Source organism: Lissotriton vulgaris, chromosome 2_1 (genome assembly GCF_964263255.1).
Source record: "Lissotriton vulgaris chromosome 2_1, aLisVul1.2, whole genome shotgun sequence".
NCBI lineage: Eukaryota > Metazoa > Chordata > Amphibia > Caudata > Salamandridae > Lissotriton > Lissotriton vulgaris.
This window is the reverse complement of record NC_141687.1, coordinates 1184346912-1184419000: the sequence shown is the minus strand read 5'-3', so window position 1 is coordinate 1184419000 and position 72089 is coordinate 1184346912.

The following is a 72089-nucleotide window of genomic DNA, read 5'->3' as shown; positions in this document are numbered from 1 at the left end:
TGTTTCAGATCAACTTGCCAGCTATCTGCCCCCGCTCTCTGGTAGAAGACAACTTGAAATACACAAGTTGCTGATGCACTTTCTCTTTGGAACATTTATTTCAAATGTGCTCTTTCATAATTAAACTATACAGCCCCTCATACGTGTCCACCTCATAGCCTTTTATACAGCCTTCTAGTGCTTTGAGTGAGGAGTCTACGAAATCCATCCTTATCTGGTTTTGACCTTTATGAGTGTCCCTAAACTTCACTCTGTACACTTCTGTGGTAAGTACAAATTCCTATATTAAAGCTTACCTCATATACTGATAGTACTCAGACACATCCTCTTTAAGGGTTAGAAGTCTATCTCTCCCCTTGACTTAGAACATCTCTCACAATAAAGAGCCCTGTTTTGGTGACATCCTTCTAATTTTGCAGGCCCTCTCAAAGGCTGCAAATTGTTTGCCAATGTCATCACCATCACTAAACTTTGTGACAACCCATTTGGGGATCCTATGGTGAAAGGTTTTCTCTTTCTGCCTATTTAATTAGCTGCCACCATTATCCTTGGGCTTTAAATCCATTTTCACGTTTCCTTCAAGGGCTAGTCACCTTTCCTCGAGTTCAATCTTTTTCTCCTCTAGTGACAGGAAATAAAGCTCTTCCTCAAGGTCTACCACCACCTTAGCAGTAGAGGGGCTGCTAGAGTGACTTCTGTCACTTCCTGCTGGTGAAGGGGTTCTGAAAAAGGGTGGAGAGTTCTGGTCTTCACCATCGTCCCAATCATCTTCTATTTGGGCTAGGGCACCACCCTCACCCTCTTCACAGTCTTCTTGTTATGCTATGTTTTAAATAGGGCTCCCGGTTTTATGGCATTCATTTTTTTGACATTTTCGTCTGTATTTATCAATATTTATTTCTTGCTAATTTTATCTGTATTTATCCATATTTATTTTGGGTTTTGTAACAGAAATGAATCAGAAATTAGTATATTTCCACATTTATTTATTCGACAAATATGCACTCACACTTGAAAGCCTGCCAGGATTCAGTGATATGAACACCTGCGGAAGATAAACGAATCCACCTATATGAATGAGATGTACTGCTGTTTAACCCTCTTTACTAAAATTACTTTCTTTTTCAACTCCTTTACCTATTAATCCACACAACTATTACTTGACAGTCATGGCAGAGAACATTTAATATCAGTCAAAAAGCAACCCAATTGCCATTATATCCACACCTAAAAATAAATACAGACACAAAAAATAAATGGATATCTGTCTCCATTTATCTGTAAAAATCAGTAAAAACGGAAAACAGGGAGCCTTAGTTATAAAGTTCTATATACAGCTTGTATACCCAAGGGTATCTTGGTGCTGCGATGGTGGTCTGTGAACAGGCTTGATATAATGTGGTCTCTGGATTAAAAGAGCCACGTTTTTAATGCTTTACTAAAAAGTGAACAGGTCTGGGAGTTTTTAATTCAAAAGGAAGGGAGTTCCATAATTTAGCAGTACAAATTACAAAGCTTTTACCACCCCAACAGATAAGACTGAATTTTGGCACCTCAATATTTTACAAACCTGGCATACGTAAGGGACATGGAGGTCTATACCCCTGAAAGGACTGCCTAAGGACAACTGGTCCAATGTTATGTAGTGCCTTAAAGGTGGTGCACAAGGCCTTGAATGCAATCCTTTTCCTCAGAGGCAGTCAGTGCAGTTGGTTCAGAGCCATGGTAGCTAAATTACATTTGGGGAGACTGAAAATTAGATGGGCTGCTGCATTTTGCAGGGTCTGAAGTTCAGATACCATTTTTTGTTGTAAGCCGATATTCAGAGCATTACAGTAGTCAAGTTGGGATAAAATAAGTGCTTACATGATCTGTTTTTGTAGATTAGAGGTAATATAGGGCAATATTTTTCTTAAGATCATTAGAAGAAAAAAAATGGGAGGCTATTTGATTGATTTAGTTCTCGAAAGAGAGTTTTTTGTCAAAAATGACCCCCAGGTTTCTGACCTTTTCTGCTGCGGATGGGGCAGTGTCCAAATCTGGTGGGCACTAGTCTGGGGACCAAAAATTTGTGTTGTTTTTGAAAAGTAGGATTTCGGTCTTGCCTGAGTTTATTCTCAAATGCACAAAGAAGAATTGATGGACAGAATGCAGAACAATGTCATACATTCACCCCAGTACAGAGATCCAGGCCTAAATCCATAGTTTTTGGCTCACCATGCCATTCCAGTTCGGACCCAGCCATATGCAAATCAGTCTTGAAGCTGCGCCCAATGGGAACAGTCCAGCAGAACTGCCAGATCAGGTCCTCTGGACTGGGAACAAGCATCGTAGGAGTTTCTCTCTTTAGGGCTACTTGTGTGGGTGGCATTGTTAGCACTGCTGGCCCACAAGTAGCATTTGCATTACTAGCCCTGGCACACATAGTGCACTTTACTAGGGACTTTACTAGTAAGGCAAACATACCACTCATGGACAACCAAGTACCATTACACTATACATAAGGAGCACTTGTACTTTGACACTGATCAGCAGTGGCAAAGTGCCCAAAGCATCTAAGCTAGTCAAACCAAATCCATCACAGCATCAAAAATAGAGGAGGTAGAGGCAAAAAGTCAGGGGTACTCACGCCATGAAATGCCAGGTCTAACATAGGGTATGTCTGGCATCGTGTGAGACAGTATTCACTGTTTGGCTAAGCCCAAATATAGACATATAATCTATTAGACTATTGACCTCTTAGTCATTGGAATTTTCTAGGTGATTATTAAAATCTCAGAGAATGGTGAATTTTGTGGTATCAAATTGTGTTCCTAATAGGATCCACCTATTTCCATGAAGTGTCTTTGTATTTGAGGCTGATGCAGAAGTATTCCATTAAAAGTGTTTTTTGCACCTAGTTATATCTTAAAAACAAATGCTCTGCATTTTGAATCATGCGGAAGCTATATGCAGGTAACCGTGAAAGTGTTCCTGGAAATTATTGCAATTTCACTACCCCTGCCATCAGTGCGAGTATGGGTAGAAATTGCAGTTCCAGAAGGGGTGCCATGTCTAATTCAGGCCCGAAAGACACATTAGCCCAGGTTTCTGTTTCATACATAATCTCTAAATTGTGTTGCTCTATAAAATCTCCAATTTAATGACAGTTTTTAACTGGTGATCTTGCATTGATTAGGGTGCTTTTAATGGAATGAGATAGCAAATGCTCACTAATAGTAGGTGGTGGTGAGTTGCTTAACTACATGTGGAGATTAGGGGTGAAAAAGCAATTTAGGCACACTGTGTTGATTACCACATTTCCTGGGTCAAGGGTGATGCAACCTTTAAACTTACCAACTGGTCGCATTGATAGAAGATCATCCTTAGAGTACACTTTCCTAAAAGTGTGATCTACCAAGAAACGGGCATGAGGGCTGGTGCTGGTTGCAATCTGAGCATGGACGGACGTAGACGGGCTTGGCTTTGGTGCCCGCTGCGCATGTCTGCTGCACGCATGGCCCTTTATCTGATTATATACTGGAGGTGGGGCTAGACTGCTGCCCCCTGATGATAGCATATGGTGAAAGTGAGGATTCAGTGACTACCTCCGCTCAAACGTGCAAGCCCATGGCAGACAGGGAAGTTGTGTTAAACAGGACTTTTTGTAATAGTGAATAGAAAAGGCTGTAGCTTGCTAAAATACTTCTTTAAAAGTTAAGAAACTTAAAAAGTGCTTAGTGCCAGAGCTTACATTCTTCTGCGGAATGTCCTTCCCTCTGTAGCTTTTCTTTCTCATAGGAGCTGAGGGCCTTCTCAAAGCTCTCCCTTTTGACTATTGCTCTAAAGCAAATGCCCCTAATGTTGCACAATGCTCTCAGATCACTCATCTACAGAGGTGGGAGGATGGACAGGTCAAGGTTCTGTAAGCCTTCATTGGGCACTTTCTTTTTATATGAACGTGGGGACATTTTAAAGATTTTACAAAAACGTGCAAACTTTTTCCTGAATGGGTTCTACACAGGGGCCCAACAATTCCAAGTTATTTTTTTTGTTTTGAAAATTCTGAAAAAAATATTTGGTGTATTGTCATTAGTGGATTTCTCATACAAAAATCAATTATGGCCAAGAGGTACTGCAAAAGACAAGTTCAAGATCCCTACTCTGTAACAACAATGTAGGAAAGTGGGGTATTATTCAGTGTATTCAATGTAATACATTGATGTTACCCCAAGTAGGTCCTTAAGATTCACATTAATAAATCCTAGCTCAGTCTTGGTAATGTGGCACAGAGCAGTCAGGCTTTACCAGAGGAACATGTGTTCAGCATTACAGAGTACAAACATAGATGATAAGTAATTGACACAACTCATAAGAAATCCAACATCAATTTATGAAAACATCAGATTTTTATACAATTTTAGACACCAAGAGGTACTGCGAAACACAAGTTCAAAATCCCTGCACTGTAACACCAATGTAGGAAAATGGGGTATTATGCAGTGAGGCTTTGGGCTTCTCTATGTAACCCCAAGTAGGTCCTTTAGATTCACACTAATACATCTCTAGCTCATTCTTTATAATGTGGCACAGAGCAGTTAGGTTTTACCAGAGGAACATGTGTTCCTCATTTCAGAGTCCAAACATAGGGAATAAGTAATTGACACAACTCAAAAGAAATCCAACAGAAATTTATAAAAACAGATCAGATGTTTATATCATTTTAGACACCAAAACAAAGACAATCGAATGAGTATAACCTGAGTTATTGTTTTCTTTTGGTTTTTTTTAGAAAATACAATCAGTGCTTAGAACTCTAGCAAAACAATAATATTGCAGTCAACTGGAAAATACACTTGTGACACTCAGTCACTTGCAGGCCGAGTCCAGTGGAAACCACTGGGGGGTAAGGTATTGCGGGTCCCAAGACCAGTCAGTTGAATTTTACCTGGCTTGTAGGGCCTGGGTGAAGAGTTGTCCTGGATCTCCCTTTTGCTGAACATGGGAGCAGCGGGTGCTCGTTTTGTTCTGACCTGCCATGATGCATCTTCAACTTTTGCATAGTGACAGTATTCTTTTTTTGTGTTGGAATTTTTTTAATCAATTTAAAAATTTTGAAAATGCCTGGACTGCTAATGAACTTTATCAAAAATGTTTCTGTATTTAGTTATCCTATTATAACATGTATTAATGTAAACTGCTGCTAATTTTGTACTATTGACTTTTAAATGCTGTATATTGTACTTTTGTGGTTTTTAAACAAAAACCGAAATAACGTTTTTATTGATTGATTGATTGATTGATTGCTCGTTTTGCTGCTTTGACAGTGCTGATGAGGAAAGGGATGGAAAGACTTAACAATAGGGCCACTGAGGTGGTGGGCTGATGATGCCGTTGGATTCCTTCGAGGTACAGCATCAAATGAAGGTGGTGGTACCTTGACAGGCCACTAAAAAGCCTTGGTAGTGTTATGTATTATTTTAGGACCCTATTGTAAGTTTCCCGATTCATGCCCTTATATAGGTATAAATAACCCTATCCTTATATAGGCATAGAAATCATAACCATATTTAGGCATAGCTCATGCAGTCCAAATACGGCAGGGCTACTTAGACTAGTTCCTAAAATCCACAACGATTTCTTGGAAAACTCAGCTTCAGCAGCTAGGGACTTACCCTTGCTTGAATATTGATTTGTCCAAGAACTCACGGAGTTTTCAAAGAACTGAGACTCTTTGATAACATTATTATGTCCAACTGTACGTCAAACTCGGCACCTTCGCGGTATAAATATGCCCATACTCGCCCAAGCAAACACACAGTGGTTTGGAGCAGTTCGACTATCTACTTGCCCGACGCGCCCTGCTACAGCAAGTGCCGAAGGAAGCCGACTCTCCAGCAGACAAACTTAGAGAGACACTGTCTTTTCTCCTGCTGAGAAATCCAGCTCCAGTGTTTCCAAGCTACCCTTGCGGGTTGTTGGGAAATCGAGTCCCAAGACTGACCTTCTCCATTCTAAACTAAGGTACGGAGCTGATTAGACCCTCAGAGAAATCTTGGGCAGATTCATGGCAAAAGAATACTACATTTATGCTACACCTCACTTACTTCTTCCCTCGTACTAACCTTAGGTTAGGTACACCGGGGTAGGCGTATTTTAGAAGCACCAGTTGAGTACTTTTAGCCTCTGGTATTTATGTATGCATTTATATATGTTTTAGGAACCATACAATGCTGTTACAGTATTATTTTATCCTACTCTTTATACTGTATGCATTATATTTTATAAACAGTTTTACGATTGTAGCAGTTCATTTCTTATGCTTGAGATAGAAGACTGTTCAATAAATACTTTTATTGAAAACACCAGTTTTTCTACTTTCTCTGCACCTCTAGTGAAACAAAGCATGCACAATTGAGTGAGTGAAATATCCATCTATTGTTTCCACGACTCTGAAGATACATTTTATCTTGGGGAAACAAAGTTGTCATGTTTATGCGGTTGTCAGAGACTAATCCCTTCTTGTGAACTCAAGAAAGTTTCTAGTGACCTCTGAGCTAGCGGGCACACACAATTAAGTCTCTAGTATATTCGATAGAGACCTAGTCGACCTCAGTCCTACGTCTAATTTATAGGATATACTATTCCAATGCACAGAGCATATTGGGAATATAGGAACTATACTACATGGAGCCCAACATTTGGTAAGGCACTAATTTAACACTAGATACTAGAGTAACTCAGTCGTGCTTTTCACAGAGACCCCTTTTTCCCGTAAATACTCCAATAGACATATGGAGTGGGTCAAAGGATAAAATATCCGCCATAACTGAGTAGGACAAAAAATCCTATATATTAGTTTTAGTTTGTTCAATGTTGAAGGATACAGTGTTCCAAAATATTGTGCACCTTATCTTTATTCCTTGAAACTTTCTCTGCAAAACTTGCAACAAAATGCAGGATAGCGACAAAGAGAACGGTGGACCTGCAGGCACTATTACCCGACCAGGTTTAGACGAGACAGGTCTCAAACAAAATGACCCGGATGCTATAATCATCCCGGAAAACATAAGGAAAGCCATAGCTATAAAGCTTATAGAATATGGCCTATCACAGAGAGGTGGTACAGTTATATTAGTCATAGAGGCACACGAATAGCGGCAGATAGAGGTATTCTATTCATGGATTGTCTTTCCACAAGCAAATCCAACAACACATGTGTTCTACTACTATAAGATGGATAATTGTTCGAATAGAGGCAGAATTTCCCGATAGTACACCTCATGAAAAACACAGGATTCTAATAATCTGTTTACCAATGGGGAGTGCACCACACGTGAAGGACTGTGACACTTGGAGTACAGTCTTTGCTTCAATCCACACAAAAACACATGGTGTCTCGTCTATGGCGGTATTACCAGACGTTCTGAGACAGATTCAAAATGAATACGGTCCAGAACCAGCTTTAATCTTGGTATGAAATTACTGAAAGATTTCAAACAGGTCTCAGCTATCTTATTAGCTAATATTAAAGGTGAAACAGCATCCGTGGCAATCCGCCAGAAATTAAAAGAACTTGATATTACTGAGCAACCATATGAACTTGCCAAAATTATTGAAAAATCCTATGAAGAATTAGGAAGAGATAGTTTGGGAAAAGAAAAGAAATGGGAAAATAGTAGACAGTCACTACCTAAAGAGAAACACTCTCAATCCAGAAGTAGATCTCCTCAAAAGGAGCACTCTGAAAAGAGGTATAACCTTAGAAATAGGGATAATTTAAGAAAACCTGATAGATATCAAGATACTGATACACGCTCCTCTCGTACCTTTCAGACTTCCTCGTAGAAATCCGAAAGAAGAGGACGATCAGAACACAAAGAAGAACGTGTGAAGTCCAAAGACGATCAACACCTTCAAAAAAATAAGAAAACTCAATTCTCCAAAAAGAAGGTAGCAAGTCTAAAAATCAGTCATGCCGAGGATCTTGAGGACACAACTCAAGAATGGGGAGTGGGCCCAGACAATGCTAGACAGCGCAGCAGAGGTCACCATAGCTCGCAGGATCCTGAAAGATCATCTGAAGACATTGGATCTGACTTAATACATTCAGGTTGAAACTGCCGACACCAGGGTTAGTGTACCACACAAGTTATATGAAGTAACACTCCAAATAGAGGGGGATATAACTAGGAAGATAAAAGCACTCTTTTTGGAAAAATTATCTAAAGGTTATTACATCCTTCTAGCTGAAAAAGACTGGCCACCTGAATTTGTCAGGGAGTGCCCACATGGCGAAGAAATCATTATGCCAGCCTTCTCTAATCATATTCCTATTCATAAAAAATACACCTATGCCAGAAAATTGACTGTTGCCCAGGCTCCAGCATTATATAAAAATCATGTGGGATGGGATGAGGACTCTCCTCACCATAAAATTCAGTTAAAAAATAAACCAACTGCTCAGAGACAGTATCCAGTTAAGCAGGAAGCTAAAAAACAAGTCAGGGAGATCTTAGATCAACTTGAATACCAAGAGGTGATTGAAATATGCACCTTGTCAATGAACAATCCTTTGTTTCCTGTCTCCAAACCAGACGAAACATATCGTCTAGTTTTGGATTACAGACATTTAAACTCTTGTTGCAAAACGTATGCAGTACAAAATTCACACAGTGCAGCACTAATGAAAAATATCGTTCCGAAGAAATATAAAACTACTTTAGATATTTCAAACGGTTTCTTCTGTCAAAATATTGCACCAGAAAGCAGGCACTTGACCGCTTTCTCAATAATGGGGACACACCGACACTTCTGTTGTCTCCCCCAGGGATTTAAGAACAGTCCTGGGTTATTTTCAGCCAGAGTAACAGAGTTACTACAAACGTATGATGATGAGGCATTATCTTATGTCAATGACATCTAACTTACAGATGATGATTTAGACAGGCACTTGAATACGGTGAACACCATAATACTTGGGTTCGCCTCAGAAGGGTATAAATTCAACTTTAAAAAATCAAGAATTGCCCACCTCAACGTCTTATTCTTAGGATACGAACTTTTGAGTGAAGGCAAAAGCCTGGCAGCAAACTTTTTAGAAAAATGTGCGCTGCTCCAAACTCCAAAAACGCTGAAAAACTTACAGTCAATTCTAGGATTCCGAAACTTCGGAAGAACTTACATTTTGAATTACGCAGAAAGGTTAAACCTCTCTACGAACTAATCAAACCTGATTTCAAACCAACTAATTGGACTCAAAAACACTCAGAAATTTTGCGTTTAGTACAAACAGACATGTTGGCAACAACACACTTACAAACACGCGACAATATACGCAACCTTGTTATCCGAATCATCCCAGGGAGATGCGGATTCACATACCCAACCTTTAATGAAGGTGAAAAGGTACCAATAGCTTACAAATCGCACTTGTACACACAAGCTGAAATGAAATTCACTTCAACAGAAAAAATTCTGACAGCGGTTCAGACTGCTGTAGCCAAGGAGAGAGCCCTAGCACAGGGTAAACGCATTAAAATCGTTACACCTGTACCTGCCTTAGAGGCAGTGACAAAGGCAAGCATTCCAAATGCAAAAGCTCTACATCCAAGATGGATGCAAGGGATTCATTCTCTTGCTGCAACAGACGTTGAATACGCTTTTGACCCTTACTTGAAGACACAAGAATTTCTCCAATACAAACAAGAATGTCCTCTGCCTACAGAAATTCTACCCCTAGAACATTACGACTGTATAATTTATACACACGGATCAGCACAGCCGGCGATTGGGGGCAAACAAGCTTACAGGGCTGCGTGCGCGATTGTTAAAGGTTGCTGGCACGATGGCAAATTCAGACCTATGGTCACAAAAACTCAATCTCTAGGAGACTGTACAGCTCAGCAAGCTGAACAACAGGCTTTCAAGATGGTGCTTGAAAATACTGCTCGCTAATTCCCCACACTTATAGTGTGCGATTTGTATTACTGCGTCCTTTCTTACAATGAATATCTGCGGAACTGGGTTCAAAATGGATTTAAAGACGCAAAAGGTGGCACAATCAAGCATAAAATGCTTTGGGAACAAGTAGTTCTTTACAGAAAGAACTACAAAAGACTCATGTGATCCATACACTGAGTCATCAGCGTGATGGTGTTCACGTTGAAGGCAATTTATTGGCTGATGAAGCTGCAAAAGCAGCTGTGCAAACGGGTTCCGTAGCTATAAACAATCGTTCAAAAACAACAATAGACGGTGAAACCATGCTCGCTGTCAATGCCACGAGCAAAGGCAGCGGAGCGGCGTTACCTCTATATTATCCACTCACAAATAAATACATAATTGATGCAAAATCCGTCCCTTTTGCTCGAATCCCTGGAGTGGGGGATAGGGTAATTCCAAACAGGAACCTGAGAGGTGCTCTGATTCATGAAGTAGATATGGGAGAGGGTCTGATACATCAAGGGATCTCAAAATCGCTAGTAGAACTAGAAAATATGTACTGGTGGCCAGGGATGAGTCTCCACATTTACGAATATGGAATTAATTGTGATGTCTGCTACAGAGATCATAGCTTTGAATACCACCAGATACCTGACTACAGTGTAGCCAGCCCAGTACAGACACCATTGTTAGACAGCATTAGGCTTTCTACACGCAGACGTCACCATGGATGAATGCGGTCCCACAACTACTAGGACACAATTCATTTGGATATGGCCTCAGCGCTCGGCTGACGCCCGAACTGTTATAAAAGATTTGCAAGTCTTTAACAGCACATACGCAGTTGGCATGCTACATTCTGACCAGGGTCCTGCGTTTAGCTCTCGAGCTTACAAGAAGGCCATGGCCAGCTAGGGCGTTGCATTGCAATTTTCGAGTCCATTCCATCCTGAGGGAAATTCGGTTGTGGAGAGAAAAAAACGTGCCATTAAAGCAATCTATAACAGCTAGGGTATTAGGTTCGGGTGATGGGTGGGTCAAACATCTAATAAATGTCCAACGTAGTCTTAATACCCTGCCAAGAAATTCTCTGGGTGGAATCACTCCATATGAACTCCTTTTTGGTACTAAAATGTTGGTTGAAGACCTCGATCGTCACACTTCAGTGGTGGAACAAAAACCATTTAATATCAAAGATCGTTTGGCTGTTCTACAGGACTTAAATGAAACAAGAAGTCTAAGCAACACCAGTGAAAGCCAACGGCCACTGAAGAAAAACCACCTGTCCCAGCAAGACCTGTCTGGATTCCAAAGGTTGGGGATCTAGTCAGGGAGAAAATAGCGGCCAAGAAGGAATTTGGGCCTTCTTACAGAAAACCAGTACCTGTACTAGTAATCCACGGATGAAGAACAGTACTACTGCCGCCCCTTGCTGGAAAAAAGGAGAACCGGTCTGTGTCAATTGACCTGGTTATACCACACCTTGTGGCCGATAATAAGTAGTAGGCCCAGTGGACTCCCAAGATGTGAAAGGCGACCAAACCTTGATACTATCCAAGAGGTTCAATCTGAAAGACTCATCACCTTTGAAGATTCTAAAGTGAGAAAAGGAGGACTATGCAACAAAGCCATGGAACTTGTGCCTCTTGATACCCAAATAACAGTCAGTCAAGAAACTCCTGTCTACAATGATGTAGCATCTGACTATACAAACACGTCAAGGGAACAAGGAACTCCAGCGATTTAAAAAAATCTGGATGCAATACCAACTATTGACAGAGCTGCCTCTCGCTATTTTATCAACTTTGATAACTTTTTTGAGGATCCCAGTGAACCTGAAACTACGCCAGCAAATAAAACTTTCAAGAAAAAAATAAAGGAAATTGGTCCAGAGCTTACAAATACATATCTGGTTTCACCTTGGGTTGAACTTTGGATAGTGTTAGGTGTACTTTATCTCCTGCTATGGCTCATTCTTGTTTTAAGTTTGGGAAAGCTGATAGATGGAAAGCACATTAAAATGGACACAGCACGTAAGAACATCAACTTGCTCCTGAAGCCACACAAATCATCTCATCATGAACAACGAGACCTGTCATCAGTTAACATCATAGCGGTTCCTCTACCTGGTGGAATAGCATGGGATACTACTGATTATTACATTTATGGCCCTGTCGAGCTGCTGAAAACTCCACACCAATTTAAAGTTTCCTTGAGTGATTTTGTTTCACCCAGCACATTTTCTGATGATTGGGATATTGAGACTGTTAATAACATGATGGCAGACTTAGAAATGTCAGCAAAATTTACCAAAACATGAATACTTAGAAGGTTCAGCAAATTATGGAGAAATGTATTGTTTTAATCATTTTGGCCATCATTACTTGCATAAATCTGCAAACCCTAGAATTGTTTTAACTTATAAGCAATGGGAACATTGTCCAACTCCTCCAAAAGGTAGCTCTAAAACGTTTCTTAGAACATTTCCATATTTCAAAGGTTTTAATGCTACAAACCCAGAAAGTTTTTACTTTAAAAATATGAATAAGACAGGAATGAAAAGTATGATGGCAAACACTAAACATATATATTCTGCTACCTTTTATGCTCAATTGTCCACCTTAGGCTTTGACTTTTGGAAAGACAACTTTGAGACAAAAACTGTTTGGGGCACAAAAGACTGGCAGGTACAAGGTTTAGAAGCATTGTTCAGAGCTGCATCATCCAAGAACAAATGATGTTTTTAAAAGACACTGTTCAACATACATCTTGTCTGGGCATTACTAAGAAAAAAGATTTAAACAAACCGTCCATACCTAAGCCGGCACCTGATAGTAATTTAACTTCAGATGAGTAGGTAGACGTAAATTATATTTTACAGCAGAACAGAACAAATCCTGAATGGAAAAAATGGGTAATCTGGCCCACAGACATGAATAACTGTCAAGATAGATTCCTGAACACGACACAAGGGTTCACAGTAACTCGGCCAGATCCAAGATATATCCAAAGACAGGGATAATAACAACTTATAGTGTAGGAAAACTATGCCTTGAGTGGTTACAGAGATCTACACTTCCAGACATAAAACAACACTTATCTTTGCTTAACGATGGCGTTGATTTACGAGAATTCTTACTGGGTCCTCGTAATCCACGCCATAAACGTTTCATATTCGCCGGTATATACGCTACATATAATGAAGCTTGGAAAGTCACGCAAATTGAAACAGCTGAAAGAATACGAGAAATTGATTGTATTCATTTAGAGAAATCACTCTCTGTAGTTGACAATGGGTTAACAACTCTGTCATCCAGAATGTATTCTTTGGACAGCATTGTATCCTCTGCCATAGACATAATAGAACAGGACTTGCTAATGTTAAAACATGGCCAGTCTCAATTACGTTCTATAATGCTGTTAGGCTGGACGTTACAAAGCCTATGTTCTGGTTATGTGCCTTGGCGTTTAATCAACACTACATCATTGTTTACTGTGTTTAACCTTACAGATAAACAAATGTCGTTGGCACAGAGGGGAGCAGACTATACGGTGCTGAGCATAGAAAAACTGGAGAGATTACCCTTGACCGTTTCTGGAAACCATCAGTTGAATGGATAATACATGGCACCATCACAATACCAGTGACGACTTTCCAGTTTCAGTATTGCTTAATACACATACCAGCAGGCCTGTATGAAAGGTTGGGTAAAGAATACATTAAGTCGACCTGGGATTTACCATACACACACAAATGTTGGAGTGGGGAAACAAAGTATTTCTTAGTGGTAAAAATTGTGAAAACTCACTAAGCAGTACACTATTGTGTCAAGGTATTAATATACACGGAGCCTGCGAAGGTTCTTCCAATAACCTTTTTTGCCACCTGCAGGGTTCGCCCCCAGCAGTGATAGATCCAATTTTCAGGCAGCTTTCCAATGGTAGCTACATTATGTTAAATGATCACAGCTGTTGTGGAATGATGCCATGAATAAGCTATCTCGTTACTGTGTCAGCCAGGGTCACTTGCTGTATGCAAGTATTGTTTCCTAAAACCAAGATAGACGGGGAGTCGCTACTATGGCCTTCACTAAACATCTCTTCTATACGAATTGATACTGTAAGCAGAATAAAAGCCATTCTTTTGCAAAAAACTGTTCCACTGATCTCGTTCAAAGAGACGTATGTTTTGCAAGTTGCAAGGACTTCTGCAGAGATACATGCATTATTATCAACAAACTGCCCAGTACATTTCGCAGAAATGTTAGGTCGTATCTTTAGCATGTCTGATACCAGCGGTAATGCACATGTGTTTAAGACGATTTTTTCGGGACTGTTAGCACCGTTTGAAGCAGGCCTGGGCATTTTTCCTAACTTCGTCCACTCTGTGTTCGGCGGCCTGCCTCTCATTTTGGGACTCTTAGCAGGGATCTTATTTTTATTCCTCCTGCTCCGTTATGGCACATTTGGCCACCAGCGATACCCAACCCAGCATGGAAAATGTGCTGCAGGCTATGAGGTACCGTGACAGAATAACACAGATCCTTGGCTTGGCTAGTTTGAGAGATCTGAATAGCACATGGTTCCTGTCACTCAGACCAATCTGGCAAGATTGCATCCTACCTGTTCTACGATGCCTGCTTTGTGAAGAGGAATGCATGTTAGATGTCTGTCTAACACTACCATCGGTTATGCCAATGGATGCTGACGCATTACTGGGTCCGGTAACGGCTCATGTGTTGTGTTGTCCCCAGTGGCTACCAATCCTGATGACAGCATTCATTGAGATCTCACCGGAAAATCCAACTGGAGGTGAGATACACGGATCATCAGGCACACAGGTACCATCAGCTATGAACACTGCTAACGCGGCTGACGCTGACGGCTATGCTTCACATCTGTGCCCAATTGACCTTCTTAATGAAGTAGTCAAACTTTCACCTACTGTGGTAGACGATTTCTTTGCCAGCCTAGATGACTTAATGTTTTCTCCTGACACCGAGAATAACTTTTGAAATTAGCACACAGCGTTCTTTCAAACTCTGAAAATTCGACCTTCAGCTTTTCTTTTTTCTCTTTCTCAAAACAAATCTACCAAGTGTGGAACTCTATCTCTACGACAGATTTATTTGAATTTTTCCAAAAAACAAACAGAACTTTGGCACAAAAAAGTAATCTGCTTAAAGTAGAACTATTCTTAGAGAACAAGAATTCCTTGAACACTTCCTAGAAACTATATTAGCCTAATCCACAAACAAAACAGTTTGTATATTCTGCTATGGGATGGTCTCGACCTTTTTCTTCTGTAACTAAGAGCAATTTTATATATGTAATTTTCGGGATTCATTCAGTTAGCATTGCTAATATCATATCATATGCTTAGGATGAAATCATTGCCTTTAAATGTGTACTGTACAAAATGCTCAATGTTTCCATGTGAAACCATTTCAAATACATTTTATATGATTTTTTGGGGGTTGTAAACACATGCTCTAGATTATATGTTTTAGTGCTTGAACTTAGATGAACATAATAGCGTGGAGTGGGTGTTATGTATTATTTTAGGACCCTATTGTAAGTTTCCCAATTCATGCCCTTATATAGATATAAATCACCATATCCTTCTATAGGCATAGAAATCATAACCATATTTAGGCATAGCTCATGGAGTCCAAATAAGCCAGGGCTACTTCCACTAGTTCCGAAAATCCACAACGATTCCTTGGAAAACTCAGCTTCAGCAGCTAGGGACTTCCCCTGGCTTGAATATTGATTTGTCCAAGAACTCATGGAGTTTTCAAAGAACTGAGACTCTTTGATGACGTTATTATGTCCAACTGTACGTCAAATTCGGCACCTTCGCAGTATAAATATGCCCACACTCGCCCAAGCAAACACACGGTGGTTTGGAGCAGTTCGACTATCTACTTGCCCAACGCGCCCTGCTACAGCAGGTGCCAAAGGAAGCCAACCCTCCAGCAGACGCACTGAGAGAGACGCTGTCTTTTTTCCTGCCGATAAATCCAGCTCCAGTGTTTCCAAGCTACCCTTGCGGGTTGTTGGGAAATCGAGTCCTGAGACTGACCTTCTCCATTCTAAACTAAGGTACGGAGCTGATTAGACCCTTAGAGAAATCTTGGCCAGATTCTTGGCAAAAGAATACTACATTTATTCTACACCTCACTTCTTCCCTCGTACTAAGCTTAGGTTAGGTCACCGGGGTAGGTGTATTTTAGAAGCACCAGTTGAGTACTTTTAGCCTCTGTTATTTATGTTTGTATTTATATATGTTTTAGGAACCATACAATGCCCTTTCAGTATTATTTTATCCTACTCTTTATACTGCATGCATTATATTTTATAAACAGTTTTACGATTGTAGCAGTTAATTTCTTATGCTTGAGAAAAAAGACTGTTCAATAAATCCTTTTATTGAAAACGCCCGTCTTTCTACTTTCTCTGCACCTCTAGTGAAACGAAGCATGCACCATTGACTGAGTAAAATATATCTATCGTTTACATGACTCTGAAGATACGTTTTATCTTGGGGAAACAAAGTTGTCATGTTTATGCGGTTGTCAGAGACTAATCCCTTCTTGTGAATTTGAGAACATTTCTAGTGACCTCTAAGCTAGCTGGCACACAGAAATAAGTCTAGTATATTCAATAGAGACCTAGTCGACCTTAGTCCTACGTCTAATCTATAGGATATACTATTCCAATGCGCAGAGCCTATTGGGAATATAGGAACTACACTACAGTAGCAGCAAACAGAGCTTTCGGTGACTTGGACGTCTTAAAGTTCAGAGAAAAACCGTAGCTGCTGGGATCTTCCTGGAGGTCAGAACGATGATTCCTACAATCCACTAGACCATTAGATTTTAGGCGACCTCTTGGAAGGCCCATTTGCACTGATTCCTGGGTTCCAGGAGTGCCCCTTAACCCCTTCGGTGCTCAGAACAGCCCCTGGCCATCTGACATCACAGTGGGCATGTGCTAAGGACGGCCGGGCCGTCCAAATCCCGCCTACTCGTTTATTCTTCCGCACAGCGGGAGAATTAACGCAGAGCGCAAGGGGTTAAACCTGAGATTCAGGGGCGTTTGGAATGGGGGTGCAAGTATCCAATGGGGTACTAGCAACAGTGGTTAATCTGCCCCTGAGGTGACCACAATGGGGGGGGGGTGCCACCTTTCCTACCCAAAACCCTCTATTCTACCAATTTTCAAAATGTCAGAGCCCATCTTTGTCTGTACAAACCAGGTTGCCCACCCTAGGGGTGGTGCTAGCCTTTTGTGGGTGTACACCTCCTGACTACCTAATTTTACCTCTTGCGGGGTGCTAATGTGCCTGGGTACAAGGGGCAGGCGGTTTTCTACTTTGGGAGGCAGCCTGGCTGCATATCAAAGGAGCTGGAAGGTTTGAAGCTCGCCACCCTTTATGTACCATTTCACTTGCCATCTTGTCAGGGAGGAAGGTGACACCTTCTTTGTAGGCAGGCCTTTGTTTCCGAATACCGGGAGTGTACATACCTCCTGGCAGGGGCCAGAATCCTCTATTGGAGGCAGCAGCTGTCAGTCATGGCACTGGAAAGACTGAGGCAACGAGGTGGGCAACCTCTAAAGTAGCCACCTGGGCGTATACCACATCAAATCCAACTTGAGAATCATGTCAGGTTTGATGAGACAATTTGTTTCATACCAAACATGACACTTTTCAGTGGGACCATAATGAAGCTGGCTACCTTGGGGTGCCTGGGTGCTAGCCTATGTTATCCTATGGCTCCCTGAACACTTATGGAAGCCCTAATAAAAAGAGGTTACTATAGGGACATTTGAGCCTGCACATATGTGGCCATGCCTTTAATATAATGCACCCTGTCTCTTTGTCTCTTGGGCTCAGAAGGCGGACCTTAGGGGTGACTTGCATTTATTAAAAATAGTGCTTTGATCCTATCACTCATGATGAGTGCAAACTCCAGTTTGAGCAGTTTGCACTGCTCATGCAGACTTCAATGGCAGGGTGGTTGTACTCTGCTTGTATCACTCAGGGGGCATAGGCAGTGCTTCAGGCCTGGTGACCCTTTTTAGTCCCATGCCCTAGGTACCACTGGCACCATTTACCAGGGACTTATAAGGGGGTTCATGTCCTTGCCAATTTGGGATACCATTTCCTATGCATCATGTTTTACGGAGAGAGCACTGGCACTGATGTCTGGATAGCAGGCTCCAGTGCACTTTCAGAGTCATAACCATCAACATTGGGGTAAAAAGTGTGGGGGTGGCCATACAAAAAGGGCACTTTCCTAAAGTGGCATTGCATATATAGTGCAAAGGTGTATATATATAAAAACGAACCTACAATGTTAATTGGATATGCAGATTAGGTGGTTAGAACCCCAGTTCCCGAATACACAAGACACCCCTTCACTTATTGTTTGCTGGCTACATGTTCCCATTAGTTCTGGTGCTAGAGTAATATCAATTGCTTTTTCAGATGCGCATTGTGTTGGATTTAAAGTCTGTGCAATGAAAGGAAAGCTGTTTGATTCTTTCCGACCAGTCATGAATTTGATTCCATCCAGTTAACTCTATTTGTGAGTCTATTGGAGCTGCTCCACATTGTTTGATGCTAACATTCACAATCCCAAGAGCACCAGACTCAGTCCAAGAGTGCACTAACTGAGAATTCCGATCCAGGATAGATGATTGCTGCTGTCTATCCAGGTCATGCAATATTTCAGACAGGTAGTTGTTGCAGTTGATTTTACTTCACTGATATAGACCTTTAACAATTGTTTCCCATAGATGTTGGGTTAGCTACGGGACTATAATCTAGGCGTCTAAAAAATTCATGTAATTTGCTTTTGTGTAATTACACAAAATGCCAGAAAATTTATGTGAAATTATGAAAAATACAAATCTGACATTTAGCGTTATGCTTTAACCCAAAATGCATCCATGTGTAGCATTCCATGCTAAAAAAGTGCAAAAAGAAAAGCACCATGAATAGCTACCTTTCATGTTGTGTTGTTCCTGTGCAGTTGCTGTAAATTTGATATCACCTATGGTACAATTAGCTCTACATTTTTATAGTGAATTGTACCTGGACCCACCTGACCCAAACAACTACAGGCTGACTACAAATAGACCTTCTTTCCTGGGCAAACTGATAGAAAGAGCAGCAATCAGCCAAATGCAACAATTCACAGAAGATAACTACATACTGTACGACTCCCAAACAGGATTCTGTCCAAGAAGAAGCACAGAATCTGCCCTCATCACAATTTGTGATGACCTTAAAAACTTTTATACAGAAATGAGGTTGCTGCAGTACTTCTCTGGACCTTTCAGTTGCCTTAGACTCAGTTGATCATGATACTCTAATCCAAAGACTTTACGAAGCTTGCATAGAGGGGACTGTTCCCGACTGGATCACATCCTACCTTCAAACCAGAATAAATATCATCCCTACTCCCCCTTTCTCCTCCATGCTGTACTTCACGAAAGTGGGGTCCATCAAGGCTCCATCATTTTTACCCATGCTTTTCAACATCTATCTGAAGTCATTACCAGCAATGATCAATGAATTACAGTTCATATGCTATAACTATGCACATGACACACAAATACTTCTTAAAATGGAAAGCCCAAAAATATAGGAAACTCAGAAGTCTTCAGTCGCCTGAAAACTATTTATCAGTGGATGACGTGGAGCCATTTCAAGCTGAATGCATCCAAACCTGAATACTCACATGTGGCGACTGGAAAAAAGTATGCTCCACTCTGTTGACATGGGACCACCTCATAAGTGTCGAAGGAAGTAAGAAACCTTGGAATTACCACGGACTCCAAGTTATTGAATAATGCCAAGTGGATAAGTTAGCAGGATTAAGCTTCATCATTATGAAAACTATGTAATGCATCTTTCCATGTCTAGAAATTTCACACTGGGTCCAAGCTACACTCTCTCTTGTACAGTCTAAATTTGATTACGCCAATGGCATCTACCATGGGTCATCTTTGTCAACTATGAAAAGAATACACTGAATTCAGAACTCTGCTGCCAGACTACCCCTACATGTAAAGCCACAACCCACATCTCACCTGCCTTGAGGGCCCTACATTGGTTACTGGTAGCCAGGAGATCCACTTTCAAGCTGCTTTGTATCACCTGCAAAGCATTACATGGAACAGGACCACTTCTCATCAGGAATAACATCACCAAATACACACAACAAATGAAACTCAGCTCCAGACTGGCACCTTGTCTCAAAACAGCAGACAAGAAAACATAAACATGGGTGGTACACCTTTCTCTGTTCAAGAAGCCAAACTATGGAATTCATTACCCCCCAAACAGAAGACTTGCAGAAGTCTTATCTTCAGAAGACCACTCAAGTGTTTGCTCTTTCCTACATGATCACCATGCTCAAAACACAAATGTACAGCATATGCCTATGTATGTATACCAGCAGCAGTTCCTCCATTAGTGCCCCTCCGCTGTGAGTGCCGCAAATATGAAAAATGTGATAATAAAACAAATGTATTACCATTTTATTTGTCATGCTGACAGCCGAGTCTGAGGGTGGGCATACCTGCTGATTGGCAAAAGGGAGAAGTGGTGTGCAGTGTGACTGCCAAAGTTATATGCAGACTTTAAACCTCTCCAACCCGAGCTGTCTTAAATAGCTGGGTGGTAAGCAGACACAGGCCCCAAGTGCCTCAGGGAGCATTAAGCCAGCCTGCTCCAGCCAATCCTGCTGCTTCTCTCATGCTGCCCGGGCAGCGTGAGAACAGCCTCTGAATTGGTAGAAGGGATTGGGCTGAGACTCTGGGAGTTTGTGCTGGAGCCACAGACGGCCGAGACGAAGAGGAGCTCCGAGCACCGAGGCAGTGTGTAAGTAAATGTTTTTAGACACTTCCCTCCTCTATTTCCTCCTTTGACTCATCCCAAACCTCATTTTATAACTATGATATCCCACATAATACTTACGAGAGACTTCCCTTCTCTATCCCTCCTTTATCCTATTAAATCCAATTAACAGACTTACATGTACACCATGCAAATTAACAATTTATATTTCCCTACACTTAATCCATCACTAATCCATTTTAGGTTCCAGGGTAGTGTGCTACTCGCCGAAAGGTACTTCAACGTCTCGTCAGGATTAGCAAGCACTATATATATATATATATATATATATATATATATATATATATATATATATATATATATATATATATATATATATATATAAACAGTTACATTTAATTAGATTATAATTATGCAAAATCTTGGGAATTTCACGTAACAAGCATAATGAGAATTTACAATTATGTGAGTCATTTAAAATTCTGCACAGACCTGCTATAACCCACATTCCTCTTACCCTAAGCACACACATTGCAGCAGCTTATATTCCCTTGTGTTGCACTAGGATTCGATAGGAAACTGGATTTCCCCTTGCTTAGGGGGTGTGTGCTCGGACTTCCAATACTGATTTGGTTCTAACCTCTTCACCATCTCTTGAAATGCCCAGGAAGAAAGCCTGGGGTAAATGCACCCTGCCTGTTTTGCAAATCCGTCTCACCAGAGTTCATTTGATTTAATTCGCTCTCCTATCTGGTAGACATCACGCTTGGCAGCAGCTACCGCACACCAAGTTGAATTCCCTCCTAATTTTTACCGATGGGGTACCAGTTTAGAGTCTGCCTCGTTGCAAGGGTATTCACGAGTATCTATTTGGCATACAGGATTTTCAGTTTCTAATACTTTGATTGGGATCTCCTCTTGCCAGAAGTGAAAATACAGAGAAAACTTCTCACATCCCCAAAAAGTAGGAGGGCTGTAACAGCTGAAAGACCCAACCCGTTATTAAAATTCGTTCTTATTCCTGCCCTATAAGACCTAGGACACTGAGGTTAGTTCCCACCTTCCGGCAACAGATACTGCTTTTGGCCATCATATCTCACTCCATCATTTTGGTGCCCATCACTTTGGAGTCTGCAGGATGTTTTCCATTAACAAGCTTGATATTTGTAATAGGACTGCATTTAGGTTCTAGGTGTGCGGCCAAACTTTCGATATTTAATGATAAAATGCTCACTTCAGTTGCAAAAACGAATGCAATTCCATCCAATATTTCCATCTGTAGCAATGTTCCTGGGTAAAGTAGTTGTCTGCCAACAGTGCTCAAGTTTACGCTTGCTGGGCGGCCACCTGTGCTGACTTGGAGGCCACTAGCTTGATTACATTCAGAAATCGTTCAAACTTAAAGGAAGCCTGCTTCTATTCGTCCAACGTCAGTCAACTTCTGAAGGTTAAATCCTTGTCTGCAGATTTCAAAAATAGCTACTGATTTTTTATTTGGCTGATTCCAATTTGGAGTCAATATATGTACAGTAATCTCACATGAATATAGAGAAACTATGGACATGACTGCCCACTCTTGGACCCATGTAGGACAATGCTAGAAGTTGCTGAGGATATCTGTTTACTTATGCTGGCTTCCCACTTGACCACCCTGTGTGAACCTAATGAAATTACGTTCTTGTGCAGTGAGATAGTTCCCCTATCTGACCATATTGTGATCACCTTAAGTGGCTAAAGCACAGTCATTAAATGGCCTTAGTGAACAAGGCGGCAACGCCGAAACGCGTCTAAGCAGACAGTGAGTAAATAAATCGAGTTTGGATTGAGATTCATTATGTCAGCGCCTTCTTCGTATCGGATGAGTTTGGCAAGACTGGATATATATATATATATATATATATATATATATATATATATATATATATATATATATATATATATATATATATATATATATATATATATAAACAGTTACATTTAATTAGATTATAATTATGCAAAATCTTGGGAATTTCACGTAACAAGCATAATGAGAATTTACAATTATGTGAGTCATTTAAAATTCTGCACAGACCTGCTATAACCCACATTCCTCTTACCCTAAGCACACACATTGCAGCAGCTTATATTCCCTTGTGTTGCACTAGGATTCGATAGGAAACTGGATTTCCCCTTGCTTAGGGGGTGTGTGCTCGGACTTCCAATACTGATTTGGTTCTAACCTCTTCACCATCTCTTGAAATGCCCAGGAAGAAGGCCTGGGGTAAATGCACCCTGCCTGTTTTGCAAATCCGTCTCACCAGAGTTCATTTGATTTAATTCGCTCTCCTATCTGGTAGACATCACGTTTGGCGGCAGCTACCGCACACCAAGTTGAATTCCCTCCTAATTTTTACCGATGGGGTACCAGTTTAGAGTCTGCCTCGTTGCAAGGGTATTCACAAGTATCTATTTGGCATACAGGATTTTCAGTTTCTAATACTTTGATTGGGATCTCCTCTTGCCAGAAGTGAAAATACAGAGAAAACTTCTCACATCCCCAAAAAGTCGGAGGGCTGTAACAGCTGAAAGACCCTACCCGTTATTAAAATTCGTTCTTATTCCTGCCCTATAAGACCTAGGACACTGAGGTTAGTTCCCACCTTTCGGCAACAGATACTGCTTTTGGCCATCATATCTCACTCCATCATTTTGGTGCTTTAGTGTCCAGCCGGACCTAAAAGTATTTATTTTCAAAAATAATGAAGATAGACAACATAAAGCGAAAACATTTCGCACATTAATAACTGGGCACAAGCCTGTACCGAGTCAAGGGGAGACAATACAGAGAGAAAAGACAAAAGATTCACAGGCAAACAAGGAGAACAGGGTGGCTTAAAATACAATGCAAGAAATTCTTGAATAAGCACAAACCCACAGTAACTGCCGGAAAATTAAAAAACATATAACGGGCAGTACTGCAAAACAGTCGACGAACGTTTCGATCCCTATCTCCAATGATGTACTGGGATCATCTTCAGGACTAGAATTGATTTTGCCTGAGTTATCAAGTGAGCCTGTAGGGTATAAACAGGAGGGAAAAGAAAGGAAAAAGAAAGATTTTTTCTGTATCCATTATTTACAGTGTAAGCGCTAAAAGACTAATGTGCTAGTCAACAACCGTTTTTGCATGCAAGGTGCATCGTGTGCATATGCAGTCGGGTGTTCCCAAAGGGCACGGAACTCATTGTGCTCGTGTTTGGGATGCATGCCAACAGAACAGGCGGACAAGGCATTCCGCGTACTTATATGTGGCAGTGGTGCTAGGTGGCGGGGAATATGTGATATTCGTGGTGGAATATCGTGGTGATGGGAGTGAAGTAGCGGCGGATAATTACCACGGGTTGGGCTGGGTGGGCCGGAAAACAAGCTTACGATCAGTTCCAATTGATATTGATACCTAAAAGGGATTTAGTGGTAGTTAATATTCGTGTGAGGCAGGTAATTATAAACACTGCCTATTCCAATTAAGAATTCATATTTACCAGGTGACAATTCCAAAGTATCAATAAGAAGGTGAGAAGCCGGCCAACATCGATCAATTTTATTCGTGACCTAAAAAGGGGGTATTATAATCCGACATTAGCAGTGCTACAATTATGTCAAGGTGACAATTTCCGTGCAATGAGGATAAAGAACCACATTACCGGGAGAGCCTAGCGTGTAGCGTAGGCTCGGTACAGAACTTCAGTTGAGGGGCGATGATAGTCTGTGAATAGAGACGCATGGTTTAAGAATAGGGGTGGGGGCAATTGACGAGTGAGTGGTAAAAAGTGAGGACACATAATTTACCGTAACCAGGAATCGGTTTAATAGTCAGGCGTTCAATGGAGCCTTCCGTGCGAGCCTGCAAAAAAACGCACATGGATCATGTCGCGGGTGTTACCCGACTCTTTCGGATCCGTAAGGGTGCCATAATTCTAGCGGGAGCTTACCTTAAATCGCTCGTAGAGGGGCCGTAATGGGGTCCCTTCAGTGCAGCACGATGACCGAGTGGTGAGCGTCTGCATGCGAAGACGTCCATATGTTGTGATACAACGAGAGTAAACAGCGAGAATGGGCTACAAGCGGATGGCTGAGATTGGTCGCCATCTTGGAACGGTGAACCATTAGAGTTCAAAAAGTGTTAAATTATTAAGGATTAAAATTTAAAAGGTGACCAATGTAAGGGCCTATGTTGGGTGTGCCAATCAGGGAAAATCAATTTACATGATTTATTTACGGGCTCGGCTGCCCGGCGTGCCACGTGATGGTGATGGACAACAGACTGTGGGATGTGACGGTGTGGGCGCCATTTTGGAGAGGTGAAGCAAAGTAGAAGTGAATACGAAGTTGAGTGAGGTCGCGGTGCCCACGGTCTAAAGCTAGTTCTGTTAACAGTCAAACAATTATAAAGCAGACTGACATTTCAAGGGTTATTACATTCTTAAAAACAGACAATTATTTCATATGCTCATGCTCCGAGGGGATCAAGTGAAAGGGTTATATAAGGCTTGTCCAGTCCTCAGTCCTGTTAAGGCCATCCTGGATAGAGTTGAACTGTATGATGGACTTCAGTTCTTCTTTATTCAGTAATTGTCCCATATTTCCACCTCTCGGAGGGAGTTTCAATACCTTCAACACTGTCCATTTAAGTTCATTATCAGCGTGTTTTTGAGCTGTAAAGTGTTCCACCAGTGGTGCATTCGGGGTGCCGCACCTAATGCGGCTCCTGTGTTGTCCAATGCGAATTTTTACCTTTTGGCTGGTCTGCCCTATATACACTTTCTGACAAGGGCACACGATTAGGTAAATAACATTGCAGGTGTTACAATTGGAGAAGGAACGGCATTGTATAGTGATGTTGCTGAAAGTAAAACTTTTTCCTTCTATCGTGGTGTCACAGTTATTACATCCGCCACATTTTACATGCCCAACAATGGGGGACAGACCCCATACATTTTCAAGTGTAGATGATGGTAGAGGAGCCGGTAGAGCAGCTCTTACAAGGTGATCCCTAAGGTTTCTACTCTTTTTGAAGGCAAATACGGGGTTCTCCATGGAGAGGGCACCTGTATTTAGTATAGGCCAATGCTTAAGAATACTCTTTCTTAGTTGGTTTGAAATGGGTGAAAAAGTTGATATGCAAGGTATGCGTTTGGAGGTAGTCTTTTCCTTTGGTGTAAGTAAGACTTCCCTCGGGCAATACCATGCACGCTTGGTGGCATTTTTGACTAATTTCTTAGGATACCCCCTATCTTTTAGTTTGGTTGCCAACATGGTGGCTTCTCGGAAGTAATCCTCTTTACAGGAGCAATTACGCCTGATACGCAAAAATTGCGAATATGGAAGTGAGTCGCGTAATGCTCTCGGGTGGTTACTGTTGTAAGCCAGAAGAGTGTTTTTTTCAGTGGGCTTCCGGTACAGACGTGTCAATAGGGAGCCTTCGCTATGGTAAATGGACAAGTCCAAAAAGGAGATAGAGTCATGGTCAGTGCTGATGGTAAAGGTAAGGCCCAAACAATTATTGTTTAACCAGTGTAGGAATTGGAGCAGGCAATCATCACTTCCAGTCCAAATGATGAAAATGTCATCGATATACCTGCGCCAAAACCTAACTCCTGGCAAAAAGGGGTTGGTGGGATTGTTAATGACATTAGTCTCTATTTCATCCATAAACAAAATCGCCAGATTCGGAGCAAAAATTGCGCCCATGGCGGTCCCCTTGATCTGTTCATAGAAAGTGCCATTGAAGAGGAAAAAATTCCTCGTGAGGCACATCTCTAGGAGTTGGAGAATGAACATGCTGGGTACAGCATGAGGCCGAGGTCGTGAGTCCAAAATTTTTTTGATAACTAGCAATGCTGTAGTCTGTGGAATATTAGTATATAGGGACTCAATGTCCATGGTTACCAGAGTTTCCGTCGCAGGATTGTACGGATGGTGCTCGATCATGTTAATCATGTGCATTGAGTCCTTTATATAGCATTGTGTAGAAGGGACAAAGTCTTTAATAAAAAAGTCTACGTAGGAGCCCAGTGGTTCCAAGATGGAGCCGCAAGCCGAAACGATAGGACGGCCTGGCGGGTTTTTTTGATCTTTGTGTATTTTGGGTAATGTATATATCACCGGAGTTCTAGGTGATTTTACGTTCAGGAAATTGTACTCTTTTTTTGATAGAAAACCGGCCTCAAGTCCCTCTTTAGTGATTTTTTGTATTAGGCTCTGAATCTCTTTGGTAGGATTATGACTAAGTTTTTTGTAGTGTTCCTTATTGTCAAGTTGTCGCATTATTTCTGAAACATATGCGGCTTTTTCTTGCAATACAATGCCTCCACCCTTGTCGGCACTTTTGATTATGAGGTTATCATTAATTTTGAGTTGGGAAATGGCATTTTTCTCTTCCCTAGAAATGTTATAGGGTATAAACATTTTCTTGTTTTGGAGTTTTTGCAATTCCTTCAGAATTACTTTCTCAAAAGTCACCACCTCTGTGGGAATCATACTCGCGGATGGTGAAAAGATAGATGGTGGGCGAAAGGGAGTATTGGTAACCCTTTCAGGTGTTGGATGCAGCTGAAAAAATGCCTGTAGACGTATGCGTCTAAAGAATCTCATTAATTCTGCTTGTAGATCCATGTAGTTGGGTGGGATAGTGGGCACAAAAGAAAGCCCTTTCATAAGTAATGATAGCTCTTCTTGTGCAAGTGTGTATTTAGAGAGATTAAAAATAGGGATGCTGTCAGTGCCCTGGGGCGGAATATGTGTTCCGCTCACCATTGGTAATAGTTGTTGTGGGTCCTGCGCTCGCCAGGGGGATAGTTCCATCGTTGGGTTTTTTTTACCTTTCCGCGTTGCGGTGGGTCCTGGCCGCCTCTGGCTAAAAAAGAATTCTGATTCAGGCCACCTCTTCTTGCCCCACTGCCACCTTCCCCTGGGTCAGAACTGTCGGAAGAATCGGCAGAGGTATCTGAGAATCCCACCAAATTCTGGCGTCTGTTATAGCGGCCCCAAGGGCGGCTATTTTGGTAACGGGGATAGGTTTTGTTACTATAAAAATCTTTCTGCAGGTACGGGTAAGTATTCTCAATATTGTATAGTTTCACGTCCTTTTTGATTTTATTTGATTTTTTATTTTGTTCAATCCTGTGGAACTCTGCCACAGTTTTGTCAATTTGTTCAAGGAGTTTTTTTGCATCTGCACTGGGGTCAGAGTCTGTTAATTGTTTGAGGAGGTCTGCGATTTCTGTTTCCAGAGATTTGAGGGTTTCACTCGCAATATCTATGCCAAGGGCTAGCCAATGGCGTGAGCAGGTTGTACCTATAAAGCTGAAATTTTGGATGTATTTAGGATTATCAGTAAAGATTCCCGGAATATTTCGAACTTGTAAACCTAGTGGGATTACGTTAGCCTTTAAATAATCTGTCAACATCAGAATCATGAGTTCCAGCCTAACTTGCTTCTTTTTCAATTTCTCTAATTGTTCTGGAATAGAATCATTTACTGAGATTGGGGCCTCTGGGGTCTCTGACAATAGAGATGGGCGTGAGCATAGTTGTTTCAAATAGTCGTCTGTGTAGAGAGGTGTGTTGACTGACATATTAGAGAGATAAGCGTAAGAAGGAGATTACTAGTGTTAAGTGATAGGGAAGACAAGGTGTCAGGACTGACCCGCCCCCGGGGGAGGTGGGCAAGGGAATAGAAACCCTTGCAATCTAGCGATTGCGCTAACTGTAGGTTTAATATACAAGGGAACCCAAAATAATGGCCAAGGACCATGGGTTATGCCACTAATTTTAAATTACAAAGGTCCTAGATTTATAATGATATCTAAAGGACTAGTTTGCACAGGCTAAAAATGAAGACTGTGTTTTTTGCTTTAGTGTCCAGCCGGACCTAAAAGTATTTATTTTCAAAAATAATGAAGATAGACAACATAAAGCGAAAACATTTCGCACATTAATAACTGGGCACAAGCCTGTACCGAGTCAAGGGGAGACAATACAGAGAGAAAAGACAAAAGATTCACAGGCAAACAAGGAGAACAGGGTGGCTTAAAATACAATGCAAGAAATTCTTGAATAAGCACAAACCCACAGTAACTGCCGGAAAATTAAAAAACATATAACGGGCAGTACTGCAAAACAGTCGACGAACGTTTCGATCCCTATCTCCAATGATGTACTGGGATCATCTTCAGGACTAGAATTGATTTTGCCTGAGTTATCAAGTGAGCCTGTAGGGTATAAACAGGAGGGAAAAGAAAGGAAAAAGAAAGATTTTTTCTGTATCCATTATTTACAGTGTAAGCGCTAAAAGACTAATGTGCTAGTCAACAACCGTTTTTGCATGCAAGGTGCATCGTGTGCATATGCAGTCGGGTGTTCCCAAAGGGCACGGAACTCATGGAAAGGGGCGACCACTCGGTCCCCCCGAACGTATGGCAGAGTGCCTCGATCCCCCCGGGAAGCCATTTTGGGCGGGAGGCGCGTCTCGGCTGGTATGCCCGAAGCGGCGTAGCCGGGGCGCGCTTTTTCCCGCCCTAGAGTGGGCTGGCCTAGACACTGACGCGGCCGGCCACGCCCTCGGGGCAGGCAGGGGCGGGTTTACGCCCGCCCTGAAGATGGATAAAAAGGGACGCAAGACCAGAAGACATCCTCTTGTTCCTGTGCTCTGAAGCTGCACCTCCTCGCTGCACGTGAGCTCGAGACGGAACGAAGAGCCAATTTTGAGCGTTTTAATCGTTCTTGTTTGTTCTACAGTTACTTTGTTGGAGAATGCCGAAGAAGGTGGGAAAGCGCATGACTACTGACCAGATGCTGCGTGTTCTCATGAAGGAGATGTCCGAGCTAAAGAAGCGGGTGGACAAGAACGAGGAAGGGGGTCCAAAACGTCCTTTGGCGGGAGCAGCCCCGGGAGGGAAAAACAAGAGGCCCAGGAGGGGGGCAGCGGGTGAAGACATCCCGGGTCCCAGTGCCCCGCTCGAGGCTCCAACTCCCGTGCCGGAGGAGGGGAATCTGATTCCCGTTGTGGTCACCCCCGTGTCTGAGGATGATATGCCGCCCGAGCTGGCAGCACAATTGGCAGCGTGGTTGGGTAAAGGTAACGAGGGCGCCACGGCTGTCGATGCGCAGGCGCTGATAAAGCAATTGCGTGAGAAACGGGAAGCAGCCAAGGTGCCCGTGCCGGCTGCAGTAGGGGACAAGACACCAGGGACGATTGCGACCACAGAGGCAGCGTCAGGTGCAGGTAAGCGGCCATTGCCGATTGTGAGGGATGAGTCAACACCCTCTCGGAGAGAAAAGTTGGGGCAACATGTTCCTTTGGCAATTAAGGAAAAGATTTGGGCGGGGGAGTATGTGAACATTTTCTCATTGCTTGTTGATCATTATGAGGTAGAGCATGTAAAGAGTCAGAAGGATCTCATGCATCCGAGTGTTTGGCGCGCAAAAATGGCCGCCTTTAAAGTGAATGAGAATATCGGCAATTGGGGCAATGCTTGGGGAATCTTTACATCAATCTTGGGGGAACGTAGACCTGAGTTGCTTTCCGAGTTCCCAATCTATCAATCACGAATCATGGGGTACTCGACATCGCACCAGGGTAATCATTGGTTCTGTTACGATAATCTGTTCAGAAAGGAAAAGGAGCATAATAAAAGTTTAACCTGGGATTGTTATGATTCCTAGACTTGGGATAAAATGAAGGAGTCAGGAATGTTGAAAATACCGTTGATGGGAAGTAATGTTGGCGAATCCTCCCGGCAATATGCGGGGACGCCCTTTCGATCAGGTACGGGTGCCGACGATTACTCGAAACCTGCCGGCAATACTGGAAAAAGGGGTTTCTGCTTTAATTTCAACAGAGGTAAATGTACTAGACCCCAGGGATCGTGTAAATTCAAACATGAATGTAGTGGTTGCGGGTCGTCCCATCCTGAGTCCTCGTGCAGAGCCAGAACGGGTGATAATGGGGGGAGAGGAGGTGCCAAACAGGTCTAATATAGTCCGAGGGGCGCCTTTACCTACCCCGATTGATACCCTGGCGATGATTCCCTGGCTCAGTGAATACCCGGATCGTATTTCTGCTGGGGTGCTGCGGAACGGTTTTTCGTATGGTTTCCGCATCCCGGTAGGGGACTTTCAGGGTGTGGGGAAGTGCAAAAATCAACTATCCGTCCTGCAGCATACGCCCGTAGTTCAGGATAAGATCCGTAAAGAGGTTGCACGAGGTCGGGTCGCCGGCCCGTTCAGTATACCTCCGGTTCAGAATTTTGTTTGTTCTCCCTTAGGGGTAGTCCCCAAGAAAGACCCCGGTGAGTTCCGACTGATTCATAATTTATCAGCTCCACGAGGTCTTTCCGTAAATGATGCAATCGATCCAGAAGTGTGTTCGGTGCGGTACGCATCCTTCGATGAGGCCGTAGCCATTTTGAATCGCCTGGGGCCCGGGGCGCTGATGGCGAAGTCAGATATCGAGTCAGCGTTCCGATTGCTCCCGGTACACCCAGACGACCAGCGTCTCCTAGGATTCATGTTTCAGGGTTGTTATTACATGGATAGGTGTATGCCAATGGGGTGCTCTATATCCTGTGCTTATTTCGAGAAATTCAGTAGTTTTCTACAATGGGTCTTCACAAAGAAAACAGGTTTCCAATATGTAATGCACTACCTTGATGATTTTCTGTTTCTTGGGGCAGCCGGGGATCTTGAATGTGGCCGGGCCTTGGCCGAATTTTGTGTGTTAATGAAACAGTTTGGTGTGCCATTGGCGCCGGGTAAAACAGTGGGTCCTACGACTTGCCTCGAGTTTCTGGGGATCGAGTTGGACTCCATTGAGGGTTGTTTCCGTTTGCCAACTGAGAAAGTGTTGAAGTTCAGGGCTGCGCTGCAAGTGTGTATAAATGCATCGAAAGTTACGCTGCAACAATTACAGCAGTTGGTGGGACAGTTGAATTTTGCCCTGAGGGTAATACCAATGGCCCGCCCCTTTTCCCGTTCAATTGCCCAAGCGATGGTCGGCCTTAAAGAGTGCCATCATCGCACGAGACTATCGGCCGAGATCCGCCAGGACATGCGTATTTGGATAGCATTTCTGGCGGACTTCAATGGTAGAATCGTCTGGAATAAACCAGCCGTGTCTTCTGAAGAGCTGGGGCTATGGACAGATTCAGCAGGAAGCATAGGTTTTGGCGCCATCTTCGGCACGAAATGGTCGGCACAAAGATGGCCGACATGGTGGCATGAGAATGGTCTGACGAGTAATATTGCTTTCCTGGAACTGTTTCCCATCTTGGTGGCCTTGAGAACATGGCCCGATGGGTTCAAAGATCACTCTGTCATATTTTGGTCTGACAATATGACCGTGGTCGAGTGCATCAATAGTCAGGCAGCACGTTGTAAACTGATTTTAAGACTGCTTAAGGAAATTGTTTTACTGTGTATGCAATTGAACGTGCTATTCAGAGCAAAGCATGTTCCAGGGGTGATGAATCAGGCGGCTGACGCACTGTCTCGTTTTCAAATGCAGGCCTTTTCGGGTTTCCTCCCCTCAGCGGACCCAGAGCCGGCACCCTTTCCCGAAGCTCTCTGGTCTCTCGGTGCCCCGAACTTCGTCACCTCGTGGGAGAGAGTCTAGCACCAAGGACGAGGAAGGCATACGAAGGGGCGTTTCGAGCCTATTTAGCCTTTTTGGGGAGTGATAGAGAGCGACTTTGGGGTCACGAGGAATGGGTAGTGAATTTCCTGATGTCCTTACGTGGGGCTGAGAAATCGGTGGCTACGGCCCAGAGGCATCGTGCTGCCATTTCCTTTGTTGCCAGAGCACACGCTATCCAGGACCCAACAGCGTCTTTCGTTGTACAGAAAGCGCTGCGTGGGTGGCAACGCCTTGAGGGTCGCAGAGTAGATGAAAGGCGCCCGATAGGTTTGAATAGATTGTCCCAGTTGTTGGCCACACTCCCGGCCACATGTTCATCTCAGTTTGAGGCGGTGCTGTTCCGAGCCGCTTTTACGGTAGCATTTCACGGAGCAATGCGGGTAAGCGAACTAGTTGCAAGGAACAAACTGGATGTGGCAGGGGGTTTGTGCCAAGAACACGTTCAGATCAGGGGAGAAACAATGACTGTCTCCTTTGTAAAGTCCAAGACTGATCAAGATGGGATGGGTGACTGCGTCATCATACGCAGGATTCCTGGGTCCTCCATATGTCCGGTAAAGTGTTTAGAGGATTACCTAGCACGAAGGGTGGCATCATGGGGGGGGACTTTGTTAAGACACGCTGACGCCACCCCACTGACGAAATTTCAGTTTCAGCGGGTGCTTGCGATGTCAATTGCCTCTGCGGGCTTGAACCCGGGCGAATTTGGGACCCATTCCTTTCGGATAGGGGCTGCTACGGAAGCTACAGCCAGGGGTCTTAATGTTGAGCAAGTGAAACGAGTGGGGCGTTGGTCCTCCAATTGTTATAAAAGATACGTGCGGTTGCACATGTTGTGAAGCTGTAATAATGTACTCACGCTTCTTGTTTTTGTTTGGTTTTCAGTTACGCAAGCCTACGAGGCGGGGCGGACTATGCAGTCGACCCTACACCGGGCCAGCGGTCAGACATCACCGGCTGTGAAAAAGGAGGTGTGGGTCGTGGGCCACTCATACGTGAGGCGTGCCGCAGACGTATTCAAAGCAGGTGACATGATTCACGTAGCTGGGGAATACGGGTACAGGATGTCCTTCTACGGAAGGGGCGGTCTCTGTATTGACCAGTTTCAAACATTTTTCGAGGGTTTGTTAGGGCGGACAAGGTCACCGCCGTCTATAGTTATAGTGCATGTTGGGGGCAATGATTTGGTCACCATCGGTAGACGACTACTCCTGGAGGCAATGCTTTCCACTGTAAGTTGGTTGGCGAGGAGAGTTCCGGGGTGCACGATTGCATGGTCCCATTTGATTCCACGAAAGGTGTGGCGGGGGGCTATCTCTATTCCTGCTTTGAACCATTCTGTTAGAAAGCTTAACAATAAAGTGAGTAGGTTGTTCCGTTCCAGGACATTGCATTCTATTTCTCATAGCTGTATTAATGATGACAGTATGTATTTGGGGGATGGTGTGCATTTGTCTTGGGTGGGGAATGAGTTACTCTTAGGAGACTTCTTAGCATGGTTAAAATCGTTGAAACATGACCTTTAGGTAGGAGTTTTGTGGGGGGTCCGGATAGCCGGTCAACTATCCGGCCTGTGGCGGTAAGGTCATGATCGGTGAGCACTAATTGGAAGATCCCTATGAGTGGGCGTCACCCAACACGGATGGGAGCGCTCGGGGGAGGTGGCCTTTGGCCCCTCAACGGGGAGGCGGTCCCTTCTAAGGATGGGTCGCCGAAAGAAGAGGAAAGGCGGTCAAGGCCCCTTCCTGTGTAGGAGGGGTTACAGCCCCCTCCTGGGGAATTTCCCGGGGCCAGTGACATCTGCGACGGCAGATGCGGTAAGTTGTGTGGGGTTGGGGGGAGGTCTACGATACCTTCTAGATACCTCACACGAGTCTTCGAACGACCTTTAACTGGCGTCGAGTTGATAAGTGCCCCCGTCAAGTCAAGGGAAATTGGTAGTAGTTGCACTTGAGTACGCCTCAGTGCTGTCGCCCCTCCCAAGTGGGGGGGGTATGTCTGGTTAGGGATCTTGACACTGGTTACGACCTTGCCGTTGGCCCTTAAACGTTAGGATGTACAATTTCAATATTTCAAGTAAATGTTTTGTAGGATGTTAGTTCGGCTAGGAGAACCTCTGTATTAGAGAATCTGTTAAGGTTAGCCAAACATCGCAATGTGGTATGAAATTGTACATTAATGTTTAAATGTTTTAATTTTTTGTTTTAATAAATACGGCCGGGAGGGTCACTCCCTCCCACTTCCAAAAACTTCAAGAACTGTTTCCGGTTTCCCTCCTTTGGAGATTGTGTTGAGAGGGGGTGGCGGGTATCTCAGCCATATGGAAAGGGGCGACCACTCGGTCCCCCCGAACGTATGGCAGAGTGCCTCGATCCCCCCGGGAAGCCATTTTGGGCGGGAGGCGCGTCTCGGCTGGTATGCCCGAAGCGGCGTAGCCGGGGCGCGCTTTTTCCCGCCCTAGAGTGGGCTGGCCTAGACACTGACGCGGCCGGCCACGCCCTCGGGGCAGGCAGGGGCGGGTTTACGCCCGCCCTGAAGATGGATAAAAAGGGACGCAAGACCAGAAGACATCCTCTTGTTCCTGTGCTCTGAAGCTGCACCTCCTCGCTGCACGTGAGCTCGAGACGGAACGAAGAGCCAATTTTGACCCACCCACCAGCCCCTGAGGACAGCCAGTTGTTTTAATAAAATTGATCAATTATTCTATTTCGTTTACAGGTTGTTTTAGTGTTGTGTTGATGTTGAATGTGTAATAAAGATTGGTCTAATTTTACAAGTTTGTGAGTAAAGAACTTCGGATTTAAGGTCCATTTATAAACAGGCTTTTTCGGTCATAGTGGCCAATGTAGTTTCGTTTAGTTAGCATTTGTCGTATTTATTTTGGTCGGGCGGTGAGGTCATGATCGGTGAGCACTAATTGGAAGATCCCTATGAGTGGGCGTCACCCAACACGGATGGGAGCGCTCGGGGGAGGTGGCCTTTGGCCCCTCAACGGGGAGGCGGTCCCTTCTAAGGATGGGTCGCCGAAAGAAGAGGAAAGGCGGTCAAGGCCCCTTCCTGTGTAGGAGGGGTTACAGCCCCCTCCTGGGGAATTTCCCGGGGCCAGTGACATCTGCGACGGCAGATGCGGTAAGTTGTGTGGGGTTGGGGGGAGGTCTACGATACCTTCTAGATACCTCACACGAGTCTTCGAACGACCTTTAACTGGCGTCGAGTTGATAAGTGCCCCCGTCAAGTCAAGGGAAATTGGTAGTAGTTGCACTTGAGTACGCCTCAGTGCTGTCGCCCCTCCCAAGTGGGGGGGGTATGTCTGGTTAGGGATCTTGACACCGGTTACGACCTTGCCGTTGGCCCTTAAACGTTAGGATGTACAATTTCAATATTTCAAGTAAATGTTTTGTAGGATGTTAGTTCGGCTAGGAGAACCTCTGTATTAGAGAATCTGTTAAGGTTAGCCAAACATCGCAATGTGGTATGAAATTGTACATTAATGTTTAAATGTTTTAATTTTTTGTTTTAATAAATACGGCCGGGAGGGTCACTCCCTCCCACTTCCAAAAACTTCAAGAACTGTTTCCGGTTTCCCTCCTTTGGGGATTGTGTTGAGAGGGGGTGGCGGGTATCTCAGCCATATTGTGCTCGTGTTTGGGATGCATGCCAACAGAACAGGCGGACAAGGCATTCCGCGTACTTATATGTGGCAGTGGTGCTAGGTGGCGGGGAATATGTGATATTCGTGGTGGAATATCGTGGTGATGGGAGTGAAGTAGCGGCGGATAATTACCACGGGTTGGGCTGGGTGGGCCGGAAAACAAGCTTACGATCAGTTCCAATTGATATTGATACCTAAAAGGGATTTAGTGGTAGTTAATATTCGTGTGAGGCAGGTAATTATAAACACTGCCTATTCCAATTAAGAATTCATATTTACCAGGTGACAATTCCAAAGTATCAATAAGAAGGTGAGAAGCCGGCCAACATCGATCAATTTTATTCGTGACCTAAAAAGGGGGTATTATAATCCGACATTAGCAGTGCTACAATTATGTCAAGGTGACAATTTCCGTGCAATGAGGGTAAAGAACCACATTACCGGGAGAGCCTAGCGTGTAGCGTAGGCTCGGTACAGAACTTCAGTTGAGGGGCGATGATAGTCTGTGAATAGAGACGCATGGTTTAAGAATAGGGGTGGGGGCAATTGACGAGTGAGTGGTAAAAAGTGAGGACACATAATTTACCGTAACCAGGAATCGGTTTAATAGTCAGGCGTTCAATGGAGCCTTCCGTGCGAGCCTGCAAAAAAACGCACATGGATCATGTCGCGGGTGTTACCCGACTCTTTCGGATCCGTAAGGGTGCCATAATTCTAGCGGGAGCTTACCTTAAATCGCTCGTAGAGGGGCCGTAATGGGGTCCCTTCAGTGCAGCACGATGACCGAGTGGTGAGAGTCTGCATGCGAAGACGTCCATATGTTGTGATACAACGAGAGTAAACAGCGAGAATGGGCTACAAGCGGATGGCTGAGATTGGTCGCCATCTTGGAACGGTGAACCATTAGAGTTCAAAAAGTGTTAAATTATTAAGGATTAAAATTTAAAAGGTGACCAATGTAAGGGCCTATGTTGGGTGTGCCAATCAGGGAAAATCAATTTACATGATTTATTTACGGGCTCGGCTGCCCGGCGTGCCACGTGATGGTGATGGACAACAGACTGTGGGATGTGACGGTGTGGGCGCCATTTTGGAGAGGTGAAGCAAAGTAGAAGTGAATACGAAGTTGAGTGAGGTCGCGGTGCCCACGGTCTAAAGCTAGTTCTGTTAACAGTCAAACAATTATAAAGCAGACTGACATTTCAAGGGTTATTACATTCTTAAAAACAGACAATTATTTCATATGCTCATGCTCCGAGGGGATCAAGTGAAAGGGTTATATAAGGCTTGTCCAGTCCTCAGTCCTGTTAAGGCCATCCTGGATAGAGTTGAACTGTATGATGGACTTCAGTTCTTCTTTATTCAGTAATTGTCCCATATTTCCACCTCTCGGAGGGAGTTTCAATACCTTCAACACTGTCCATTTAAGTTCATTATCAGCGTGTTTTTGAGCTGTAAAGTGTTCCACCAGTGGTGCATTCGGGGTGCTGCACCTGATGCGGCTCCTGTGTTGTCCAATGCGAATTTTTACCTTTTGGCTGGTCTGCCCTATATACACTTTCTGACAAGGGCACACGATTAGGTAAATAACATTGCAGGTGTTACAATTGGAGAAGGAACGGCATTGTATAGTGATGTTGCTGAAAGTAAAACTTTTTCCTTCTATCGTGGTGTCACAGTTATTACATCCGCCACATTTTACATGCCCAACAATGGGGGACAGACCCCATACATTTTCAAGTGTAGATGATGGTAGAGGAGCCGGTAGAGCAGCTCTTACAAGGTGATCCCTAAGGTTTCTACTCTTTTTGAAGGCAAATACGGGTTTCTCCATGGAGAGGGCACCTGTATTTAGTATAGGCCAATGTTTAAGAATACTCTTTCTTAGTTGGTTTGAAATGGGTGAAAAAGTTGATATGCAAGGTATGCGTTTGGAGGTAGTCTTTTCCTTTGGTGTAAGTAAGACTTCCCTCGGGCAATACCATGCACGTTTGGTGGCATTTTTGACTAATTTCTTAGGATACCCCCTATCTTTTAGTTTGGTTGCCAACATGGTGGCTTCTCGGAAGTAATCCTCTTTACAGGAGCAATTACGCCTGATACGCAAAAATTGCGAATATGGAAGTGAGTCGCGTAATGCTCTCGGGTGGTTACTGTTGTAAGCCAGAAGAGTGTTTTTTTCAGTGGGCTTCCGGTACAGACGTGTCAATAGGGAGCCTTCGCTATGGTAAATGGACAAGTCCAAAAAGGAGATAGAGTCATGGTCAGTGCTGATGGTAAAGGTAAGGCCCAAACAATTATTGTTTAACCAGTGTAGGAATTGGAGCAGGCAATCATCACTTCCAGTCCAAATGATGAAAATGTCATCGATATACCTGCGCCAAAACCTAACTCCTGGCAAAAAGGGGTTGGTGGGATTGTTAATGACATTAGTCTCTATTTCATCCATAAACAAAATCGCCAGATTCGGAGCAAAAATTGCGCCCATGGCGGTCCCCTTGATCTGTTCATAGAAAGTGCCATTGAAGAGGAAAAAATTCCTCATGAGGCACATCTCTAGGAGTTGGAGAATGAACATGCTGGGTACAGCATGAGGCCGAGGTCATGAGTCCAAAATTTTTTTGATAACTAGCAATGCTGTAGTCTGTGGAATATTAGTATATAGGGACTCAATGTCCATGGTTTCTATGAACAGATCAAGGGGACCGCCATGGGCGCAATTTTTGCTCCGAATCTGGCGATTTTGTTTATGGATGAAATAGAGACTAATGTCATTAACAATCCCACCAACCCCTTTTTGCCAGGAGTTAGGTTTTGGCGCAGGTATATCGATGACATTTTCATCATTTGGACTGGAAGTGATGATTGCCTGCTCCAATTCCTACACTGGTTAAACAATAATTGTTTGGGCCTTACCTTTACCATCAGCACTGACCATGACTCTATCTCCTTTTTGGACTTGTCCATTTACCATAGCGAAGGCTCCCTATTGACACGTCTGTACCGGAAGCCCACTGAAAAAAACACTCTTCTGGCTTACAACAGTAACCACCCGAGAGCATTACGCGACTCACTTCCATATTCGCAATTTTTGCGTATCAGGCGTAATTGCTCCTGTAAAGAGGATTACTTCCGAGAAGCCACCATGTTGGCAACCAAACTAAAAGATAGGGGGTATCCTAAGAAATTAGTCAAAAATGCCACCAAGCGTGCATGGTATTGCCCGAGGGAAGTCTTACTTACACCAAAGGAAAAGACTACCTCCAAACGCATACCTTGCATATCAACTTTTTCACCCATTTCAAACCAACTAAGAAAGAGTATTCTTAAACATTGGCCTATACTAAATACAGGTGCCCTCTCCATGGAGAAACCCGTATTTGCCTTCAAAAAGAGTAGAAACCTTAGGGATCACCTTGTAAGAGCTGCTCTACCGGCTCCTCTACCATCATCTACACTTGAAAATGTATGGGGTCTGTCCCCCATTGTTGGGCATGTAAAATGTGGCGGATGTAATAACTGTGACACCACGATAGAAGGAAAAAGTTTTACTTTCAGCAACATCACTATACAATGCCGTTCCTTCTCCAATTGTAACACCTGCAACGTTATTTACCTAATCGTGTGCCCTTGTCAGAAAGTGTATATAGGGCAGACCAGCCAAAAGGTAAAAATTTGCATTGGACAACACAGGAGCCGCATCAGGTGCGGCACCCCGAATGCACCACTGGTGGAACACTTTACAGCTCAAAAACACGCTGATAATGAACTTAAATGGACAGTGTTGAAGGTATTGAAACTCCCTCCGAGAGGTGGAAATATGGGACAATTACTGAATAAAGAAGAACTGAAGTCCATCATACAGTTCAACTCTATCCAGGATGGCCTTAACAGGACTGAGGACTGGACAAGCCTTATATAACCCTTTCACTTGATCCCCTCGGAGCATGAGCATATGAAATAATTGTCTGTTTTTAAGAATGTAATAACCCTTGAAATGTCAGTCTGCTTTATAATTGTTTGACTGTTAACAGAACTAGCTTTAGACCGTGGGCACCGCGACCTCACTCAACTTCGTATTCACTTCTACTTTGCTTCACCTCTCCAAAATGGCGCCCACACCGTCACATCCCACAGTCTGTTGTCCATCACCATCACGTGGCACGCCGGGCAGCCGAGCCCGTAAATAAATCATGTAAATTGATTTTCCCTGATTGGCACACCCAACATAGGCCCTTACATTGGTCACCTTTTAAATTTTAATCCTTAATAATTTAACACTTTTTGAACTCTAATCGTTCACCGTTCCAAGATGGCGACCAATCTCAGCCATCCGCTTGTAGCCCATTCTCGCTGTTTACTCTCGTTGTATCACAACATATGGACGTCTTCGCATGCAGACGCTCACCACTCGGTCATCGTGCTGCACTGAAGGGACCCCATTACGGCCCCTCTACGAGCGATTTAAGGTAAGCTCCCGCTAGAATTATGGCACCCTTACGGATCCGAAAGAGTCGGGTAACACCCGCGACATGATCCATGTGCGTTTTTTTGCAGGCTCGCACGGAAGGCTCCATTGAACGCCTGACTATTAAACCGATTCCTGGTTACGGTAAATTATGTGTCCTCACTTTTTACCACTCACTCGTCAATTGCCCCCACCCCTATTCTTAAACCATGCGTCTCTATTCACAGACTATCATCGCCCCTCAACTGAAGTTCTGTACCGAGCCTACGCTACACGCTAGGCTCTCCCGGTAATGTGGTTCTTTACCCTCATTGCACGGAAATTGTCACCTTGACATAATTGTAGCACTGCTAATGTCGGATTATAATACCCCCTTTTTAGGTCACGAATAAAATTGATCGATGTTGGCCGGCTTCTCACCTTCTTATTGATACTTTGGAATTGTCACCTGGTAAATATGAATTCTTAATTGGAATAGGCAGTGTTTATAATTACCTGCCTCACACGAATATTAACTACCACTAAATCCCTTTTAGGTATCAATATCAATTGGAACTGATCGTAAGCTTGTTTTCCGGCCCACCCAGCCCAACCCGTGGTAATTATCCGCCGCTACTTCACTCCCATCACCACGATATTCCACCACGAATATCACATATTCCCCGCCACCTAGCACCACTGCCACATATAAGTACGCGGAATGCCTTGTCCGCCTGTTCTGTTGGCATGCATCCCAAACACGAGCACAATGAGTTCCGTGCCCTTTGGGAACACCCGACTGCATATGCACACGATGCACCTTGCATGCAAAAACGGTTGTTGACTAGCACATTAGTCTTTTAGCGCTTACACTGTAAATAATGGATACAGAAAAAATCTTTCTTTTTCCTTTCTTTTCCCTCCTGTTTATACCCTACAGGCTCACTTGATAACTCAGGCAAAATCAATTCTAGTCCTGAAGATGATCCCAGTACATCATTGGAGATAGGGATCGAAACGTTCGTCGACTGTTTTGCAGTACTGCCCGTTATATGTTTTTTAATTTTCCGGCAGTTACTGTGGGTTTGTGCTTATTCAAGAATTTCTTGCATTGTATTTTAAGCCACCCTGTTCTCCTTGTTTGCCTGTGAATCTTTTGTCTTTTCTCTCTGTATTGTCTCCCCTTGACTCGGTACAGGCTTGTGCCCAGTTATTAATGTGCGAAATGTTTTCGCTTTATGTTGTCTATCTTCATTATTTTTGAAAATAAATACTTTTAGGTCCGGCTGGACACTAAAGCAAAAAACACAGTCTTCATTTTTAGCCTGTGCAAACTAGTCCTTTAGATATCATTATAAACCTAGGACCTTTGTAATTTAAAATTAGTGGCATAACCCATGGTCCTTGGCCATTATTTTGGGTTCCCTTGTATATTAAACCTACAGTTAGCGCAATCGCTAGATTGCAAGGGTTTCTATTCCCTTGCCCACCTCCCCCGGGGGCGGGTCAGTCCTGACACCTTGTCTTCCCTATCACTTAACACTAGTAATCTCCTTCTTACACTTATCTCTCTAATATGTCAGTCAACACACCTCTCTATACAGACGACTATTTGAAACAACTATGCTCACGCCCATCTCTATTGTCAGAGACCCCAGAGGCCCCAATCTCAGTAAATGATTCTATTCCAGAACAATTAGAGAAATTGAAAAAGAAGCAAGTTAGGCTGGAACTCATGATTCTGATGTTGACAGATTATTTAAAGGCTAACGTAATCCCACTAGGTTTACAAGTTCGAAATATTCCGGGAATCTTTACTGATAATCCTAAATACATCCAAAATTTCAGCTTTATAGGTACAACCTGCTCACGCCATTGGCTAGCCCTTGGCATAGATATTGCGAGTGAAACCCTCAAATCTCTGGAAACAGAAATCGCAGACCTCCTCAAACAATTAACAGACTCTGACCCCAGTGCAGATGCAAAAAAACTCCTTGAACAAATTGACAAAACTGTGGCAGAGTTCCACAGGATTGAACAAAATAAAAAATCAAATAAAATCAAAAAGGACGTGAAACTATACAATATTGAGAATACTTACCCGTACCTGCAGAAAGATTTTTATAGTAACAAAACCTATCCCTGTTACCAAAATAGCCGCCCTTGGGGCCGCTATAACAGACGCCAGAATTTGGTGGGATTCTCAGATACCTCTGCCGATTCTTCCGACAGTTCTGACCCAGGGGAAGGTGGCAGTGGGGCAAGAAGAGGTGGCCTGAATCAGAATTCTTTTTTAGCCAGAGGCGGCCAGGACCCACCGCAACGCGGAAAGGTAAAAAAAAACCAACGATGGAACTATCCCCCTGGCGAGCGCAGGACCCGCAACAACTATTACCAATGGTGAGCGGAACACATATTCCGCCCCAGGGCACTGACAGCATCCCTATTTTTTATCTCTCTAAATACACACTTGCACAAGAAGAGCTATCATTACTTATGAAAGGGCTTTCTTTTGTGCCCACTATCCCACCCAACTACATGGATCTACAAGCAGAATTAATGAGATTCTTTAGACGCATACGTCTACAGGCATTTTTTCAGCTGCATCCAACACCTGAAAGGGTTACCAATACTCCCTTTCGCCCACCATCTATCTTTTCACCATCCGCGAGTATGATTCCCACAGAGGTGGTGACTTTTGAGAAAGTAATTCTGAAGGAATTGCAAAAACTCCAAAACAAGAAAATGTTTATACCCTATAACATTTCTAGGGAAGAGAAAAATGCCATTTCCCAACTCAAAATTAATGATAACCTCATAATCAAAAGTGCCGACAAGGGTGGAGGCATTGTATTGCAAGAAAAAGCCGCATATGTTTCAGAAATAATGCGACAACTTGACAATAAGGAACACTACAAAAAACTTAGTCATAATCCTACCAAAGAGATTCAGAGCCTAATACAAAAAATCACTAAAGAGGGACTTGAGGCCGGTTTTCTATCAAAAAAAGAGTACAATTTCCTGAACGTAAAATCACCTAGAACTCCGGTGATATATACATTACCCAAAATACACAAAGATCAAAAAAACCCGCCAGGCTGTCCTATCGTTTCGGCTTGCGGCTCCATCTTGGAACCACTGGGCTCCTACGTAGACTTTTTTATTAAAGACTTTGTCCCTTCTACACAATGCTATATAAAGGACTCAATGCACATGATTAACATGATCGAGCACCATCCGTACAATCCTGCGACGGAAACTCTGGTAACCATGGACATTGAGTCCCTATATACTAATATTCCACAGACTACAGCATTGCTAGTTATCAAAAAAATTTTGGACTCACGACCTCGGCCTCATGCTGTACCCAGCATGTTCATTCTCCAACTCCTAGAGATGTGCCTCACGAGGAATTTTTTCCTCTTCAATGGCACTTTCTATGAACAGATCAAGGGGACCGCCATGGGCGCAATTTTTGCTCCGAATCTGGCGATTTTGTTTATGGATGAAATAGAGACTAATGTCATTAACAATCCCACCAACCCCTTTTTGCCAGGAGTTAGGTTTTGGCGCAGGTATATCGATGACATTTTCATCATTTGGACTGGAAGTGATGATTGCCTGCTCCAATTCCTACACTGGTTAAACAATAATTGTTTGGGCCTTACCTTTACCATCAGCACTGACCATGACTCTATCTCCTTTTTGGACTTGTCCATTTACCATAGCGAAGGCTCCCTATTGACACGTCTGTACCGGAAGCCCACTGAAAAAAACACTCTTCTGGCTTACAACAGTAACCACCCGAGAGCATTACGCGACTCACTTCCATATTCGCAATTTTTGCGTATCAGGCGTAATTGCTCCTGTAAAGAGGATTACTTCCGAGAAGCCACCATGTTGGCAACCAAACTAAAAGATAGGGGGTATCCTAAGAAATTAGTCAAAAATGCCACCAAGCGTGCATGGTATTGCCCGAGGGAAGTCTTACTTACACCAAAGGAAAAGACTACCTCCAAACGCATACCTTGCATATCAACTTTTTCACCCATTTCAAACCAACTAAGAAAGAGTATTCTTAAACATTGGCCTATACTAAATACAGGTGCCCTCTCCATGGAGAAACCCGTATTTGCCTTCAAAAAGAGTAGAAACCTTAGGGATCACCTTGTAAGAGCTGCTCTACCGGCTCCTCTACCATCATCTACACTTGAAAATGTATGGGGTCTGTCCCCCATTGTTGGGCATGTAAAATGTGGCGGATGTAATAACTGTGACACCACGATAGAAGGAAAAAGTTTTACTTTCAGCAACATCACTATACAATGCCGTTCCTTCTCCAATTGTAACACCTGCAATGTTATTTACCTAATCGTGTGCCCTTGTCAGAAAGTGTATATAGGGCAGACCAGCCAAAAGGTAAAAATTCGCATTGGACAACACAGGAGCCGCATCAGGTGCGGCACCCCGAATGCACCACTGGTGGAACACTTTACAGCTCAAAAACACGCTGATAATGAACTTAAATGGACAGTGTTGAAGGTATTGAAACTCCCTCCGAGAGGTGGAAATATGGGACAATTACTGAATAAAGAAGAACTGAAGTCCATCATACAGTTCAACTCTATCCAGGATGGCCTTAACAGGACTGAGGACTGGACAAGCCTTATATAACCCTTTCACTTGATCCCCTCGGAGCATGAGCATATGAAATAATTGTCTGTTTTTAAGAATGTAATAACCCTTGAAATGTCAGTCTGCTTTATAATTGTTTGACTGTTAACAGAACTAGCTTTAGACCGTGGGCACCGCGACCTCACTCAACTTCGTATTCACTTCTACTTTGCTTCACCTCTCCAAAATGGCGCCCACACCGTCACATCCCACAGTCTGTTGTCCATCACCATCATGTGGCACGCCGGGCAGCCGAGCCCGTAAATAAATCATGTAAATTGATTTTCCCTGATTGGCACACCCAACATAGGCCCTTACATTGGTCACCTTTTAAATTTTAATCCTTAATAATTTAACACTTTTTGAACTCTAATGGTTCACCGTTCCAAGATGGCGACCAATCTCAGCCATCCGCTTGTAGCCCATTCTCGCTGTTTACTCTCGTTGTATCACAACATATGGACGTCTTCGCATGCAGACGCTCACCACTCGGTCATCGTGCTGCACTGAAGGGACCCCATTACGGCCCCTCTACGAGCGATTTAAGGTAAGCTCCCGCTAGAATTATGGCACCCTTACGGATCCGAAAGAGTCGGGTAACACCCGCGACATGATCCATGTGCGTTTTTTTGCAGGCTCGCACGGAAGGCTCCATTGAACGCCTGACTATTAAACCGATTCCTGGTTACGGTAAATTATGTGTCCTCACTTTTTACCTCTCACTCGTCAATTGGCCCCACCCCTATTCTTAAACCATGCGTCTCTATTCACAGACTATCATCGCCCCTCAACTGAAGTTCTGTACCGAGCCTACGCTACACGCTAGGCTCTCCCGGTAATGTGGTTCTTTACCCTCATTGCACGGAAATTGTCACCTTGACATAATTGTAGCACTGCTAATGTCGGATTATAATACCCCCTTTTTAGGTCACGAATAAAATTGATCGATGTTGGCCGGCTTCTCACCTTCTTATTGATACTTTGGAATTGTCACCTGGTAAATATGAATTCTTTATTGGAATAGGCAGTGTTTATAATTACCTGCCTCACACGAATATTAACTACCACTAAATCCCTTTTAGGTATCAATATCAATTGGAACTGATCGTAAGCTTGTTTTACGGCCCACCCAGCCCAACCCGTGGTAATTATCCGCCGCTACTTCACTCCCATCACCACGATATTCCACCACGAATATCACATATTCCCCGCCACCTAGCACCACTGCCACATATAAGTACGCGGAATGCCTTGTCCGCCTGTTCTGTTGGCATGCATCCCAAACACGAGCACAATGAGTTCCGTGCCCTTTGGGAACACCCGACTGCATATGCACACGATGCACCTTGCATGCAAAAACGGTTGTTGACTAGCACATTAGTCTTTTAGCGCTTACACTGTAAATAATGGATACAGAAAAAATCTTTCTTTTTCCTTTCTTTTCCCTCCTGTTTATACCCTACAGGCTCACTTGATAACTCAGGCAAAATCAATTCTAGTCCTGAAGATGATCCCAGTACATCATTGGAGATAGGGATCGAAACGTTCGTCGACTGTTTTGCAGTACTGCCCGTTATATGTTTTTTAATTTTCCGGCAGTTACTGTGGGTTTGTGCTTATTCAAGAATTTCTTGCATTGTATTTTAAGCCACCCTGTTCTCCTTGTTTGCCTGTGAATCTTTTGTCTTTTCTCTCTGTATTGTCTCCCCTTGACTCGGTACAGGCTTGTGCCCAGTTATTAATGTGCGAAATGTTTTCGCTTTCTGTTGTCTATCTTCATTATTTTTGAAAATAAATACTTTTAGGTCCGGCTGGACACTAAAGCAAAAAACACAGTCTTCATTTTTAGCCTGTGCAAACTAATCCTTTAGATATCATTATAAACCTAGGACCTTTGTAATTTAAAATTAGTAGCATAACCCATGGTCCTTGGCCATTATTTTGGGTTCCCTTGTATATTAAACCTACCTCTATTCGTCCAACGTCAGTCAACTTCTGAAGGTTAAATCCTTGTCTGCAGATTTCAAAAATAGCTACTGATTTTGTATTTGGCTGATTCCAATTTGGAGTCAATATATGTACAGTAATCTCACATGAATATAGAGAAACTATGGACATGACTGCCCACTCTTGGACCCATGTCGGACAATGCTAGAAGTTGCTGAGGATACCTGTTTACTTATGCTGGCTTCCCACTTGACCACCCTGTGTGAACCTAATGAAATTACGTTCTTGTGCAGTGAGATAGTTCCCCTATCTGACCATAATGTGATCACCTTATGTGGCTAAAGCACAGTCATTAATTGATTGCAAATTGAGGTGCCAATCACATGCATATTCAGCAGGCAACATTTGACAACATTTTTCCATGGTCACCCTATTCATGTCCCTTGCATTAGCTCCTGGCGACAGGGTAAAGACACATCACACTACAACAATGGGACTCTTCAGAAACAAAGCTAGACTATGCAGCGCTGAAACTCGGAATCGATCTGCCGAAACTGGCTTGGGAGCTTTCTGAGCTCTGTCCCTCTGGGCTGATTGATGGGTGTGCACGTTGAGGTTGCCAGGGTTTTTCTTCCCTAATTGTTTGTTGATTTGTTGCCTTGACAACCACACGTTGTGTTTTTCCTCAGTTCCCTGTGACCTAATCCAAGCAGGTAATCACAGACCTCAATTTGACCCCGGAGCAAAAAGGATCTTTGAACTTGACCTCGTAAAGAGTCTGCCTACTAGCCACACGCACTGACCTTAATCATGAAGCTAATTCCCTTAAACGCTAGTCTGGAGCGCAGTTGTTACCGCCAGCTATCGAGCCCACTACTTGCTATTGCCCGATGTTAGATCTACTGGCTATGTGATATATGTGAAACACATTTGTAAACCTTGAAAGTCAATTCTCAAGTCACTTTACACGCTGTGTGATCTTGAACAACACCCGAAGGGAGATGTAAGGAAATGGTAATGTTGCACACTAGAACAGGGAGACCAGAGCTCAATCCATAGCGTCTCCACTTGTATTTGCAAATGATGTGCTATTTGGCAAATTCCTTAATCTGCCTGTGCATCTGTAAGCATCAGTATTATCACTTTATTTACTTTTGCCAGAAGGTGACGCTCAAAGATTTCGACCTATCATAATTTAGCTCAATACAAACAAATGTAATTTAAATCTACTTACCTTTCCCATGTCGGAATTGTTACGTGGATGAGAACTGAAGAAGGATAAAAGATTGCATTGCAGAAACTTTATACGTGCGAAACAGTGTTTATTCATTAGAAGGAAATACGTGAACATTGTTGGAAATAGGATCCAATAGATACATCTGTATGGTTGCTAGGGTGCTTGACCTCCAACTCTAGCTGGGCAGGGCATATTAGTTGACCATGCATTTTTTTAATGTTTACTGCCATGTACTATGCTGTGATGAAATAGCTCCCAGGACACGTGATGATTTTAGTCTTTACTGTGTTTTGACGCAATGTATTCATTTTTAATTGTTCAATCCAATGTGATTTCTTTTATGACAACATTGTCGAAATAAAGATGAAATGATGATGATGTTTATTCATTTTGACTCAGATTTTTTTTTAAATGAGGTGTCTTTTGTCAGAAACGCTGGAAATTATTGTTGTTTCGAGATTCTTGACAAACTAGAACCTCTGAAATTCTGGTAGGCCAGAAACATGCAGCTATTTGGCCATCTTAACACCAAACGTGATCTCTCCAAAAGTCCAATTAATACCCTCCTTACAATGAAAGCAGGACCAGCAAACATGTCAACATAAACCGATCTTTATATTTTTTTTAGGCATCTCATTGATGTTCAACGTGTGGCTCTATTATCCTTTTTTTTCCTGAAACCTTACCAGTGTGGGAAACATCATATTCCAGGGCTCACAACATTTTTGTGCAAGAGAAAATTAATTTAACCAAGGAGAATTGAAAAAAATAATTAATACTGAAAATCGGAAATTTCGAAAAACACCGTATTGGAGAAAAAATAATTTTGCACGCCCTCAGTCCAAATCCTAATGTCGTACTGAAAAAAATCTCAGTGGAAGTTCGGTGCAAGTGGGTGTAGATTGCTTTCCTATCCCATCTTAGTTAAATTGTCATGTTGCAGCGCTTTCCTTCACTAAGAAGACTATTTCAGGTCATATGTTGATAGCATTGTCCAAGCTTGCAGCCTAGAATCTGCTTGTAGGACTAAAACTTTTTCTAGTATAAGCTCTAGTTTAGGCAGGTAGCATTACAAGTGAATGCTTTAATCCACGAGTGATGCACTATTTTTCGTCCTCAAATGACTATATTGAAATACCGCCATAAAGCACCTTGTTTTAGTAAACCCCTCAACCATGATGAGCCAAAAAACACCTAAAGCCTTCATCATTCGTCAAGCCTTATCCACAATCCATCTACAAAGCTTTACCCCCTGAGCCAGGAGACATAAGATGTGTCTTTAAGCAAGCTTTGTATTCCCAGCGTAACAGAGCAATTCCAGTTTTGCCTGCAGTCACCAACACCAAGACGAAACAAGCATTTGCAATGCAATAGGTCTTGCATTTTCAAGTTTAAGCTATTGGCAATGTAAAGGACAATGCCTTTTATTTATCTGTTTTGATAATTAACACATACGTAAAAGGCATTGTCTGTTAAAATGCCAATAGCGCAAACTCTTGTAAATGCGTGACCTATTTCATTTCATAGAAGGCACCACCATTGTCCCGGGCTACTTGGAAAGTGAAAGCACACATGGGGTGCTGAATGTTGCAGAAAGCATGTTGTGCCTGCAATAGGAGAAACTCGTTAAAGAAAATTAGTGTTTACTGCCTAAGTAAGACATACTGTGTAACAGCAGAAGTAAATGGGCCAGTACTCATGGGAGGTTACAAATGAAGACAAGGCGGTACTAAGGAGAGACTAACAAGCCTATTAATAAATCAGAAGCCAGCATTTACAAAGGACAATGACACAAGACAATGAAAAATATGGGTGGAGCTTCAAGTCCATACTCGAATATAGCATGCCTCTCAGCAGCGCTTGCGCTGGCCAGGCTGTAGGATTGGGTGTCCAGGTCATGAAGTAGGGGCCAGTTGGCTCACTACATTTAATTAGGCATGGCATTGGGTAAAAAAGACTCTAGGAACGCTCTTTAATTGTGTAAACCTTGCAATTCTTCATTAGAACAACATACATACCAACATTTTAGGACAGGGACGTGATAGATTTAAAATAAAAAATTGGGAGAATGAAAATTCCCCATTGACTTCTATTGTAGCAAATGCAATTTCTGAATCGGGTCTATTGGCATGTATGGAACAAGGAACAACAGCTGAAGTCGCCATAGGGTGTTTTGTTACATCAATTCAAGATGGAGAACAATGTAAACACAGTTATGTTAGCATAAGCTTTGCTTCCAAAGTATTTAAAGCAAACAAAAGAGAACAACTCTCACAACTTCCAATGCTAACACAACTTCCAATGCTAACACAGAACAAGCATTTGCAATGCAATAGGTCTCGCCATTTATTTATGTTTTAAAAACCAAAACCTAAATAAAAGCTATCGTCTTTTACAATGCCAATAGCTCAAACTCTCGTAAATGCGAGACCTATTGCATTGCAAATGCTTGCTTTTGTTTTTACAGGCTTTTATTATGGTTCGCTGTACTCGTTAAGTTATTTCATGACTGTTGGGGATTGGGCTTTTTTCGGTACGGTTGAGTTTGTTTTGAGATTCTTTTTTTCAAGGGAGGTTGAGCTTGTTTTGCACAGCAGACAGTCCTAAGAATGAATGCTACCAGGAGTCTCTTAACAGGGCACTGAGGCTGGACAAATGAACGTGCCACTGGGTGTCCCCCCAGTAATAGTGTGTGCTTCTCACAGGGATGCAAACTGCCCCCTTACACCCGTCCGTGTCAAAGAACACAAAATAGTAGAGGTCAGGAGTGTTCTTACCAGCACAAATTACAACTCTTTTTTTAATAAATGACATTCCTATAAAAATCGAAGGGTATTTTTGTAACAACCTGTGTACATGGATCTATTTACTAATATATTAGTGCCAAGGAACTGTTACTTTCCTACTTCACTTTGCCACCTAATCATCTGTAATGAGAAAATGACATCACTTCTCAAATGTAATAATTGATTACAGATGCTCTAAGACATGAAAGTGCTTGCTGTCAGAGTCAGCGGACAATATATGAAGGGCAGGTCACTGAGCAGAATTACAAATGCAGAGAAAACAGCGGAAGTGACGTGCAGCTTTTCAGGAAGACCAGGGGAAATGCTTGTGATCCAGCAGGCCAAGAGAAATTCTGTCTCATAAGAACATACTCTACTCCACGATACTCACCATAATTCATAAATCTATCACTAGGCCCATATTTGACTGAGACATGAATTGACCAACTGAATCTTATGACCTAATTAATCAAAACATAATATAATACATTTAATTAAGTCAGTATCATAGGCAATGGATTAACTAATGGTAACTCAAGGAAACAAACAAGTCCAGCTTGTCATTTCAAAATCTATTTTATTAACTTTATTTTAAAGCAGAATGCATTTTTAAGCGAAAACTCTTTTATTAGCAATTTTATTAAGCAAAATTATTTTTTAGAAAGGCACATTCAACTGGCAGTTCAAACCAAACTCAGCATGAGAAAATGCTCAAACATTTAGATTATTTCTCCAAAGCCCTATTTCCCTATCTTAGGTAAGAAAAACCTAATGGGGAAATGTAAACTCTCAATGGATCTTACGTGAAACGAATGTCCAGCAGCATTTCTGGAGCACAGGAACGAACAAACAGTGCTCTTAACAAGGGGACAATTTTTATACCTTTTTACTATCTAAAACTAACTCAAAGAATACAAATATTCAAGCAAGACGAAATACGATTGGTCTAGGACATCACCCGATGAGATCATACGACTCTCGCATAGCAAAAGTCACGTTCCTTCAAGAGCGGCATTGTTCATAGTTTTTTACATGTCACAGGCTTCCCGAGAGCAGCAACATTAGGCAAAATTGTTCATTACTTCCTCCGTCCGTCCAAGCCTTTCCGCCGATGAGCGTCTTAACTGTCCTTGACCATGGAAACTGAATCAAATGTCCTTAGCTTCCACACAGTCTTGTTTACGAGCCACTTTCAAAGAATTATTGTAGAAAAATATTTCCACATTCGAATGTTGCTGTGCAAGGCCCAACTTTTTGACAGAGCTTCGGGCATCCTTTTTAGAAAATAGGCCACAGGCTTTTTTAGCAAGAGTCTAGTATGCAAGGAAACACAAGACAATAATTCATTCAAGAAATGATAATTATTCGGTTACCCACCCCCTGTACTAATATTAACCCATTAGTCTAAGTTACCTAGTTTTGCATACAAAAGGATAAACAGAATACAAACACATGAGACGACATCACATAAACAAAAGCACATTTTAAAGAATGCACATGATATTATTTAAATCAGCCGCAGTTAATGAACAACGAAACGAAAGACAAAGTAAATGTATTATTCAAAGCAGAATAACAAACATGACAAGAGCACAAATGATTAAACCCGCGTGTTTATGTAGGTGCACATTATTCTAGGTTGAGTCAATACAAACGTGCAAATCATTCAACACTTGTTAGTAAATTAAAATTATGGGAGTTTCATTGCTGCGTACTTTTATTCAGAATATATTCTGAAAGTCCGCTCCATCAACTCCCTCATCTGGTGATTTAAAAATCACCAAATAAACCCAAAAATTTATACTAAATTTTACTTTTAGTAATGTCATATAATGATCTCTCTCTGTATTAGTAAATCTAAACTCCTGTTTCATCAGTCTGTCTGGAACTCTCATATTGAGCCATGCGGAATTCATCCATTTCTATCTCCTTCTCTTGAGCTTTTCTGAGTTTATAAATCCTCTTCTTTTCCCTCACATGCTTCTTTCTCTTGTGAATCATGCAACTGATTTTTAACAAAAGTGTCACTATAACAATGACTATTACAGGGTAAAGCACTTTGCCAATGATTGAACTGCCAATGTCTGCAAACCACTCCGTGATTGCCCCAAACCTTTTTGCCAAACGTTCAGAAAAACTGTCACTTTCCATGGGTTCTACTTCTGAGTGAATTTCTGTAATATTCTTAATTAGTAATTCAATGTTCTGACTTTTATCCGGGATATATGTGCAGCAATGCTGAACATGCAAAATCCCACAGACTCCTCCCTCTTTTGCTAGAAGGATGTCTAACGCAAGCCGGTTTTGCATAACCATGCTTCTGGTAGCAATGAGCTCTGTATTGACTAACTGGAAACCACCTGCAGTATCAGTGGACAACCTGTCAACAATTGTGGAGACCTTTTCACGAGATCACAGCAGGAGAGTGACTTGGCGGCTACGGACTCTGGTGAGGACGGTGGCAGGACTGGAGAGGAATTTTCGGAGGCGGAGAGCTTGAAGGGGCCGGTGGTCACCCCCCAGACGTTTGATGAGATTTTTCATTGCTGACTCTTATATGGGACTTGGGACACTGTCTCTTGTGGGGAGGTATCCTGTTGGCACTAGATGGGTCACCAGGTAGGGTGAAGCATCAGCATTGCGGGATGGAAGGCGCGGGGCGCGGGCTCCGCCTGCCCGGGGTCGGCGATAACTCACCCCCTCAGGGCCCTTAAGGCCTTCTGTGGTGGCGACCACAGGTTAGTCGGATGTGTGTTTTGTTTAAGGTTTGGATCGGGGCTGAAACTGGGTTTGTAGGCTCTGTCCTGGGTAGTGGGGTTTGTGGAGTTGTTTCTATGGTTCGTTTAGGGGGGGCAGCGGCTATGGTGTGGGCATTGAATGGCTATACTTGAACTGGATCACTCTACGTTGGTATGGGGATGTTACCTAACTTGAAATGCCTAACATGGAATGTCCGAGGACTGTGAACTATGGTCAAACGCCACAAAGTGCATGCTTATTTGGTGAGGTGGGGGGTTCAGGTTGCCATGTTGCAGGAGACTCATTTAACGAAACAGGAATGCATCGCATTACAGAAGAGATGGAGGGGCCAGGTCTTTGGCACCACTTACTCCGCGTTTGCTAGAGGGGTACTGATATGGGTGCGAGTGGGGATACCGTTCCAGGTGTTGAATCAATTGGTGGATCCTGAGGGCAGATATGTGGCGGTGGAGGGGAGGTTGTATGGTCGGGATGTGGTTTTCAGCTGTGTATACTCTCCAAATGTTGATCAGGCCCGCTTCTTTGATGGTTTATCCGGCTCTTTGGCCTCTTTCTTAGCGGGGCCTGTGATACTGGGGGGGGACTTCAACTCGATCACAGATGTGGCCTTGGATAGATCTCACCCACCACTGGTCGATTCCCCTGTACGTAAGTTAGCTGCACACAGGAAGGATTGGCAGGAAAGATGGGGACTGCTGGATGTGTGGCGGGAACAACACAGGGGTGGTAGGGATTACTCCTTTTTCTCAGCCCTCCACGCTTTACATGTTAGGATCGACTCGGTCTTCTGCAGCGGGCCCCTAGCCCCATTGGTCTCCCATACGGAGTACCTGGCCAGGACCATCTCGGATCATAATCCTCTGCTGGTACACGTCCAATGGCAGCGGGCGCGCTCCGCGATTCCAACATGGCGGCTCCGGCCCGACACCCTGGAGGACTCGGTGTTTAGTGACGCGGTCCAACGGGGCATAGATCAGTATTTTGATGAGAATGAGGGGACAGCTACTTGTAGGTCCACTGAATGGGACGCGATGAAAGTGGTGGTGAGAGGAGTATGCATGGGTAGGTTTTCGAATGCTCGAATGTCGGTGTTGAATGCGCTTGCCAGTGCGGAGGAGAAATTGAGGGATCTGGAGTGGCGTAGGCCGGACCGACCGGATTTACAGGCCCGGTTACTGGAAGCCAAAGAGGTGGTGGCTACCGAAACGGAACGGCTGCGGAGCTATGACTACAGGCAATATGCCGTTAGAGCGCATGCTGAGAGGGATAAGGTAGGCACGCTACAGGCTAGGCTCGCTAATCCTGAACTCAGAGGCTGCCCGATCTTGAGCATCAAAAATGAACTGGGGGAGACGGTCTTTTCACAAACGGCGGTGCTGGAGTGCTTTCGGGCCTACTATGCTGAGTTGTATGAGAGTCATAGGTGTGGCAGGGTATACTCAGACATGAGTCCCTTTCTCACTGCTCCATCAGGATTCAAGCAAGCCGGGCCGAAGAGGCTGAAATGCCAGAAACCGGTCCCCGGTAGCTTGTCTCCTTTCTGGTAAAGAATTGGCTTGGTAGTTTAGTCTGCCCTGTTCCCATGATGCACTGGGCCAGGGACAGACTGATTTGCATATAGCCAGGTTCTGAGCTGGGATGGGGCAGTGAGATAAATAACGGTGATGGATCAAGCCCTGATCTTTGGACTGGGTAAGAGTGGTCTGCTCAATTCAGACACTCTGTTCATCACCACCCCCTTTTGTAAATCGATTTTGGCCACTATAGGTGTGGCAGGGTATACTCAGACATGAGTCCCTTTCTCACTGCTCCATCAGGATTCAAGCAAGCCGGGCCGAAGAGGCTGAAATGCCAGAAACCGGTCCCCGGTAGCTTGTCTCCTTTCTGGTAAAGAATTGGCTTGGTAGTTTAGTCTGCCCTGTTCCCATGATGCACTGGGCCAGGGACAGACTGATTTGCATATAGCCAGGTTCTGAGCTGGGATGGGGCAGTGAGATAAATAACGGTGATGGATCAAGCCCTGATCTTTGGACTGGGTAAGAGTGGTCTGCTCAATTCAGACACTCTGTTCATCACCACCCCCTTTTGTAAATCGATTTTGGCCACTATAGGTGTGGCAGGGTATACTCAGACATGAGTCCCTTTCTCACTGCTCCATCAGGATTCAAGCAAGCCGGGCCGAAGAGGCTGAAATGCCAGAAACCGGTCCCCGGTAGCTTGTCTCCTTTCTGGTAAAGAATTGGCTTGGTAGTTTAGTCTGCCCTGTTCCCATGATGCACTGGGCCAGGGACAGACTGATTTGCATATAGCCAGGTTCTGAGCTGGGATGGGGCAGTGAGATAAATAACGGTGATGGATCAAGCCCTGATCTTTGGACTGGGTAAGAGTGGTCTGCTCAATTCAGACACTCTGTTCATCACCACCCCCTTTTGTAAATCGATTTTGGCCACTATAGGTGTGGCAGGGTATACTCAGACATGAGTCCCTTTCTCACTGCTCCATCAGGATTCAAGCAAGCCGGGCCGAAGAGGCTGAAATGCCAGAAACCGGTCCCCGGTAGCTTGTCTCCTTTCTGGTAAAGAATTGGCTTGGTAGTTTAGTCTGCCCTGTTCCCATGATGCACTGGGCCAGGGACAGACTGATTTGCATATAGCCAGGTTCTGAGCTGGGATGGGGCAGTGAGATAAATAACGGTGATGGATCAAGCCCTGATCTTTGGACTGGGTAAGAGTGGTCTGCTCAATTCAGACACTCTGTTCATCACCACCCCCTTTTGTAAATCGATTTTGGCCACTATAGGTGTGGCAGGGTATACTCAGACATGAGTCCCTTTCTCACTGCTCCATCAGGATTCAAGCAAGCCGGGCCGAAGAGGCTGAAATGCCAGAAACCGGTCCCCGGTAGCTTGTCTCCTTTCTGGTAAAGAATTGGCTTGGTAGTTTAGTCTGCCCTGTTCCCATGATGCACTGGGCCAGGGACAGACTGATTTGCATATAGCCAGGTTCTGAGCTGGGATGGGGCAGTGAGATAAATAACGGTGATGGATCAAGCCCTGATCTTTGGACTGGGTAAGAGTGGTCTGCTCAATTCAGACACTCTGTTCATCACCACCCCCTTTTGTAAATCGATTTTGGCCACTATAGGTGTGGCAGGGTATACTCAGACATGAGTCCCTTTCTCACTGCTCCATCAGGATTCAAGCAAGCCGGGCCGAAGAGGCTGAAATGCCAGAAACCGGTCCCCGGTAGCTTGTCTCCTTTCTGGTAAAGAATTGGCTTGGTAGTTTAGTCTGCCCTGTTCCCATGATGCACTGGGCCAGGGACAGACTGATTTGCATATAGCCAGGTTCTGAGCTGGGATGGGGCAGTGAGATAAATAACGGTGATGGATCAAGCCCTGATCTTTGGACTGGGTAAGAGTGGTCTGCTCAATTCAGACACTCTGTTCATCACCACCCCCTTTTGTAAATCGATTTTGGCCACTATAGGTGTGGCAGGGTATACTCAGACATGAGTCCCTTTCTCACTGCTCCATCAGGATTCAAGCAAGCCGGGCCGAAGAGGCTGAAATGCCAGAAACCGGTCCCCGGTAGCTTGTCTCCTTTCTGGTAAAGAATTGGCTTGGTAGTTTAGTCTGCCCTGTTCCCATGATGCACTGGGCCAGGGACAGACTGATTTGCATATAGCCAGGTTCTGAGCTGGGATGGGGCAGTGAGATAAATAACGGTGATGGATCAAGCCCTGATCTTTGGACTGGGTAAGAGTGGTCTGCTCAATTCAGACACTCTGTTCATCACCACCCCCTTTTGTAAATCGAGAGGGATAAGGTAGGCACGCTACTGGCTAGGCTCGCTAATCCTGAACTCAGAGGCTGCCCGATCTTGAGCATCAAAAATGAACTGGGGGAGACGGTCTTTTCACAAACGGCGGTGCTGGAGTGCTTTCGGGCCTACTATGCTGAGTTGTATGAGAGTCAGTTAGGAGTGGAGGCTTGGGAAATCGCGGAATATTTGGAGTCGATGCAGCTTCCGGTGCTTGACGATGACGATGCAAAGGATTTAGGTGGACCTGTCACGCTGGCCGAGATTAGGGCGGCCATTAAACATATGGCGAGGAATAAAACGCCCGGGGTGGATGGCCTGCCGATAGAATTTTACCAGAAGTATGTTGATAGTTTGGCACCCAGACTACTGGTGGTGTATGAGGAGGCTCACAGGTTGGGGGGTCTGCCCGGATCAATGAGGGAGGCACTGATAGTACCGTTGCTGAAACCCGGCAGGGAAGCGACTGATGTGAGGTCTTACAGGCCATTGTCCATGTTGACGGTGGACTATAAGATTTTAAGCTGTATCTTAGCCACCAGGTTGGCCCCACATATGACCAGACTGGTGCACAGGGACCAAGCGGGGTTTATCCCCATGAGGAGCACGGCGCTTAATATTCGCCGTCTGATTGGGATATTGGATGGTGCAGCGGACACGGACGATGCCCAGGCGGTGTTATCTGTAGACATTGAGAAAGCTTTTGATAGTTTGGAATGGGTCTATCTGGATGAAGTCCTAGCGAAGTTCGGCATTGGTGAAGGGTTTCGCAGATGGACGAAGGTGTTGTATTCCTCGACAACGGCACGAGTACGTCTGGGCACTCTGGTGTCTGCGGCTTATCCAGTTGGTAGGGGGATGAGACAGGGGTGCTCCCTCTCCCCCCTTCTGTTTGCACTGGCGATGGAACCACTGGCGGTACGTGCCAGGTCGGGAGACATGTACGCAGGGATCGCTAGAGGCGGGCAGTTGCACTACATATCATTGTATGCGGACGATCTGCTACTGTACATGGAGGATACGGAACGGGCACTGGAAGGGGCAATGGAAATGCTGTCTGAGTTTGGTCGGTTGTCGGGCCTCAGGGTTAACTGGACGAAGACTTGTGTCTTTCCGCTTAGGGTGGACGCGCCCTGCCCCGCCCGTGATGTAGGGGTGGTCTGGGAGCCATCTTGCTTTACTTATCTGGGAGTCCGTATCTACCACGAGGTCGCGGACTTATTAGAGGGTAATATTGGGCGGTGCATACGAGCGCTGAGAGGTTGCATGTCTTTTTGGGCCTCCCTCCCTCTGTCGGTGTTGGGTAGGGTTGCTCTGCTGAAGATGGTGGCGCTCCCGCGGCTCTTGTACTATTTCCGCACGCTGCCCATTTGGATTCCTCAGAGGATCTTTAGGGACTTGCGGACGATGGTCATCGAATTCCTTTGGGGGCATGGTCGCCGTAGAGTGGCACTGCACACGTTGCTTCGTCCCAAGCTTGAGGGGGGGATGGCAGTCCCTGACTTTGAGTTGTACTACTTGGCCGCGCAACTTCAAGTTCTCACACAGCATGTGGATAGGGTGTTTAGAGGGCCGGAACACGACCGAGAGCGGGGGATACAACGCCATGTCCTGGCCTACATAATCATGCAGCAGAAACTGGAGTTGCGAGGCCTCACCATGGAAGAGAGGACGCTCAGGTTATGTTGGCAGAGGAGTCTGAGGAGAGCGAAGGCGTCCCGACCGTATGCCCCGGAGATACCGATAGGTATGCTAACTGCGCTGCCGCATGGGGGCGACTGGTCTCCATTACTGGAGTGGGAGGAGCTGGGACTACAAGTGGTGGGGGATTTGTATATTGACGGGACGCTGGTGCCCTTCCAAACGCTACAAGAACAGTTTGGGCTGCCGGAGGGGAGCTTCCTCTTGCATGCGGCCGTGGTGGCGGCCATGCAAAAGCATTGGAAAGGGGGGCTCATTGAACCGGAAACGACTATGGCTTGCCAGTATGTAGTGATGGCCGCCAGCACCTTTAAAGCGGTGACCTGCCTCCATAATAGGATGCTGCATGAGGGGCTAGAACCGCTCCTGGGCCTGAAAGCGAAATGGGAGGTGAGCATAGGCAGGCCCATTCCGGACACGGTGTGGGGTCATATCCTTAAGCGTACATGGAAGGGCACGAGGAACGCACGCTTCCAGCAGGTGCATTTTTATGTGTTGCATAGGGCCTACCTGACCCCGGAGAAGATCAAACGGTATTTTCAGGTACAGGAGGCGCGGTGTCCGAGATGCTTGGCGTTGGAGGCGGATCTGGATCATCTGTTGTGGGGCTGCCCGAAACTGGAGGGTTACTGGGCGGAGGTTGGGGAACTCCTCAACGCAGTGACCGACAGGGAGGTGGAGTTTGACATGGCGGCGTGCTTGTTGCTCTGGTTCCCACACACAAAAAACACTAAGGTGACAAGTAAATTTATTGACCTGGGGCTGATACTGGCGCAGAGGGAGATCACCTGGCACTGGAAGTCCAGGGAGGGGCCGTCTGTGAGGGGATGGATGAATGACTTGCTGAGGTGGTCTGAATGCGAGAGTGTGCTCCGTATGAGACAAGCAGTCAAGCTTGACAATGAAAAGAGCCTGGAATCAGCACGCGCGTGGGAGTTGATAGTGCAGGCTCTGCGTGACTCCCTGGTGGACGATGAGGACTGAATGGATAGGGCATGAGGACACCGTGAGGCTTACGAGTATGGAGGTATTAGTAGATCTGTAGCGGGACCCATGCTGGCGTTAGGAACACGGCCCACACCATTAGCGGTTGCAGGGGGGGAGGGAATGGGTGTTGTTTTGGGGTTGTTGAGGGGTGGGTTGGGCACCGGGATCCAGGTTGGGGAGCGAAGGTAACTCCGGGCCTGTGACTGTCCTTACGGGTCTGCAGAGTTTGGATAGATAGCGGAGCAGGGGCAGGAGCACGTGGCTCTGTTATGTTAGGGCCCCCACAGGGACAGGGGGGCGGGATCGCACTATCGCCATGAGACCGGGCTGTTAGACTATGCTGGAAGGTGTTGGGGATGGGCTAGGTGTTGGGGGGGGTAAAATGCAGATACATGAAGAGATTTTCGACCAATTGTCCCTCAGGGATGCTCACTATGATGTCTTGCTGGCAATCTGGAACATTATGCCGCCGGCCCCCGGGATACGGGCTGAATGGCTGTGTATACTCTATGTTTACTCGATCCAAGCGGGGGGACACCATGAGTGTGCTGGTTGATTTATTGTATGCAATGGTTTCTAGTTCTTCAATAAAAACAAATTAAAAAAAAAAAACAATTGTGGAGACCTTTCTGATTTTAATCGCATTCAGGGTAATTCCCACCATAGGAATTATTGCATCAAATATATCTCCCATAATTTCTGAAAAGCTTTCTCTTTTAAATCTATTCAGGTGTTTGCCAATTTCAAATGATCCTTCTCCATTTCTGTCAACATGGAAAATTTTAGGAAAGACAAGACCAAGGTAACATGTGCCATATCAATGGTCAGGAAGTCTGAAATATGCTTTGTTTCCACAAACAAAATAAATTCCAGGGAAAATTGGGTCTTTACCACCTTTAAATCCCCATCCCCCTATAATTCGATAGGTGTCCTCAGACTGGCTAGCACCGACAAAATAATTGTCGTAAAGCGTGTTATCTCTTCTAATGCAAAGCTTTCCACTAACTGGTTCATCTATATGAATAGCAGCAGATCTATTTTCACCATTAAGTTTCTCGTCCTCGATTTGCCAAAACCTGGATTTAGTTTGTTTCAACATTTCATTCCTTTTATAAATTGCTCTCCTCTCCTCAACCTGATCAAGGAAAGATCTTTCTTCATCCCTCATTTTGCAAGTCAAATTATTCTTGTAAGCGTATTCGTAGGTGAGTTCATTAGTCACCAGAAAGAATTCCCTCATCAGCTTAGCAGGCCTAACTTTGTTAAGACTATGCACAATTTTTAAGTTTGCAAAAATCTCATCAAAATCTGAATAATAGTATTCCAGTCGACCTGCTTGATAGAACAAGCTTGACATAACACTGCATGTTATTCCATAAGAAAGGGGAAGCATATTGTACTTGACCCCTTCAGAAACTGAAGTAGGAAGCTTAACACACACATAGCAATCCTTAACATCCATGACTCTAACATACTCCGATAGGAGTCTGGAAAAAGAATTAGTAGAAAAATCTCCAACAGATCTGTCCTGATGGATATCTGGTTTATGCTCAATAACTCTATTAGTTTTGCCTGCAACATCATGATCAGCTTGTTTTGATTCAGCTTTGCTTGTCATATTTATCTTGTAATCCTCCCTATTAATGCCAAAAGGGAAAATGACTGCTAAAACTAACCAAACTAGATTAATTAATATCACACAAATAGAAGACATTTTACAACATCTTCTAAAAATAGCACGACTAGAATTATCTGTATTAGGCATTTTTACTCAGCCTAAACTAAAACAAAAAATTTAAAAAAAAACTTAAAGCTTAATTAATAATCTGAAATTATGAAACACCTCCCCTTTTGAATTTTTTTTCTTAGTAACCCTCTAACAGCTTTTCTTCGACCTTGCGTCCATAAAAGTATTCAGCAAACACAATTTCTTCGACCTTGTGTCACCTAACACAATTTCTTCAGCCTTATGCCAAAAACAAAACCTCAACTTTAAAGATAACTAAACCTTAATCATTGTCACTATTTTCTTCCAAATCTTCTTGACTGCTGCTGCTAACCTCAACTATTGGCGGTATAATAATATAGGCCCACTCTGGAGACTTGTACTTTTGATTAGGCTTCAATGGTCTTTTACTTTTCCTGTTAATTACTTCAATCTTCTTTCCAACTTGCTCTTTTTTGTCTGAATCACCCTTTTGACTAGATATTTCGTTGACCTGATGTTTCGATCTGTTGACTAATTTGAATTTCAAATCTTCTTTTGGCCAGATATCACCTTTTCTCAAAAGCTTCTTTTTAGGCTCAATTTCAATACATTCAGCTTTCCAAGCTCTTTTTCTGAATCTTCTTATTTCAGATTCTTTATCACTGTCATCCGAATCAGTTTCAGAGACTTCAATACTGTATCTAGGAACTTCTTTACTCGGCAATTTCACTCCGTTAGGAACAACGTCTCTGTAGCTGGTACTTGGCAATTCGTCCTCTTCTTCTGAAATACTTCTAACTTCCCAGTTCCAGATTTTCCGTTCCTGCTTTCAGCGCTTTCAATCTGCTTTTCAATATTCTCCTGATCTTGAATCTCTTCTGACACAGTTTCTTTTTCAGACTTTTCTTCTAGAACATCTTCCTCATTCTCTGAATCAACAACAACGATGTCTAGATCTTTTTTATTTGATGCTTGATTCGGTTCTGAGTTTCCCAGATGTCGACTTCTCTGTCGATTTTCAGAATCTGGATTTTCAGGTTCTTCCTCTTCTGAATCTGAATCTGCTGTAGTCTGGTCACTATCTCCATCAGGGTTATCAGGTGCAGGTACACGAAGGGTATGACTTGCATGCACCCACCTTTTCAGACCTCTACATTTGACAGCATTAGTTGTGACTAAAATCACTTGCCTTGCTTTCTGCCACCTGGGTACCAAACAGTTCCTCCTCCAATGAACTTTAGTTCTGACCCAATCTCCTGGCAATAGATCATGAGCCTGCTCCTTTCCTTTTGAAATCACATCTGTTCCCACCTGATGGAATACAGAAGTCACTACATCAGAGAGCTGCTTACAATAGTCTAAAATTGCACTGTCATTAATTGCTAACAACTTTCCAACTGGAATATAAGCTTGTCTCATTACTCTTCCCATGAGAATGTCATGAGAGCTAATACGTGTTCTTTTATCTGGAGTACTTCTCAAAGACATCAAAACAAGTGGGAGTGCATCAGTCTATTTAATTCCTGTAGCTAAACACATTTTTGAAATTCTGTTTTTGATTGTGCCATTAATTTGCTCTACGACACCTGATGCTTCTGGTCTGTAAGCACAATGTAGCTTTTGTTTAATTCCAAATGCTTCACAAATTAATTCAATCAGTCTGTTTTCAAAATGTGTGCCACGATCACTTTCAATAGTCTCCCTCAAAAGCAATTTTGCCACAGTAATTGAATCATTGTGACGAGTTGGGAATGCTTCCACCCATCTTGAAAACAAACAGACAATCACAAGCACATACTTGAGCTTATTGTATGGTGGCATGTCAATGAAATCCATCTGTAACCTGGTAAAAGGACCACCCTCCCGACCTATGGTTCCCATGCTTACAACTGTTTTTCTGTTTGGATTGATTTGCTGGCAGATCAAACAACGTTGGCAAAGCGACTCTGCAATAACCCTAAATTTTGGATTATACCAAGTCTCCCTGAACTGTCTGATCATTGTGTATCTTCCTAAGTGACCTGGTCCATGGTACATCTGTGCCATGTCAGCAATCATGCAATTTGGCATAACAGGTCTTCCATCTTTGTGAACCCAAATCCCATCTTCCTCCTGCTGTCTACAACCTTCCTTGAGCCATGTGTTTTTCTCCTCATCATTTGCCTCATCTTCTAAATCTTTTACTCCCTGCCATGTTTCTACCACAGATATTAGCATGAGAGAGTTCATTACATGCTCATTGTCCTTCTCCCGATTGAGTGAAAGATTATTCTTTGCACAGTATCGTGCAGTTTCATCTGCAAAGGCATTTCCTTTAGTAATGTAATCTTGTCCCTTTTTATGTGCACTGCATTTAACCACAGCTATTTTCTCTGAAAATTGAATGCCATCAATCAGTCTTTTAATCAATTTTGCATTCCTAATTGGAGTCCCTGCAGAGGTTAAATAACCTCTCTGAAACCAGAGCTGACCATAATCATGGACTACGCCATAACCATACTGACTGTCAGTCACTATGGTAACTTTTTTCCCTGCAGCTTTTTCCCAGGCACAAATTAAAGCAACTAATTCTGCCACTTGTGCTGAACGAATTCCTTCAAGAGTTGAACCCTCAACTATCTCAGAAACTGTGCAGACTGAATATGCTGCCCTCAGAATGCCTTCATCTGTTCTTAAACAAGAACCATCAACAAAGTAAACAATGTCTGATTCTGGTAAAGGCACATCTTTAATGTCTTTTCTGGGTGTGGTACAATATTCCAAAACATCCAAACATTCATGATCAACGTAATCATTATCATCATCAGAAGCCACATTATCTGGTAAAAGTGTAGCTGGATTGAGATTAAGACATCTCACAATGGATACATTATCTGATCCCAGAATAATTTTCTCATATTTTGTCAATCTATTGCTTGACAGGTGTTGTGTTTTACTTCTGGTAAGAAGTGTTTCGACTGAATGAGGTACATATACCTTTACAGGAAACCCCATTAAGATTCCTTCACTTTGCTCAAGGCTTACACTTGTTGCAGCCACTGCCTTTAAGCAACCTGGCAATGCTTTAGCAACAGGATCAAGAACAGCTGAAAAGTAAGCTATGGGTTTTCTAATTTTTCCATGTTTCTGAATGAGAACTGATGAAGCACAACCTTCCCTTTCACTGCAATACAGCTCAAATTCCTTATCATAATCAGGCATACCCAATGCTGGTGCTTCACAGAGACTTTTCTTTAGCTTTTCAAAAGCCTCCAATTCTGTTTTTGTTAAAACAATCGGGTCCTTTATGTCTGCCTTTGTTAATCTTTGCAAAGGTTTTGCAATTACTGAAAACCCACAAATCCATTGGCGACAATAACCAACCATTCCTAGAAACATCCTGATCTGTCTTTGAGTTGTTGGTGGTTGTATTGCTCTGAGGAAATATACATTTTGTGGTCAAGTTGTGTTCCCTATCGTGTACCCCACCGTCTCTATGTACTAGCTTAAAGTGCATGTAACTTCCCTCCTGTGCCAGCTATGAAGACGCAAATACATTTGCGTCCAACGATAACATGTCTTCTTTCAGACCCACCCTGAATGGGTTGAATAGTCCGTTCCTAAGTATGCTATGCCAACGTCTTTTTGTAGTGTACTTTACACGTTTTTCAGCTCTGGCAAAGTAGGCCCTGAATTTCTGCCATCGAGCCTTTTTCTGGCTTCTGACTCTGAAAGCCTCAGCCCAGGCTGTCTCTGTACCCGTGAACTCTGACTTACTTCCAGCGCGGCCCACCGCGCTTAGCTCAGCCTGCTGCCTGCCAAGACTGACTACAACCTTCGAATTATCTGTTCCGCTCCTCGAAAATACATTCCTGCCTACTAGTTTAAGTAAACATTCCCCCAGCTGCAGAGCAGAAGGGCCGGCCTCACTGTCTCCGTGCAAGTAATTCATAGCCTCTGTTACCATGCTCCCATGGAAGGCCCATGCCCCCACGCTTCTCATGCAGACACTTAGGCGCTTATACACGCACTCACAGTCAGTATAGAATAGCTTCTGCCCCAGAGACCTTTTCCGTTCAGATAATATGGTTCCCAAACATCAGATATCAGATATGATAGAAGTACGAGTTGATCTGACATGCCAGACTTCTGTCTCTTTCCGCTAGTGCAAATGTCAAGTCCCCTGCACCCTCCAGTTTCACGTCAATCACACGTCATGCAGCTGCGCGCGCATCCAAGCCTCCGATTTCTGCTGACATTGCAACATTTCTGTTTTGTGCCACCCACTTATGACACCTACCTGTGACGTTTCTAGCACACACCTCTAGTTCACGCCTAGTTCACGCCTTCTGATTACGTACTCCTAACACGTGGATGCTGTTATCTTGTCTTCTCTCAGCTGTTACGCCTACTATATTGGTTTCTATGATGTGATTTAAGTATATAAGCTATGTATTGTCAATAAAATATTGCTCTATCCCTTCCTGAACCCCTTGTGGTTGCAGGAACATGATATCCAGTTCCGGAACGATTCCTTTTTAAGGAATAAAACCCCTAAGAACTCTAACACCACGGACTCTGTCTTTTTCTTTCCGATTGAGTTATTATTGATTAAGTACTTACCTGCATAGAAATTAAGACGGTAAATTAAATATTTACGACATTTTGGCGCCCGAACAGGGACCCCTCCCCCACCCCACGCGCCGGTTGGTGCGTTGCAAGCTCTGTCCCCTGCCATCAGTTAGACGGAAACTACGCGTACCGGCAGGATTTCCTGTATCTCCCTCTGGCCCACGGAGGTGACGAAGACTGCGATCAGCACCCAGACGAGGCGGTGAGGAGTGCGGAGGATCCCGACCAGAGCCTAGCCGAAAGAAGCAAGGTCCGAGGTGTCAAGAGGCCCACCAGTTTTCCGAAGTACCCACGTGTTGAGTCGAGTCGAGTCCGGTCCAGTCCAGTCGAGTTTTCCGAGGCTTTCCGTTTCCGTGCTTCCCGGTGAGTACCATTGCTGGGACGTATCTAGACGGGTTTGGGTACACAAGTCCGGTCTGCACTGTTTTAGACAGTGTATCTGTACTGTTTAGCAGTACATCAGTTATTTCAAGTTCTTGCACTGTTCTTAGCAGTGTATCTGTGCTGTTTAGCAGTACATCCGGTATAGGGGGTAGTCATATATGTCTCAAATGTCTTTTCATGTGATTAATGTCGTGGTATGAGTGTGACTGTTTTTAATGTGCATTATTGTGTTCCTGTATAACTAGCTGTATTCAGTATTAAGTAGCTAGGATTGAGTACTCAGTACTAAGTAAACGAGATGCCATTTTTCAACAAGTTAAAGCAGATAGGAACTAGGAAAGGGATACTAGAGGAAGAAATTCCTATCCCCCCTAGGGACACTCCTGGAAATTTTATGTACCATAAGCATGGCTTAGATGCCATATTGTATCTAGATTTATGGGCCGATTATACTAAGCATCTAGACGAGAGACACAGATGGCCTGTTACCGGAACATGGGATGCCGAGTGCATCATGAAGGTAGAGGAAGCACTATGGAAAAAGAAAGCCAGACAATCTCAGAAAGACGCCATAGAGTTTTGGCGTAAGGAATCACATAAGCGTGCTGAAAAAGCACTACGTAGAGAAGACAGACTTAAAGAATCAGATAAAGCCCAAGAAAACGAATTAGTTACTGAAGGGATCCGAGTAAAATCAGAGCAAATAGACCGCGCACGAAACAATCTCGTAAATGGCATGTATCTCGCGGCCGAGGGTTCGCCTGAGGCCACTTCAGAAATACCGAAAAATCTGCCGCCACCATTGGTTCCAACTAAAGTAACTCACAGGACCACTAAAGACATATTCCTGAATTCCTATCTAGAGGATGTAGCACCCGCTTACACCAATCTGCCTGTTCGCGTCCCGCCTACTGACGGTGACGGGGGTGTCAACCCGCCTCCAGACCAAAACCCGCCACAACTGCAACCAGGTTTCCCCGTTCGACCGCCCACCATTCCTCCACCTCCACCACTTCCCGCACCTAAAGTTGATCTACCGAAACCGCTTCTACCTGACCCTACTAAAAGACAAATCCAAGTACAGATACAGACTCCACAGAGAGATAATGTCCAAGCTTCCGCCTCAGGAGGTGCGATAGGGGGTCTTCGGACCCCGCCATTAACACACAGGTTACACCTTAGGGATATGCAGAGTCCTTTCACGTTCAAATCACCCCGTCTCGACCTACTCAAAGAACCACTTGCAGTTTGCAGATATGATCCAGTACCCGGCAAAGACGATAGAATGATGATGGCATCACTACGGTTACGATATGCTGCCGATTACCTGCTGTTATTTGCAGGAATGAAAGAGCACCTAGATAGAATATATCACTTTGTTCAGACTGGGAAAGACCCTAAAAGTATTAAGAATGCCATGGAGCATCAGAAAGTTGACACTCAAGCATATATACTACGTTTTTTTATAAATTGCCTAATAAGAGAACGAGACAGGCCTGAAACAGAACAGGATGAATTAGATGCACTCAACAAGTGGGGCCAAAATATATCTGAAGGAAAACATGATAAGGGGACTTGCATAGCCAGTATGTACAAGAGAATGAGAAAAGCAGTGATAGAAATACACGAAAAAGAGAAAGAAAAGGCTTCCTCCGAGGGGGAAGAAGAACTTGAAGAACCAGAAAAGACTACAGATACGATAGCGTATGTAGGTAAGGGAACTTACCTTAGGAAAGGCATTCGTCCAGAAAGCAAGAGAGTTTTTCTCTCTGGCTTAACAAAACCGAATTCTCCTGAACATCAGTTCCAGGAGACTGATAAAAGGCTTCGAGACCGAATAGGGTACCATGTACTCAATTCCATGGATGAACAAGAACTAGCCCGGTCAGCAGTATTATGGGCTGACAATCCGGATATATACAATGATGACACCGTAGCGCAGACATTCCTGAACCTTTCCCCAGACGAGCAGAAATTAGCAGGTGTATACATGATTCAGCACCTCCTCACGTTATACAGAAACCAACATTCTGATCCAGGTCCCTTACACGATACATTAGAAGCACTACTCATGGATAGATGGAGAGGTCTAAGTACCAAGTTAATACAAATAATTCTAGAACAACGACATAGATATAACACTTTCGTGAGCTCCGAATATGTTCCCGCTCCGCCACCAGAAAGGAAAATGTATCATATGGAACGTCTGCATGGCATTGAAAGTCAGAACCCCTTACGAGAAGTGCATCCAGTTATGGGTGCCGATCACAACTTGAAACGTGTATGTACACATGCCTCTGACTAAGTTAGAACTGTTAGAAATGAAGAAACTAGTACCGTGTCATGATAAAGACCCTGCCGGTTTTCACAGAGAACTTAAAGACATGTTACTGATGGGGGATTACACATATGAAGATATCATGAAAATGTTAAAGGTACTGCTGCCCACGGGCATCTACGAGAAACTGAAGGAAAAGGAATGGGAGGTGGGAGAGAAAAAGATTGTATGGGCAGAAATAGAAGACGAAGAGAACAAACGTATCCCAGGGGTAGGCCTTGGGGAGAAAACTAAAGCATTACCAGGTTTGATAGTACAGGTTCTGCCAAGATTATTGACAACTAGAAAGGAAGACTGGGACGCAATCTCAGCATGTAAATAGAAGCCAGATGAAGATACTAGTGACTTCTATTCAAGATTCGAGAAATGTTTTATTATTAATAGTGGTCTTAAACCAAGTAGCGAGTCGTACCCGCATCTTTTTGTATCAAAGTTAGTCGAGAATTCCCTGTTAGCAGTTAAAAACCGTGTATACAAGGTTGAGAGTACATGGCAAGCAAATACGCCATCACAGATGTTACAAATGTTACAATACCATCAGAACAGAATTAGAGAAGAACAAGATCATGAACAGAAACGTATGAAAGACACGAAAATGAAAATGTTAGTGGCCCAATCAGTTCCAGCCGACAGCCAGAGAAAGGGTACGACCCAGACAAGTCACGCCGCAGCTCCCGTTAAAGGGACATGCAACTATTGCAAGCAGCCAGGTCACTACGTACATGAATGTCCAGTTCTGAAACATAACATAGCAACAGGTAAAACTAAAGAGAGACCGCATCCACCGAGACAAGACCAGGCCCAGCAACAGACCTCACAGAACGTACAGCCCATGCAGAATACGCAGCCTATGCATGCTTCATCTCATACAGCACAGACAGTAGCGGTATCACAGCCACAGCCCATTGCCGCGACTCAACAAGTTTCCCAACAGATGTACCAGTATGCCCAATCTGCTTACCCCGATTACCAACGATACGCATGAAACAGCCTAGAGAGGGAGTTGGGCTTGCCTCTTATTGAAATTCCTGTAGATCAAGAAGGTCCTTATGTACACAGTCAAGTATTGGGAAAAGACAGAAAGTTTTTAATTGACACAGGGGCAAGCCGCACCACAATAAGCCATGACGAAGTCCCAGGGGCACCCCTCCCAGGCTCACAGAATGTTTCCCTTGGTTTTTCAGGACAGCCCATTGTAAATGAGGTATCAGAACCCGTCCCCCTGGCTGTGGGTCCGTTATCACGTGTTACAGACTTGTTACTTACGAAATCATGTCCAGAAAATCTGTTAGGTATAAAGACATTGAAGGCTCTAGGAGCCATAATATGTTGTTCCCCGGAGGGAGTTAGACTCTTTCTGCGGGATTTCAAGGGTCATTATGTATTACGAGAGTTTGATGTCAGATTGAAAAATGTACCAGATCACTTGTGGGCAAAAGGCCCAACTGATGTAGGTTGCATGCATATCACACCATACCGTGTTACACTCAAGCCAGGAGTTGTTTTACCCCGAATCAGACAATACAAGTTACCACCCGATGCTGTAGTGGCTTTACTGGAAATCATTGAAGAGCTCATTGCCCAAGGAGTGGTCGTAGAGACCGACTCCAATATCTGTAATTCACCCATCATTCCGATTCTTAAACGTACTGATCCCAATGCACCGCCAGTATATCGGCTGGTGATTGATCTGCGAGAACTGAATAAATGCATTGTACCACAGTACCCTGTGGTCCCCGATATCTCTTCCCTATTGACTGCTATTGATTCTGAAGCAACGTTCTTTACTGTAATTGATCTCAAGAACGCTTTCTTTAGTGTACCCATTGATCCAGAGAGCCAATACCTCTTCGGATTCAGTTTAAATGGACGAAGTTTCAAATTTTCCCGCGCACCTCAAGGATTCACAGAAAACCCCAGCATCTATAGTCAAGCACTGAAAAGACAACTAGATTGTATTCAAATGCCAGCTAACACCGCTTTACTGCAATACGTCGATGATCTACTGATCACCGCACGAAGTGAGCCCGAATGTGAACAAGCATCACTGACAGTATTACATTTTCTGGCCGACAAGGGACACAAGGTGTCTCCTTCGAAGCTACAATTCTGTGTTCAGCAAGTTGTGTACTTGGGTCACTTGCTGTCCAAAGTGGGGAGACAGCTCACTCCCGATCGCATTCAGTTGATTGTAAATATGCCACAACCTCAGACACAAAAGGAAGTGCGGGCCTTCATAGGCCTCACCTCGTACTGCAGACAATGGATCCCCCAGTATGCATTTCTAGCTAAACCGCTCATTCAGTTAACAACACAGGAGGCAGCGACTTCGACTGTCCTCCCTTGGACTCAGGAACACACACAAGCCTTTGGGGAATTAAAGAAAGCATTATGCCAAGCACCAGTTTTAGCGACACCATGTTACAGTAAACCGTTTACACTTTTTGTTACAGAACGTGATGGCACAGCATTGTCTGTCCTCACTCAAGATCAAGCAGGTTCACATAAGCCTTGCGCTTATTTTTCAAGTACATTGGATTCAGTAGCCCAGGCACTCCCTGCG